Source organism: Camelus bactrianus, chromosome 22 (assembly GCF_048773025.1).
Source record: "Camelus bactrianus isolate YW-2024 breed Bactrian camel chromosome 22, ASM4877302v1, whole genome shotgun sequence".
NCBI lineage: Eukaryota > Metazoa > Chordata > Mammalia > Artiodactyla > Camelidae > Camelus > Camelus bactrianus.
In genome coordinates this window covers 20472809-20529556 of record NC_133560.1, presented here as the reverse complement: position 1 = coordinate 20529556, position 56748 = coordinate 20472809, and the positions used below count along the sequence as shown (strand labels likewise).

Here is a 56748-nt window from a genome sequence, read left to right as displayed (position 1 = left end):
ATGGGCTACATTGCTTGGTAACAAGCATTTATCCCCTTTACACTTAATGCCCCAGTGGCTCCCAACAAGACCCCAGGAACAATAAAGGAGGAAATCATCAGGCATTGGCATGCCCTCCAAAAGTCTCTAAAAACTAGGTCACCCAAGAAACTGGAAGTCAGTTGATCATCTTGGGGTGGCCTCTCAACACTACTCCACCTAGCAAGCTCACTGCAGAAGTTCTAGCTCTATGACGGGAAGAGTGACCCTAGCTTGACCCTCATCCTGTGTAGCCTTGGATGTGTCTTGCCCTCTCTGTTCCTCACTTTGTTCATCCATTAAATAGGGATGATAACAGCATTTACTCTAGACCAAAGGCAAATGGCATCATTGTGCAAATCGTTATTATTAACGGGTTTACAAGTTTATCTACATAATCCCTTTCTATTAGACATTCATGTTGTTTGCTGTTTGTGGGGTTTTAACTTTTTAATTAATTTTTTAATGGAGGTACAGGGGATTGAACCCAGGACCTCGTGTATGCTAAGCATGTGCTCTACTATTGAGCTATTACCCTCCACCCCACCCCCAAGTTTAAGGGTTTTTAAACCACACTGGGATGACCAGCCACTATTCATTAGTTGGCTATCGCTAATAGCGATTGTTAATATATGTTGGCTTAATACAAGGAACATTTATTATGGCACAGTTTCTGTCAGTCCTAAGTCTGGTATGTTCTAATGGTCCTCTGCTCAGGGTCTCATGAGGCTGTAATAAAAGTGTTGGCTGGGATGTGTCCTCATTCAGAGGATCAAGTGAAGGATCTGTCTCCAAGCTCCTTTAGGTTGTTGGCAGAATTCATTTCTTGGTGGTTGTAGGACTAAGGTCCCCACTTCCTTGCTGTCAGCTGGGGGCCACTCTCAGGCACTGGTCATGTGGCCCCCTCCATCTCAGTAACAGAGACATCTCTCATGTTGAATCTTTTTCATAGTTTAAATCTGACTTTCTTTTCAATCAACCAACAGGGTCAGGCCCACCCAGATGATCCCCATATCTTAAGGTAAGCTGTGCCCAATAACAGCAATCACAGGAACGAGATCCACCCTATTCCCAGTCATGGTATGATGCAGGAGAAATCTCATAAACGCCTTAAAATTTCTGTAGCCCACGGCCCTCGGGGATGCATCTCTACACATCTGTCCCACAACTTCCTGAAAGTTGAGTTACTCGGTCAGGGCAAATGGGCCTTAGGGATTTTGAAGCATACAGTTTGGCAGCAGAGGGAATACGAGGATCTGTGAGAGCACTCAGTTTGGAACTGGTCCCTCTGCATGGCGGAGTGGCCAGCATGCAGCTCCAGGGTCCCATGCCTGTTCCACTGCTCCTTTAGCTGGGCACCTCAGAGCCAGAAAGTCCACCTTTTGGGGCCTCAGGCCTTACTTGTGCAATAGGAAGACTCACAGCCCTTCTCAAGCTTGGGGTAAAGACATCTGTTGTCAGGGAAGCCCCAGGACCACCCTTAGGTTTGATAACTCGCTAGAAGGACTCACAGAACTCAGAAAAGCTGTTACATTTGTGGCTATGGTTGATCACAGTGAAAGGATATGGTCTAAGATCAGCAAAGGGAAAGAGTGAATAAGGCAGAAACCAGGAGAAACCAGGCACAAGTCTCAGGTTGTAGACAGCAACTGGTTTTCCCAGCAACAACTGTAACACACATGGAATATTGCCAACCGGGGAAGCTTACCTAAGGCCTTGCCCAGGGTTTTTATTGGGGAGGAGGGGTCAGTCATGCACATATGGCGGACCACCCACATGACTGAACTCAGTCTCCAGCCCATCCAGAGTTTGAACTGATATCATGTGGCCAAAAGCCCCTACTCTAAATCATATTGTTAGCGTGGAATATCTGATGTGACCCATGGCCTCAGGTAAATAGACACTTATCAGTCAGGACATTCCAAGAACCTACAGGTGACCTCTCAGGTGCTGGTCAAGGGCCAGTCCTTTAAATGTACAGGGTTTGGACAACCCAGGCCTAATGAATTATTTCTTTACTGCTCTATAGGTGGGGGGGGGGGGGCTCCAAATGTCCTCAAGGCTCCAGCAGAAGTACCAGGGAAGGCTTTGACTGGTTGATTGTGGGTCACATGACCGTCTAGAAGCCAATCACTGTAGCCAAGGTGCTGGAATGCTGATTGGTCAGTCCTGGGTTGCAGGCGACTTCTGAAGGCTGGTGGGGAACCAGCCCCATTAGCATGGTAAAGGTGAGTTCCACCAGAAGGAGAAACAGAGGACAGGCATTCAGAGACACTGATGATCCCACACTGGGTGACTCCAGCCAGCACTCACCTCCAGGAAGTTGTCCTTTAAGGATGACATGAGGTGGAAGCATGCAAAGGTCATCCCGTTGAAGTGCTCAGGAGACATAAGTGCTCACATGTAAAGCTCATTCTGCTGTGTTCACTTCCAATTCACGGCCCACTGCAAGTTGCACTCCTTGAGGGAAAGCCCAGGCTGAGTCATCGTCCAAGATGGTACACAGAAGGCACTGGTATGTGCTTTGATATGAAAGAAAAATCTGAACTAGTTGTCCTCTGAACAAAAGATGCACTGTCCAGCCAGCACACCTTTATACATGTTACGCCTGTACCAGGAGCACCCTTTACTATCTGCTAAAGGCCTCCTGTGCCTTTAGGGAAACTTCAATGCCTCTTGTCCTGGATATCCTGGCTCCCCACCTCCACCCTGTTCAGACCATTGAGGATAGAATGTCCAAAAGAATGAACATACTGAAGTTCACGCTCCTGGCCTTGACATTCAAGGTCTTTCTCCTCATCTCCTGGCCTGAAGTTGCAGTGAGGTGCAGAACCAGCTGCCGGGTGGAGCATGGGCTCTGGAGGCAGGCTGACCTGGGCCAAATCCTGCCTATTGCTTCCAGGTAGTGGGACCCTGAGCAGAAGCTGTCTCCTCTCTGGGCCTCAGTTTGCTTAGCCAATAATGGGCACAACCAAAGCAACCTTGGAGAATAGGGGCCAAGGCGGGAGGCACATCCAGCCTGACTCCAGCATTACTAAAAAGCTAGCCTTCAGGGCAGCATGGGACCTGCCAAGGGGACATAGAGATCCTTAGCATGGGGTCAAGCATAGTCAAGAAAAGACTCACACCTGTGGTCAGCTGCCTTTTGACAAAGTTGCCATAGAGACTAACTAGGGAAAGGAAAGTCTTCCCCACAGATGTTTCTGGAACAACTGAATGGCCATATGGAAAAAAATGAACCTCAACCCCAACCTCACACCACACACGAACATTAACTCAAAGTGGATCATAGACCTCAAGGTAAAAGCTAAAGTCATAGGACATTTAAAAGAAAACCTAGAAAATCTCTACACACTGGGCTCAGCAAATATTGAAAAACAGCACATGGAATGGAAGAAAAAAACTGACAAATTGGACTGCATCAAAAAATTGTACACAACATTGTAAAATGACTATAACTCAATAAAAAAAAGTTAAAAAAAATTGTAAACTGGGGGGAAGGGTATAGGTCAAGTGGTAGAGTACATGCTTAGCATACACAAGGTCCCCAGTACCTCCTCCAAAAATAGGTAAACCTAATTACCTCCCCCAAATAAATAAACACATACATACATACATACATAAATGTAAATGTCTCTTTGAAAGACATTAAGAAAATGAAAAGTGAGTCACACCATCTTCACAGTGCCGTGGTGCACCGCGGGCAGCCGGGCCCCACAATGCAGGCCCTCTGGGGCTGCAGAATAATTAAAAAAAAAAAAAAAAAGTGAGTCACGGAGTGGAAAATATATTCACAATGTAACTATCTGACAAAAGATTTATCACCAGAAAATATGGAAAATGGGCACAGAATGAGGCTGCTGTGGGTACCCAGTGGACTAATGCCACTGCCAGCACACAATCAGCGCTGAGGAGTGACAAGAGCAGTGACTCACACCGGCACCGGGAATTTACCCTGCTGGTCACCACTCAGGTCAGCTTCCCAGCCTGAGACTATGAGACTGAGGAAAGGAGTCGTCCTGCCTGAAATGCAGTCCCTTCAAACCTGGCCAACCCACAGTCCCTGCCCCAGCACCTCCCATGGAGACCCCCTCCCATCTGAGGACAAAACAGAAACCCAAGGGGGCTGAACGGTGGAAAAGAGGAGCAGGCTCAAGCCACCTTTAGATCTGTGCCCTGAGAGTAATCCAGGTGGCCTGGAGCAGGCAGGGCAAAGATCCAGGTTCAAGGCCTGACCACCACCTTCTTCTGGGTGGTGGTAGTCAGTGGCTTCCCCTCCAGGACTGTAAGGGGATGGGGGCAGGTCAGACACTTGTGTGGTCTACTTCAGAGATCTCCTTTCCTGGAGGCAGGAGAAAGCAATGAGAAGGGCCTTGGTGCTGGTTGACAAAGGCCCAAACACTGGCTCTGTGTGTCCTGGCTGTGACGGTGGGCAGCATTTGGGGGAGAAGCTCCTACAGCCCCGGGCTATTGGGAAAAGGAGAGCAGATGGAGCTTCTGGAATCAACTCCAAACCCTCCCCACAGCCTGAGGCCCTGCAGAGTCTAGCTCTGCTAACCACTCACCTTTATCAACTTTGAACACACCAGGATCCATCCTGCTCCAGGGCCTGTGCACTGGCTATGCTGCTGCCCAGACATGGGGCTGTCTGCTTGCCCCTGTGGTCACTGCGGGCTCAGCACAGCCCCTAGTTAGGTCCCGTCAGGGTCCTCAATTTCAGATGAGGCAACAAGTCAGGAGAGGTGGGGTAAAGAGCACAGCTGGGTGTGAACTCCCGCAGAGTCTGACTGGGTACCCTGAGCTCATCACCCCACTTCTCCGGGTCTGTTTCCTCCTTGGTAATGAGGGTCTGCTGTGGCCCAAGAGGAGATACCCCTAGCCCTGCCTCAGCCACGTCCACTGTCCTGCGTGACCCTGGATGTGACACAGGCCATCTCCCATCTCTGGCTCAGCCCCAAGCGACGGTGGAAGAAGGCTCCGTAGCCGGCAGGGTGCGGGGTGGGAGGCTTTATTTCACTGTGTGGTGGGGGGACCTGGACAGAGGGCAGCAGGCGGGGCAGGAGGAGTTGGCGCTTGGACAGGGACTGGGTGGGAGAAGGGCTGCCCCCAGGCCTGTTGGGAAGGAGGAACTGAGGCTGGCCCCCAATGAGACCTAACCCAGGGGGGTGGGGGTAGGGGTGGGAATTGGGTCTGGAGGAATGAGGGGCCCCTCGCTCTGGGCTAGACATGGGGCTCGGGCCCTGCCTCACTTTCCCCCTATAGGACTTAGTTCCTCCTGCTCGCTGGGCCATGTGACCCCAAAACCTCACTGCCCCCGCCCCAGAGGAGGGGGATAAGCCAGTTAGGGCAGTGGACAGGGAGCCTGGGGGAGTTAGGGAGCGCAGGGTGGGGTCCACGGTGAGTGGAGGGGATGGCGGCCACCTGGGCAGTCAGTTCCTGGCAGCGATGACCACAGAGAGAGCCACACCCCCCAAGGCGACCGCAGTTGCCCCAAACAGCCACTTCCATGGGATGGACTGTGGATAAAGGAGAGGAAAGAGGCTGCTAGCCAGTAGTCAAGACTGATGTCTTGCGCCTCAGCTAGCAACACAGCCCAAACAGGCCTCCCAGGAAACCACTGACTCACAGTGCCTTGCCTTCTTCTTGGAAAACTCCTACTTGTGCATCAAAACTCAAGTCCCCTCCTCTGGAACACCTCCCCTTTCCCTCTGAAACAGCCATCATTTCCCCACCCTGAGTCCTTCAGATTATGTTTCACCTTCTGCTCTGGCCCTGGTCACTGGGGCTTCTCTGTGCCCCCAGCATGGTCCAGAATGGCCCGGTTCACTAAGACATCAACGTTTACAAAATGAAGAAATTCCCTCTGCCCATAGCCCCTGTCCCTCCTCTGGGAACCTCCCTGTGCCCACTGACCCCAGCTCACCCAGGCACCCTTGCCAGGACATTTGGCAGGCAGCCGGCTGGGGTTGCCTAACATCTTCCGGTACAGGGCGGTCTCCGTGCTCCGCTGGGCCGCATGCTTCTTCACCAGCTTCGAGAGCTCTGCGTGGATCGTCTGTGAGAGGGTAGTGTCTGTGAGAGCAGGTGGCAGCAAAAGCCAACCACCACTGCTAGCAGTCTGTTTTCTGGGGCCTTGGGGTCCTTTGGGGCTGGGACCAATGGGCCATGGGAGTCCTGTCTGCTACTCTCTGGGTATCAGCAAAGTGGGGGCTGCTGTCTCCATCCCCCAGGAAGCCAGCAGATGGGGTGGAAAAAGCAAAGGTGGAGCAAACCTATCCAGGAGAGATGAAGGTTCTGGGAGGAAAGCTGAGGATTCCAGCACTAGCCAGGCTGACGGTGCCCTTGGTCTCTGGGACCCCTGTAGGGGGGTGAACCCAGGCTGCCTATGCAGGAGTCATGAGGGTCTCAGCAAGCTGGCTGGGGCCCTTTAGCCCCCTGCCCAGGTAGAAACACCACAAGGAGAGCCACAGCAAGGATAAAGGGGCAGACCACAGGAGGAACTTCCCAGACAGGCCAGCAGGGCATGTCTCCAGGGTGCCCCCATTCGGCTCACCTTGTTGGAAGGTTCCAGCTTCAGGGCTGCCCTCAGGATGGGGATGGCCTCACTGTACTCGCCTTGCTGGGCCAGCACCTGCCAAAGGAAATGGATAGTTTATCACTCGGGACCCATGCTGGTCCATGTTCTCCTTCAAGAGACCCAGCCCTGCCAGCCCTAACTAGTCCCAAATCTATCTCTGGCAACTGCCCTGAGGGCCCAGTCACCCCGACACTGCTCCCCTGAGCCCTCAGACTACATGAGTGGCCCACCAGGCTCAGTGTCATCTCCCAACCTGCTCCTTCCCCTGAGTGTCTGTCTCATCCTGTTCAAGAGACCCAGGCGCCAATCTCTCCTCCCTCACCACCTTGGTTGGCTGGAGTAGCCAACTGGATGTTTCCAAAGCTCTGGCCACACTGAATGATTCAGAGCCAGGCATGTGACTCAAGCCAGCCAATGAGATCCAGCCTGAACTATGTTGGTACCACTGGGAGGCCAGTTGCTGAGTGGGAAGGATGGAAACCTGGAGCTTTTGGCAGAGCAGGAGGGAGCACCTTGGTCACCCTGAGAGAGAAGCTTGCCTAAGAAACACAAGGCAGACAGAAACGGCATCTGCACAACATTGCTAACACCTGGATCCAGCAGTGCCTGAAGCCAGCTACACTCAACTTGGCAGCTGTCAATTCCTTCTTTTGCTTGAATCTATTTGAGGTTTCCATCACCTTCAACCACCAGATTCAAACATGTCTGAGGTTACATGAGCAGAGTCTCACTCCCCTCAAGAGAATTATAAACCCTTGAAAATAAGAGACAGCATCTTTCTCCTCCTCACATTTTTATGCAGAACTCTATACACAGAAAGTACTTAAAAAATACTGACTGGAGAGAGGCCCTGCTCAGGCCTCTCACAAACACACTAGGTGACCCAGCATTTGCTTGCACCTCAGTTTCCTCAGTTCACCGGTAAAAAATGCTGAAAGCACCACCTCTCCCAACAGTGTGATGATGAACAGAGATGGAGCAAAAGCAATTAAGGTCAAGTCCACTCAAGCCACTTACCTTCCACTAGCACCTACTTAGCACCTACTGTGTGCCGAGCCCCATTTGCAGTGAATGAGACATACAAAATCTCTACCTTCTGGAATGGGAGATAGATTGATAGCGACACAGGAAACATGAAGACAGGGCAGGGGGTCATGGTGGAGGTGACAAGGAAGGCTTCCTGAAGAGGCGATATCAGATCAAAGACCTGAAGGAAGTGAGGAAGGGACCCATCGGGGTACCTGGGGTACAGATGTCTCAGGCAGTGGGCACAGCCTATGCAAAAGCACTAGGGTGGGAGCAGACCTGGCCTGGGCAGCAAGCAGTGGGGAAGCTGAGCAGGATGGAAAGGAGCAAGAGTAGAATGGAGGGTGATGGCAGGAGGAAGACCAGATGGCTCAGAGCCTCAAAGGCTGCTGTGAGAACCCAGCTTTTACTATGAGGGAGATGGGAGCCACAGAGTATTATATGCAAGGAACAATTACCAACAGACCAGAGGGCACTGTAGGGGAGTAGAGGGAACCTAAGACCTGGAGATCAAATCTGGTCTCAAGACAATGAATTGCTGTGACCCAGGCCACACCCCTGCAATTGTCTGGGTCTCAGTTTCCCCATCTGTACCCCAGAGTGCTTGGCTGGCTGATGCCTATGCCCTTCTCAAATCTAGGGTTTGGGACCAGCCTCACTGCCCTGGGACGGGGGAGCCAGCCTGCCTGCCTGTTGCCTGTGAGCTGCAGCTACCTTGCCCTTGCGGAAGAGCGCCTTGATGTTGTCGGGCTGGTGCTCGAGCACAAGGCTGCAGGAGCGCAGTGCTGCACGGTAGTGATCCAGCTTCAGCTGTGAGGCTGCCAAGTTGTTCAGACACTTCACCTTCAGCTGCAGGAGCTGCTCCTCCTCCTCAAATGTCATGTCCACTATAGGGGGACAGCATTCAACTGTAGCCCCCATTACCATGCCACCAGCCCCCCACAACCACCCATCGGCAGAGGGACTGTGGGACCCAAGCCAAGGCCCACCCACCCCTCTGCACCTGGTGGTGGAGGAGACTGGGGGAGAGGGTCTCTGAGTGTCCCCGTCATAGGAGATGGGGAGATGGGGTCCAAGCTCCAGTGCTGGGGCCTCCACCACCTACTCTTGGGGAGACCTTAGGCCTCTCTGGCCTATTTCCCCATCTCTAACATGGGCCAAGACCAGCACCATCCTCAGGGCACTCCCAACGAATTTACAAAATGGAGCCCAAGTGAACAAGGGCTTGACAACAGGACACGTGGCTTGACAACAGGACACGTGGATTGACAATGTCTGCAGTCACCCACGTTCAGACACCTACCTCTACCACCTAACATTCCATTCATCTGAGATACACCATAAGGCTGGATATACCTAAAGGCTAGGCATAGATGAACATCTATCCATATTCTGGAATTTTCTGAATCTGGGGCCCTCTGTGGCTTGAGGTTTCTAGCATTAGTGGATGCCTTTGCAGGGGAGGTGGTGGGATTTGACCTGGCATTCACCTTTGGCGCTAGAGGTGATGGCCTTGATGGCGAGGTCGTAGGAGTTGGCAGCCAGCACAAAGTCGGCCCGCTGGTAGTGAGCATTGCCACACTCCCGCTTCCGGTTGGCCAGGGCCACACGCTCCTGCCCCGTGAGCATCTCTAGGTCAGGCCCATCCACGGCAGTCTTCAGGGTCACCTCCAGGCACAGGGCCGCGTGTGGGGGGATGTACGGGCTCCTGCTGGGGGATGAGGTAGGGATGGCACTCAGTGTCTGACTGAATCCCAGACACACTGGGCTGGCTCAGTAGCAGGCAGGAAAGTGCAGGAAAGGGCTATGACCTCTTCCGCAGTAAAATGCAAGTAACTCTTGTCACCCTTGAGGTATGTGACTTGGTGCAAGAGCCCCCCTCCCTGACCCTCAGTTTCCATTTCTATAAAATGTGCAGGCAGATGGGGTGAGATGTGGGAGCAACATGTCCTGCTCACTTCCACACCCCCACAGGGACCCCTGCCGGTAGCAGGTTCTCACCTGCCCTGGGGGCCATAGCAGTACTTGGAGTCAGCAGTGACCATAGCCGTCTCCCCCACGTCCATGAGCGGGACACTGAGATCCAGGGCCTGGGGGGAAGGGGAGGCATGAGAGTTGGGTGGGTCCAGGTGCAGCATTATAGTGCCCAACCCTCCCCAGCATCCTGCCCCCACCAGCCTCCCCTATATCTCACCTTGGCCACCGCCTCAGAACTGCCCAGCTCCCCACCACTCCTACCTGGATGACGTCACAGTCGCCCAGGGTGAACACCAGCTCTGGCTCCTCCTGTACCCGCGTGCCATTCTCCAGCGATGTCTGCAGCTGCACAGTGACCACCTGGCCCTTGGCCGGGCGGCTTGAGCCTGGTGGCCCTGGAACCAGCGTCTTCTTCCTCAATAGCCCGTTCCCTGCCAGGGAGCAGGGACAAGCAGCCTGTCACCGAGCAGTTCCATTAGGCACTTGCCCCCTGGGCACTCCCCCACCCAGCTCTGCCTAACCTGGGGGGGTGGCACAGCACCGGGGCACAAGCTTAGCTTTCAGTGGTCATCCTGCCACTTACTGGGCAGGTAACCACAGGCCTTGGGGCCTCAGTGTCCCTGGCTGGACACTGGGTAAGAAAGGATTGATCTGGGGGTTGACGATGCCGGCCCTGCAGACAGGATCCATGAGCACTGGCTGGACTATTATCTTAATAAGATCAAGGTTCAGCAAGGGCAAAGGGCTGAGAAAAGCCACCCTACCCACCACAATCAGGATGGCAGGGATGCCCAGAAGAGAGACTCTGGAGCTACCCTCTTCTCCCTCCCCTGGCTCCAATCTCAGCTCTGTGACATCTGGACTGATTTATCCAGCCAGGAAACGGGGTGATCAGGGGGTCTCCTGGTGACACCCATCTGCTTAGTTAGCAGAGCACCTGTGATGCCAGGAGTGTGTCCCAACCAAAGCACCACATCACCAAAGGGCCTATAAGCAAAAGTAGCCCCTGATGTTCCCACAGCTGCTGAGGAGATCATTATGTTCCCCTCCGTACCCTCAAGCAATCTTAGGAATGGCCAAATGGCCACAGCCAACAGCTACTGAGTACCAGGCACAAGGCCCCATGCCCTCACAATGCCATTCAAGGAGCCCCCACCACGATGACACCCACTGTCGTCCCATGACAACCACTGGGGCGATAGCTTACACCTGTGGAGAACGTCAGACTGACATCATCCAGCCACCCCTGTTCTGACAACTGCCTGTGTTCTGTAATATTCCACTGGTCTGGAAAATACCACCACAAGTCTGAGTAGACCCCAGTCTAAAGCTTAGGAGCAGGGAGGTATCTATTCATATTCTGGAATATTCTAGAGTGTTCCAAATTTCTGTAACACTCCCCAATTTATACAAGCCCCTGCATCCAGTCTGAGAATTAGTGATCCTAGCAGATGCCAAGGGACCCCTGTGTCTTGAGGTTTCTGGGCACGAATAGTGGATGTGCTGGGAGGAATTCAACCAGGCAGTACCCATCATCCAGCTGAACTCGGGGTAAACCACATCCCCTCTCAAGGCCTCAGCTTCCTTGTCTAGAAGCCTGAATTCTGACCTTAGAAAGTAGCCTGAGCATAACCAAAGAGAGCCAGACTCATGCTCAGGTGGCAGCTTTTAGTATCATTAGAGAAAAGCTTCCCCAACTTTAATATAGCCAAGGAGGCTGTGCAACATTGGGCAACTGCCTTCACCTCTCTGAGCCTCAGTCACTCCATCTGTAAAATGGGGATACGGTAAGAATTACATCATGGGGTTGTTGTGGGAATAAAATAAGATGATGCACAAATCTGGCACAAAACCAGTGCTCAGTAAATATTACCTGGTGTTACTTTTAGGAGTAGCAAAGTGTATATCTGGAGTGCAGGTAAAATCAGTACTAATTCTGTTTCAGTGGTGTCAATATTATCTGATACTACTGCTCCATTAGCATTAATAGTAGTAGTAATGAGGTTTTACTATTATTTGTGTGGACATTAGCATTACGTAGTATATTGGATATAAGAACTATCAGCACCATGTTTACCTTCTAGAGTTACTGTGATGGGGTACATGGTGGGGCATACGTGTAGGTTCTCCTAGTTTGTTGCAGGGCTTCTCTGAGCAATTAGCACCCTACTGAATATGGTGAACCAGACAGAGAGATGAACAAAACGTGGTGTTCCACAGATCCATATGACCTCAGGACACATTTTTCTGGGGGTGGGCACTTGTCAGACAAATGCCAAGAACAGGAGTGGATGCTGGGAGCTGCCAGCACCTGCTGTGCTGGCTGTGTGGCCCTGGGCAGGTGAGTAAACCTCTCTGAGCCCTGTTAGCAGCTTTGGGAAACAGGGAGGATATAGCAAGTCATGTGTGTGTGTGAGTGTGTATGTGTGTGTGTGTGTGTGTGAGAGGGAGAGGGAGGGGGGAGAGAGAGAGAGAAGAAAAGGGTTTATAAACATGAAGTGTCTCAAGTAGTTGCCTGTGGCTGGCAATCACTGTAGGTACCATGTGTTTTACTTCCAACCTACTTCACAACAGAGATGGGGAAATGAGGCTTAGGGGAGGATAGCACCTAGGCCAAGGTCACTCCTGAACCTGAGCTGTCTGGGCCCTGTGGATCAACCCAAGCCACCCCTGCTCCTTACCCAAGATGTCCAGCCACTCGTCCGGGGCCGGGGCCGGCTCAGGCTCAGGCTCCATGGAGGCCAGGAACTCTCGGGCCAAGGCCCCAGGCTGTTCGGCCTCCTCCACTGGGGGCTGCCCCACATCCTCAAGTGGCGGTAGCTCACTCAGGTCCTCCTCTTCCTCCTCCTCGCCCTCTGCGTCTTCCACCCCGTCCAGTACCTCGAAGTCCTCAAGTGGTGGGACCCCAGCAGGTGGCGGGGCAATGGGCTCAGGGCCCACAGCAGAGGGCTCAGCACAGGATGCCATGCTGCTAGGGGGGACGGGAATTGGCCCTGGTGGGGGGAATGGATAGGGTAAGACTCCCGCCAGACCCCTCAAATTCTCCTCTGAATCCCTTCCCCACACTGCCAATCATTTGCTGTGAGACTCAGGGCCTCCAGGCCTCAGTTTCCTCATCTATACAGTGTCGAACAACAATCCTGGTTTGTCCAAAGGAAGAACAACCCACTCATCAAGCTCTGGGTATCACACTCAAACAGTGTTACTGATTACTAGAGTTAATTATTATTTAATCTTTATAAACACTCTAGAAAGTAGGGAACATCCCCCTGCAGAAAAGGAAATTGAGGCCCAGAGGGGCAAAGTCATTTGCCCAAGGTCAAGAAGCAAGCCAACCACAGGGAGCAGGATATGAACCTAGAGTTTTATCTGGTTAAATACCCAGAGCAGGTGCTGGGATTTTTTTTCAGGGGGACAACCCCTGAGGTCTTGGGGAGGCTATTTTTAGAGCCCAAGGGATAAATAATTGAATCTTTACCATGTGTCCCCCACCTCCAGTTGTCCCTTCTCCTAAGGGGAGCCACCTAGAAACCCCAAGCCTTCCCTTCCATACACTGAACCTAATACCACCCCTTAATACCAGGGACCTTGACACAAACCATTCCCTGGGCCCTTTCTCCTCTCCTTAGACCTTCTTACCACCCTCTCAAAGTAGCCTTTGAAGTGGTCGAGACCCCCGCAGCTTCTTCCTTGGACCATTAAGAACTGTCCCCCACCCCTAGACCCCAAGCTCTGGAGGTCGTAGGGCCATCATTTCTAACCCACAGCATCCCCTCTCTAACTCTCACCTGCCCACTCCTTCCAGGCTCAGGTCCCATTTTCTGAGACCCTCCCAGCCCCCACCCCCACAATCCCCTGCGCCCGCGTAAATCGCCCTCCCCCCACCACAACCACCGCCCCCAGCTAGGGCCAGCTACCCCCACAGCCGTTCCGTCGCCCCTAAACACCCCGATGTCCCCAGACGCCCCCCTCCTGATCCCATAACACTTTACACTCTCCAGACGCCCCCTGCCCCGGCCTAGCAGTCCATCAATCTCCCACCCAAGTCCCCAACGCCCCACGCCTGTTTGACGCCACCAGTCTGGGGCTCCCGACCCCCCGCACCCCTCGGGCGCCCCTGGCCCTACAAGTCTCCGCTAGCAACCCCCCCCACCCGCTGCCCTTGGCCCTCCGTGGCCCCCACCCCAGGCCGCCCCCACCCGCTCCGGCACTCCGACCCCCCGCGCCCCCCCAGCTCGCCTCCCCCGCGGCCCTTCACCCCGCCTGTCGGCCTCAGCCCCCGCCGCGCCGGCCCCCGGACCAGCCGAGGCCCGGGTAGCGCTCCAGGCCGGCGCGGCCCCGCCGGCGCCCCGGGACACGTGCCTCCAGCTCCGGGACCCCCGCTTGGGGTCCTGCGCCCCCCTCCCCGCCCCCAGCCGCGGCCGCCGCGCCTCGGGAACCAGACTCTGTCGCCCAGCCCCGCCCTCACAGCGCCCATTGGCCGCGACCTCCGTGATTGCAGCATTCATTGGTCCGCGCGCACGTCCGTCTCAGGCGCAGGTACCGCCCCCTTCCTGCTTGTATCCGTGGGGCGTTCTTAAAGGGGCAGAGGCCGCCGCGCCACCCCCGGGCGGGGGAGGGGCAGGGGCCTCTAGAGCCGAGCCAGTTCGCGGGTCAGCGCCGCGCATCTTGGCCAGACTCATGCTCCTGTCTGAGCTTCATTCTGTTCATCTGCGAAATGGGAATAGACACCGCTATCCACACACTCTCACCTTGGGGGCTGTTGGGAGGACAGCACTAAATGGTATTTCATTAAGGAGCTCAGGCTGGACGGTCAGGGCAGCTCTGGGACTACTGGATAACCCACCCTGAACCCCTAGTTACAGATGTAGACCCAAGGCCCCGAGGGGGAGAGATGTGCCCAAGGGCACACAGAATCTCCGCCCCCGCCCCTCCCCGCGTGGTCTGTCTAATCCCGGGAAGGTTGCCTACTGCATACAGGAGGAACTCAATAATGGCTAGGTGAGCTACTGAAAGAGCAGGGCCACTAGGAGGAGTGCCTCCTCCCTGCACCCTCTGCTAGAGTGTGATAAGGCGCCCAGGGCACTAGGAGAAGGTGGCAGCATTGATTAGAAGGGTTTTTATGGATCTTGGTTTGAAAGGGAAGGGAGCTTACACCTCCTTTACTCTATTTTGTTTCCTTCCCAGCAGTTACCCCTTTCCAGGATGATCTTGTTCATTCTTTTGCTCCCCTCTTCCCTCAACTCTGCTCCATCCTGGAAATAATGTTGCCTGTTTTGTCCCCACCACGTCCTTGAATGATGCCTAGGGCCTATAGGATGAATGAATAATTGGATTAATTAATGGATAAATGAGTGGGACATTGGCTTTTGGAGGTAGCTAACACTGGAAGAGGTAACTGGCTTTTGGAGGTAACTTGTCAGATAAGAAATCTGAAGTCACCTTCTACAGGAAGCCCTCTCTGACCTTCCCAAGGTAAGGCCAGGTGTCCTGATGGGCTGCACTCTTGGTATGATGAACCTCTACTTCCTAACTGATTTACTTGTGTCTGTGCCATCAGTTGACTTATCTTTGCCTCGCCCACTAGACTGGAAGACCCTCAAAGTCTAGAGAGGATATGTTGTTTCTCACTGTTTTAGCTCCAAGACCTGCATAGTGCCTGGAAGGAACGGGGTAGGGGGGAGGATTCAGGGTAATCATTGTGGAAGGAAGGAAGGAAGGGAGGAAGGGAGGCTGGCTAGCCAGCCAGAAGAGGTGAAAGGGCAATGGGAATATGTAAGAAATTGTCTGAGAAGGAAAATCACATAAACCTTGCACCAGTCCTGGTTCTATCCCCGTCCATCTCTGAACCTCAGTGTGTTTATCTGCACAGCGAAGTCACTTGCCTATCCAGCCCCACCTCTGTTAATAGGGGCAGGAGGAACTGTAGTCAACAACAGCAACAATACAAATAAACAACTAAAATAAACAAATATAAAGTAATTACACCAACAATTATGATAATAATAATGGATGACAAGTGTCACAAGTGCAGGCAAACACTTGACACGTACTTAATCCTCACATCAGCCTTATGAAACAAATACTCTGATCTTTGGAGGCCGTGTCATTGGCTGCATACAGGGTTGCATTTGTCCTGTCTTCCTGGTGAACTGAACTTTTTATTGTGATGACATGGCTGCTCTTTATCTCCATGCTTCTTGACTTAGAGTGGACTTTGGTATAAAGATCACACATCTGTTCTCTTTTGGGTCATGTCTCCAATGCTCCATTCTTTTCTACCCTTTACCTTCCACTGTTATGTATCCTTATGTTCTTCTCATATCCCTCTTCAGAAGCATAGAACTGGGTTTTACTTTTTGATTCATTCTGCCCATCTTTGCCTTTTAAAAAAATAATGCAACTCTTTTAATATGTATTTTTATTTTGGGGGGAGTAATTAGGTTTATTTATTTGTTTGTTTATTGGAGGTATTGGGGACTGAACCTTGTTCATGCTCAGCAGCTAGTCTACCACTCTAGGGGAGGAAGCTATACCCTCCCCCATGTTTGCCTTTTAACTGGAACGTTTGATCTGTTTACATTTAATGTAATAATGGATATATTTGGACTTAAATCTGCCTTCCTAAGTGTTTTTTCTCTGTCCCACATACTCTATGTTTCTTTTCTCTCTTTTGCTTTCTTTAGGATTGAATGTGTATGTTTTGGTAAGACTCTTATTATCTTCATTTTACAGATGGGGAAACTGAGGCACTGAGAAATTAATTACCTTGTTCAAGGTTACAGCAATGAAGGGCAAGATGGGCCAGGACTTTTTACCCATTGAGCTACTCTTCCAGCCAGGGAGCCAGATATGGCACAAACAATAATGCAGATAAGTATCTAATTGCAGCTTTGATGAGTGCTATGCAGGAAATAAAACTGAAAAAAAGTGGCAGAGAAAGGCTTCCTGTTCCCAGACTTAGGTTCCCTGCACAGCTCCCCCAACCAATGTCCACATCACTGGGCTGAGTGAGCATTCCCATCACTTCCCACCCTCTCCCTCAAGAACACAAAGGAGGAAAATATTTTCTTCTCTTCACTCCACTGTGCACAAAACATTTGGGGCCAGCCAAGTCCCTTTTGGCCTCAATGTGCAGCCCCCACCCCTCCCAGGACCCTTGTAAATGTTTACTGGCCTCCAACAGAGCCCAAGGGACCCACTGAAAAATTTGGTTTCTCCAGACTGGGCCTCTTCTGCTGCAGCCTGCAGACAGAGCCATAGTTCTGCTTTTCCCAGCAGCTCCCACCCAAGCTCTTCTCAGCACTGGCTGCCGTCTGGCTCACTGAGCTCCACAATTCTTACAAAGATTACATCCATACTATGTGCTTTCTCACCATCCTGTCTTTGCTCCATGATTCCCTCAGCCCTGAAGGATTGTCAGCACCTGGAAAACTCCTACTCCTACCTCAAAACCCTATCCAGAGGTACCTGCTTCCTTGCCCTCAGAATAAGTCTTCATACCCTACCCTTTAGTTTCCTCCAGCCTTGAGTCTCTCCTCCCTGTAGCCCAATACTGTTCCCCTCAGGGCTGGGAGTGTCTGTCTCCCTTCATCCTCCAAGGTTAGGCAGAGACTGGGTACTTTCCAGATCCTGAGAATATGGGCCAAACCCAGAGGTGGGTGGCTGGAGGGTTTACTGGACTATTTTTTAAACTGTTTGTTAAACTAAATATATAAGAATCCTGTTCATCATTAACTTTTCAAAGCATAGGGGTAATAATACAGTTTATCCTCAGTTTATTGAGGGTTTAGAGTGTGCCAAGACTTGTTGTAAAGAATTAACCTGCATGATTGCATAAGATTGAGCCACTTGCCTGAGGCAACCCAGCTAGGACGTGATAGAGCCGGAACTGGAACTCAGATACATTCAGTTTCAGGGCTTTCAAAGAGTCTTCCATGTGCCCAAGGGCATGTGTGTTTCTCCCAAACTATCAGCAACTTTAAGGGGCAGATGCTATGTTCACCCTGATTTACAGTTAACAAAGTGAGTCCCAGAAAAATTAGACACATAATGTATAATATACACACATCATAAGACCTCAAGAACTAATGATAATTAATTGCTAACACTTACTGAGCAATTACTATTTGCCCCATTTTGCTCATGCATTTACCTTGGGTAATCTCACTTAAAAATGCATCCTCGGAGGGGAGGTATAGCTTGATGGTAGAGTGTGTGCTTAGTATGTACAAGGTCCTAGGTTCAATCCCCAGTACCTCCATTAAAAAAGTAATAATAATAATTAATTAATAAATAAACCAATTACCCCCCCCCAAAAAAAAGTGTCCTCATATCAGTACGATATCATATCACAGTTTTCAGAACAGACACAAGGGGACAGATAGAATGTTTACATAGTTGTGTATATGCATGGGTTAGTTAGATATACATGTAGTTCCTATCTCTCACTGCTGAGAGGGTCTGTAAGCAATAATAACCTGTTAACAATGAGCCAGATCCCAGATATTAGTTTCAAAATACCATCCTCCAAGACAAGGAACCAGGCTCCCTGGAGAAATGGCTGCTTCCAGGGATATTCCAAAGCAAGCATAGACCATCTTGTGATACCAAAAGTAAGGAAGTATACAGAGAAAGATGTAAATGTGTTAAAAGGACATAGGAGCTAACTTAAAGGGGCAGGAAAATAAATAATATAAAAAATAATTATAAACCACAGAAGAAAATAAATACTCATGACTTCATAGTGATGTAAATCCTTGAATAAATACATACTTGAGGAGAATGGACAGCTCTTATTTACAATAGAATTCCAATTAATTATTAAATAAATTAAAATCACCACTACACAAACTCCACAGTGATTGATAATAATTGCTGCCAAGAGTTATGGATGAATGCTAAAACTAGACGGTAAAAAATACGTTTAAAAAAAAACTGGCCAACAACAACAACAACAACAAATAACTGGCCAACATCAAAAAGTCTACAAGTAACAAATGCTGGAGAACATGTGGAGAAAAGGGAACTTCTCCTGTACTGTTGGTAGGAATATAAACTGGTGCAGCCACTATGGAGAACAGTATGGAAGTTCCTTAGAAAACTAAAAATGGAGTTACCATATGATCCAGCAATATCCACTTCTGAGCATATATCCAGAAAAGATGAAAACTCTAATCTGAAAAGATACATGCATCCCAATGTTCATAGCAGCACTATTTACAATAGCTAAGACATGGAAGCAACCTAAATGTCCATTGACGGATGAGTGGATAAAGATGTGGTATACATACACAATGGAATTTACTCAGCCATAAAAGAGAATGAAGTAATGCCATTTGCAGCAACATGGATGGAACTAGAGATTACCATGCTAAGTGAAGAAAGTCAGAGAAAGACCAAAGTCGTATGATAACACTTGTATGTGGAATCTAAAAAAATGATACAAATGAACTTATTTACAAAGCAGAAATAGACTCACAGACATAGAAAACAAACTTATGGTTACCAAAGGGGAAAGAGGGGGAGGGATAAATTAAGAATTTGGGAGTAACATACACACTACTATATATAAAACAGATAAATAACAAGGACTCATTGTATAGCACAGGGAACTATATTCAATATCTGTAATAACCTAGAATGGAAAAGAATATGTATAAATAACTGAATCCCTTTGCTGTACACCTGAAACATTGTAAATCAATTATACCTTATTTAAAAAAAAAAGTGAGGGTATGTGCATAGTCTCTTAAGTATCTCCCCATAGGATATTTATTAACTGCAAAGGAAAATAGTAACTTCACAGTTGTGAAACCTGTAGATACTGGCTTAGGCAAGTAATCAAAGTTAACATCACCAATAATAAGACATATCAACATCTCAGTGCCTCCTGATATGATGCATTGACAAGGACACAACATCACTTTTATGGGAGGCATGCTCAAACGGCTCAATTTCAGTCTAAACATGAGAAAACGAACAAACCCATACTGATGGATATTCTACAAAATCAGCACTCTTCAAAAGTATTACGGTCATGAAAAATTAGGAAAGACAGGAACTGTCACAGAGTGGAGGAGACTAAGGAGACATGATTAAATGCAACATAGGATCATGGCCCCCAAAAAGGTCACCAAAACTAGAGCAGCGATATTTGAACCCGAATGAGTCTGATTCCTGGCCTGGAAAGCAGAACACCAGGGTCTGTGTCGACCATAGGGCACTGCATATGACTTTGGGGGAATGCCTGCTGCCCCCGGGCCTCAGCCTTACTATCTATGAAATGGGATGAATTTCAGTCCTCCTCCCCTCCTTCCTCAGGGCTGCTTCGGAGCGCGGGCTTTGGAAATTACGCAGGCGCGAGAGGGACTGCTTGATTGGCTATTCGTTGTTACGACTGCTCTGACAGAAACTGTCTAAGCCCCACCCCTTCCTGCCATACCTCCACGCACTCAAATCGGCCCCGGGTACGTCGCCGCCGCCACTCGCGCTCGCACGCATGGTGCGTGGTGACGTCGCGGCGGCGCGGGCGCCATCCCGGAAGCGCGAGCAAGGCCGCCAGATGTGCAGGTGCTGCTGCCACCGACGCCCAGGCCGAGTTCGGGGTGGGGCTGGGGACACGGGGGCCTCTGGGGAGCCGGGCCGGGTTGGGCGCGGCACCCGGGCTGTTGCGGGGTGGGACGCGCCGCTGGCAACATCTGGGCACTCCTGCGCACAGGCCTCAGTTTCCCCATTTGCTCTTTGGACGTGCGGGCGGCGCTGCGGGCCCGATCCTGATCCAGGGAGCGGGAGTTGGGGCCGCGTGTGTTCAGGCAATGCCATGTCACCTGGAACCGGGCGTTGCCCTGCTTGAGCCTCAGTATCCCCACTTAACAGGGTCGGGGCACGAGGGGATTTGTGAGCCCCAACCCCACTAGGGGGTTTTGCTGAGCTTGGGCAGCCAAATTAAATTCTGTTAAATGACCGGGGTGAAATCGCGTCGCATCTCCCAACGGTGTGTGACTTTGGGCAACTGAGCCCACCCCTGTGAGCCCTAGTTGCCCTCGGAGATGACTGTCTGCCTCGTAAGGGTGATTGCGGATTAAATGAAGTGCTATACAAGTGTTTGTTCATATTTTTGGAAGCACTGGGGAGGCCCTCATTAGAAAACTGACTTCTGGCCCCTCCCTAGGACTTCATTACACTTCTCTTGGAGAAACTACCTGCTCCCACCCAGCGCCTCTTATCGCTATTGGTTGACACAGACAGCATTGTGAGATTCTGATTCTTTGTTATTCCTATTTTCTGGACGAGAAAACGGATCTGGGAGGTGAGGTGACTCTCCCAAGGTCACACAACCTCGTCTCTGCGTTTTTCCCCCGTAAATATATTTGGAACAGGTACCAGAGCCCATGCTGGGTCATTTCCACCCTGTATGTGGGCCAGACTAGCTGTTAGGGAAGGCTTCTTGCAAGCAGCAGCTGGTGGGGGTGTGTGCCTGGAATCGCTTAGCTCTCATACCTGGGAACCAGAGACAGGGAAGAGCCCTACTATGAAGCAGAACCGTTTCCCACAGGCTCAAAGCCTGCACCTTCCAAACTTAAGCTGTGGGGCTCCCACCATGTGACTCTGTCCTTTCAGAGCCCAAGAGCCCTCTTTATACATGATCATCTTCGGAAATGTAGAGGCTGTGGATATCAATACCTGGCACATAGTAGGAGTAAGCATGGTGATTATTGGGTTGGGGGCGGATTTCATTAGGTGTGGCAGTTTATCGCCAGTAGGCATGTAGAGGCTGTAAACCTCCAGCCAGATTCAGGGCACAAATAGATGTATATTCTTGGCCTCCATGGTGTTTGGGGGAAAAAACTATTAAATGCTAACATTTTTAAATAAGGCTATCTCAGAGAACAAAAAAATCTGCACTTCAGTTTTTTTCTGGAAAAAATCAGAAATCTGGCAGGAATCAGCTGCTGTTAAGAGGCAGCTGTCCAGTCACAGGTGGATACTGAACATCTGTTCAGAGTCACATGTTTGTGGATCTGGTGGACCATGGGCGTTTGAGTTGTGACTTGGGCTCGCTGGCTGTGTGACCACGGTTTAGTTCCTTAGTCTCTGAGCCTCAGTTTTCTCATATATAAGTAAGGATGATAACAATTGCCAGTGTTTGAAATTGGTGTCTTGTTTAGCATACAGTAGGAGCTCAATAAAGAGGAGGGTAGATTAAGTGGGCTCTAAAAGCCCTTCCCAATCCTGTGTGTGAATCATAAAACAGTTACAAGTAGGCCTTCCTGTTGGCCGTTAAATGTGCAGACCCCAGAGCCAAGCTGCATCGATTCTGGGTTTTTCCTGAACTCCCTCAGGAGCGTCAGTGCTGAAGCTGTGGCCCCTCCTGCTCTCACATATTCCGGCAGCCCCCTTGCCCCGCTGGGGTGGCATCTGCATGCCAGGGAAGCTGGGAGCTACAGAGCAATCTGGGTTGTTGAGCCCCACAGCCTGGCTGCCAGTACCTGAAATTCTTGGCTTTAACTTGCTGATGTAAGTCTTAGCTTCAGAGCCGAGTTTGAAAGTTTTTTTGCCTCCACCAAACTAAATTCTGGCAGTTTCTTGCTGTAAACTGGGTTCTGGGCTGGGCTCTGGAGACAGAGCAGTGAGCAAGAGAGACATGCCTCTGTTCTACTGGAGCTGACGTTGCTGTGGGGGTGACAGGCAAATGGGTCAACTGATGACTAAGATAATTTCAGGAAGAGATGGACCAGGGGAGCAAGTAAAACAAGGTGAAGTAATAAGAATGACCAGAGTAGGGGCAGTCATCAAAGACCTCTTGAGAGAGAAGGCATTGGAGAGGGTGATGATTTGTGGGGGCAGCCATGTATGTTCTACTAGTGGGGCCAGCAGGTGCAAAGGCCCTGTGGTGGCAGAGGCAGGGGGATATGGGAAGAGGGTGGCAGATCTACAGAGGAAGGTGCCTGTGGCCTTGGGCTTATGGAAAGTGGTGGGGTGTGGTGGTGGGAGGGATGATGGGATTCTGATGTGCATGGGTGCAAGTTATAAATATGAATTCCTGTGGTTCTCAAAACATCCCTGAATTCCTGGCATGACAAAGGTGAGGCTCAGGTAGCATGGCCTGCAGGGTTCCCAGCCCCTCCTCTCTATCCCACCTCCCCTATTTCCTGGTGTAGACTGAAGACTCTTTCTTCCTGCCTGTTTCAGGCAGCGGAGGAGGAAGAAGAGATGGACCCCCCAGACTCGGCCTCGAGGGTCTTCTGCAGCCGCATCCTGAGCATGGTGAATGCAGACGATGTCAACGCCATCATCCTGGCCCAGAAGAACATGTGAGTGGTGGCCAAGGGAGGGCCCTGGGCCCCCGGTGTGGGAAGGAATCCACTCGCTGGTTAGCATTCTTGTCCTGCCCGCCTCTACCCCGGGCCCACACTGGTGATAAAATGAAGGAAATGAGCAAATCTCCTGGCTGGCTCCAAAGTAAATTCCGTCCTGGCCTGGAGGCGAGGCCTTGGCATGGGAAGCGGGGCTCTGGGACAGTTTTGCAGCTGTGGATAGTTTGGCGGGGCCGCAGCAGCTCCTGTCCCGAGGCCTGGAGTGGGGAGTGTCAGAAGGATAAGGAAGGGGCTGCTGGGGGGTTTCAGGGGGCCAGTGAGCTGACTTCCTCTTAGGAACCTGTTCTCTCAGAGCCTAGGCTGTCTCTGCAGAGCTCCTGGGGTCACTTGCAGGGGCCTTGAGTGGCTTTTGACCTCCCTGAGGCTTGGCTCTGTGGCTGCTGCAGCCTCACCCTAATTCCGGCCTGCTCTGTGGGGAGGAAGGACTGGCACACCACTGGGGTGGCAGCACAGTCTCCTAGGGCTTCATTTTTGTGTTTTTAAGCTGAAGGCTCTTCCTTCCATTTGTGACATGGCACAGACCTGATACCTTACCTTTCTCGTCCTGTGACAGGAATGCTGGATATGGCTGGGTCTCAGTAATACCAATCTCGCTTGTAGTTCTTTAGGTCAGATTCAGACCTGGCTCTGTGGAACCCCCAGATGGAGGGGAGACAAAATAGACTTGAACTTCCCTGGTCTTATGGCGTCAGGGCTGGGTCAGAGAAACAGCTTGGGGCTAGGGGAGTCAGGAAAGTCAAGGAGTCTGCTGAAGGGAGAGGGTGAAGTGCACACTTGAGTAGGGTTTTGAAAGCTGAACAGCAGTTTGCTAGATGGCTCAAACAGCAGATAGAGCTCCACAGGACATGAGAATGGTACATGAAAGGGCTTAGCACAATCAGCTGGCAGGGCCCTGGAGGAGTCAGTGCCCTCTTTCTGCTGCCAGGCTGGACCGCTTTGAGAAGACCAACGAGATGCTGCTGAACTTCAACAACCTGTCGAGTGCCCGCCTGCAGCAGATGAGTGAGCGCTTCCTGCACCACACAAGGACCCTGGTGGAGATGAAACGGGACCTGGACAGCATCTTCCGCAGGATCAGGTAGGTGCTCAGCCTCCTCCTCCCACGTGGAGCCTCGGGTTCCTCCCCTCTTTAGTGAGGGCCATCCTCTCCAAGTATCAGGGCGGTGGGGAGATTTAGCTTGTTTGCTTTCCTAGGCTTCATCACACACTTAGTATTGGAGAAGACCTGAAAATTTTGGGAGTTTCTGACTTTAAATTTTATTTCTCTTTTGAAAATGCAATGTAGCGCCCAAATCATAATGCAAAAGGCAGGCAGGAGCAGCCAGTAAAAGGCTAGCTTCCTGTCCCCTTTGGTGCCCACCCAGTTCTTCTCTCAAGAGCAAGTGAGATTGCCAGGTTTATGGGTCCTTCTTGACCTGGTTTCCACGAGGACAGGGAAAGATGATGTCCAAGTCCCCAGCCACACAGAATGCTTGGCCTGGCACCCGGAGCTTGCATCATCACTGCTGCTGTGAACAGCTGTGGCTGGGCACCCAGGCCTGGACCAAGCTGGTGCCGCAGCTGCGCTCCCAGCCAATTGTGCCATTTCCTCTGTTCCGGGGACAACTGCACCCGCTCACAGAGCAGGTGCCACAGATTGAGGGGAACGTGTTTCCTTGAGCAAGTTCTGTGCAGAAATCACAAGACAGGCCAGTTAAATCCTTTATAAAAGCATATCTTTTTTGGGGTATCTCAGCAGGTGGGCTGCCCACCTGTGGTGTTGCAGGGGTAGGGGTAGAGCAGGAACCCCAAGGGGTGACATCTTTTGTATGTGTCTGTATCACTCAGGAAGGAGGTAAGTGGGTCCACCCAGGCAGGGACCCAGCAGCAGTGGTACTTCTGTGGAGAGGAGGGCATAGTCAAGGGTGAGATGCTGCTCTGAAGACCCTTTTGTAATTCCTTGTAAACAGGACTGCATTACTTCAGGTGAAAAGGAAAAAAACAGTAGGTTAAACATGGAAGCGGGTGCTTTTCCATGAACTTCAGTTTAATGAGTGCCATTATTTGGTATTTGAGGTGTGGACAGTCAGCACTCCTGGCCCCCACACAGGCATCCTTACCCCGGGGATGGAGAGACAGCTTGGGATGAGTCACCCAGAGGAGTGCCTGTTGAGAGGGGAAGGGGAGCTTCCTGGAAGGTTGAAGAGTTTTAGACATAAGGCATTGCAGGTAGAGGGCCCAGCCAGCCCACAGACCCAGTACTGAGGATACATGGAAAGTGTGGGACAGCTGAGTAGCTGCTCTCCATCCTGGGGGTGGGAGTTCCTCAGGGCCAAGTGCCTGGGCCTCCCTCCAGCTGGGGAGCAGAGTGTGACCAGCAGTGAGGGGGAGTCCCCCCCCCCCACATCTGCCCAGAACTGGCAGCAAGGGTTCCTGCCTGCACCAGGCCCAGCCTGTCCACTTGGCAGATTCAGCCCTGTGTGCCTTCCCTTCCCCTGCAGGACACTGAAAGGGAAGCTGGCCAGGCAGCACCCGGAGGCCTTCAGCCGTAAGTGTCACCTAGAGCTCCTGCGTCCTGCGTCTGGGCTCTGTGCCCTTGGATGCCAATGCCCTCGGCCCAGGGCTGGCTTCTGGATGGTCACCTCAGGGGTTGCCACCAAGCCTAGGCCTTCATGGGCAGTGGGTCTGGAGAGACCTGGGACAGGGGTTGGTGGGTGGGGGTGCTGGCCTACCCTTGGCAGCCTGCAGAGCAGCTGCTGGGACCAGGCTCTCTTCCCTGAGGGGAGGTCACACAAGGGAATGTGGACAAGGATGATGACAGTCTTTGGCCTAGTGAGTGCCATGTACCCCTAAAAGCCAGGCTGTTACCACGCCCACATGCGAGGTGGGAAATGTGAATATCCCCACTTCACATGGGGGACTGAGGCCCAGAGGGGCAGTGACTTGTCAAGAGGAAGTGCAATGTCCGCCACACTGAGCTTCAGTTTACCCACGGCTGAATGGGCCAATAGCTTCCCACTCCATGACTGCTGACAACCACAGGCACAGAGGCAATGCTGTCATTCCCAGTTTATAGAGCAGGGAGCTGAGGCATGGGCAGGTGAAGGGCCTGGCCCAGGTGACACAGTCCAGAGGGCAGAGCCAGGCTCAGGCTTATTCCCAGATCCATGTAGGTCTGATCCCAGAGAACCTGGGTCCTTACCTCATCTCTCCTTGAAGGGAGGCCTCTTACCTGCCTTGGCCTCAGTTTCCTCCTCTGTGAAATGGACCAAGTCATGTCCTGTGGTGTGGGGGGAGCTGTCATGGGTCATGGGCCCAGTTAATCCCTCATCACACTGCCTGCCATGATGACTAAGCCAACTCCTGGGCCTCCTTCCCCCAGACATCCCAGAAGCATCCCTCCTGGAGGATGAGGATGAAGACCCCATCCCACCTAGCACCACAACAACCATTGCCACCTCGGAACAGAGCACAGGCTCATGCGACACCAGCCCCGACACTGTCTCGCCCTCCCTCAGCCCTGGCTTCGAGGACCTGTCCCATGTCCGGTCCAGCTCCCCTGCCATCAATGGCCGCAGCCATACAGATGACGAGGAGACGCCGGGCGAGTAGCCCTGCTCCCAGGAGCTTGGTAGGGTCTCAGGGCAGCGGCAGCACCACTCCCCAGATGTCTGAGGTGGCAGCGGGTAACTCTGCCTCGAGACAGTCAGCTTTGCCACCCTGTTTTGTCATTTGGAGCTCCCTGGGGGACAAGGCTCCCTTGCTGGGGTATGGAATTCCTGGGATCTAGCATTCCCATTCTAAGAACATCTCTCCTCGACCCCTCTGCCAGGTCAGGGAGTCCAGCCCAGCTGGAGTCACTGGGTTGGGTGCAAGGGAGCTTTTCCAGAGCCAGGCCTGAGGTCTACTCTGAACAACACTTAAAGGTTCCCAGAGACGAGAGTCAGATGCCCCCTGACCCAGCACCCTGGCCAGGACTTCTTCAAAGTAGACAAGCACTGTCCTGTCTGAGTTCACCCCAGTCCACCCCTGTACCTACTAATTCTGGTCTCCTTGCCCCTTCCTCCAATGAAAGTATGAAATACTTTCCCCAGTCTCAAGGAGGTTTCTAAGAGAGTCATAGAAGGCTCAAGACAGGTTAGCCAGCCACTCAGCCCAGAGCCTGAGGTAAGGCCCATGTTTCTCTGACCAGAAGTGTGTACCCTGAGGGCCCAGCAGGCCTCTCCTGGGGCCTTCATGGAGCAAGCCGATCCACCTTGGAAAACAGAGTTAAGTGGAATATTTTTGTAACCGATGTTTACAGATGCTGTTGGGAAGTTATCAATAAAAAGACTCTGTTACTAAAAAGGGAAAGGTATACCTATTAGTGGCTTCCTTCCATCCTTGGGCTGAGCAGCCCAGAAGGTGGACAAGTGCTGGATGTGGACAGGACAGTTATGGACAGCCAGGCACCACTGGGCTAGAAAAAAACATACATGGCTGCTTTGGGTGGGAGTCTCCTGCGATGGCCATATAACCAATAACCAATAACCCCACCTCCTATCACCATCTAGGCCTTCCAACATACTATTCCCACTGCTTGAAACATTCACTTATCTCCTAGAATAACTCATCCTCCACTCAGCCCCAGAGTGGGCCCCTCAGGGAGCTAGACTGGGTCCGTTCCCCATGAGATACTCAGAGTCCCTTCATCTTTGAAGCATCTAGAAATTATTAAAGGCATCTTCCCAGACCTCAGAATGCCTGCTTTTGCCTGGTCCATAGGGGGCGCTGGGAAGTGTTCAAGGCAATAATAAGGTATGCCGCCAAACCCACAGTAACTTCACATCCTCACCTCTTTCCGGTGCCCCGTACTTTTTAGCCACCCACAAATCTCCCACCTATATCCAAAACAGACCTGGTCCCACCCCATTTCCTTGAGTGAAAGCACCTGCCCCACCTGCTCTCCCTGCTTCTGTACGCACCCGCCCTGAAATTCATCTGCAAAGCGGCCAGAGAGCCTCCATGGCTCTCAGGGTCTCGCACGTTCGGCCCCTGCGTCCTGGAACCGCAGACCCTTTGCTTTAGCACAAAACAATCTCCTCTACTCTGTTCAAGTATTTCCAGAGTACCCGCTATGTGCCGGCAGTCCTCAACCGGCCTGGAGGCAGCGGGCAGAAACACCTGGAAAGGTGCAGCAGTCTTCCTATGTGACCCGACAGGCGGGGCTCACACCCGGATGCAGATGGGCGACGGTCGCCCACAGGCGCTGCGGCTTCGTTCGCCAGCACCCAACATGGTAGCGGGGCGGGACCGAGGGCGGGGCACGACGCGTGGCGCAGATTGTGACGCAGGCACGCAGCGTGCTCGGTGCGCAAGCGCTTTCGGCGGCGAATCGGCGGTTTCCGGTTCCGCCGCCCTCTTTCTCTTCAACGAGGCGGCTGAGCAGGTTGGTGGCGGACTTGCGCGTTGGCCCCGAGTCGGGCTTGGGCGGGAGGCTCCGGGTGGCCGCGGGTGGCCGCGGCAGTTTGGCTAGCGGAGGGGGCGGCGCGGAACCGGTCTATGCAGGCTATGCTCTGCGGGTCGGCAGGGTCGGCTTAGCAGGGCGCATTGGGCGGGGGTTCCAAGTCCAGACTGGGCCCCGGGAGGGAAACCGGCTTTTGGAAGAGGAGCATGCCCACTCCGCCACCCCGAGCTATCCAGCGAGGCCTCGAGGGGAGGATGTGTCCCCCGGGGCAGATCCAGTTTAACGGTAAAGCTTATTAACTGTAGTTTTTTTTTCTGAGGCAGATACTGCCAGTCCCTTTAAAAATACTAAACACCTGAGTTGGGTCTGTACTTTTCTACATCTGTAAGGAGAGGTTGATAGTACCGACTATTTTCTAGACTCCCCCCACATTTTTGGAAAATGAAAAATAATATCTATAAACAAGTACTAGGCACGTGGTTGGCAATTACTATTAATAGACTGGATCAGAGGCAGGAAGTGTGGTCTGAGAATTAGGGCATAACTTGGAAGGAAGCCCGAGTTTTGGGTGTCTGAGCTTGGAGACTGTAGGGAGGAAAGTGTGTGTTGGGGGGATGCTATTAAGGTTAAATTCCTAAGCTGCTGCAGGAAGAGCAGGAGCTGGCGGAGAGGAGGAAGGATGGGATCTCCAGACCATCCTTCGGGAAGGTGTTTGGCAAATTGGTACCCTAGCCCTGTACTCATTCCATCTTTAAAGTTGAAGCTGAAGGTTTGGGATGGTGGAGGGAAACTGGCACGTGGGTGGGCTTGCTTGGGGTCAGTGCAGGCACAGGGCTAGTAGTTGAGACTAAAACTGGCCAGCCCGTGAGCTTGGGCTGCTCAAATCTGCAGTGCTCACCACTCTGTTCATCCATTCTCCCTTTTTCTCCCCAGCAGACGCAGAGATGCAGATCTTTGTGAAGACCCTGACGGGCAAGACCATCACCCTTGAGGTTGAGCCCAGTGACACCATTGAGAATGTCAAAGCTAAAATCCAAGACAAGGAGGGTGAGTCAGAGTGGGTCTGGGTGCTCTGCCCAGTGGGAGCCCCTCAACCCAGGGAATCTGCTGTCCTGTGTGGAATTGGTGCTGGGCTTGGACAGATCTCAGTCTTTCTAGTGCTTCCTCTGTGTGGGCTCGGGAAGGCAGCTTATCCTCTCTACCTCAGTTTCCCTTTTGACAGATTGAGGGTAATGCTGGAGCAGCCCTGTGGAGAGAGGCGAGAGCTGCCAGTAATATGCTTGCCAGCGCCTCAGCAATTAAATTGCTCTCTCCCTAGGCATCCCACCTGACCAGCAGCGTCTGATTTTTGCGGGCAAACAGCTGGAGGATGGCCGCACTCTGTCAGACTACAATATTCAGAAAGGTATGTGGCTGGGGTGGCTAGACAGGACCCCAGTGAGGCCTTGGATCCAGGATGGGGCACTGACAGCCTCTTTGACACCACGGGTGGAAAGTGGGAGAATGGTTCTTAAGGTAAGGATCAGATGGGGGTAGGGAGTGTTGTTTGGTAAGATATTGTTTATTACTGGAAAGCATCTCTTTTTAACTTACGTGGCTTTTTTTTTTTTAAGTTTTTTTAGTAACTACCATAAAGAAAATCAGCGTCACTTTTTGCAGCAACAAGATCTAACTGTCTTGCCTAGCAAAACAGAAGGTTATCTTTGCACCACTTAGAAATTGCCATACCTGTAGGGAAACCCAGATGGATACCTCCATTGACATAGCCTCAGACTCGCAGAAGACTGGTGGGAAATGACAAGATGGAGTTTCTGTGTGGTGGGATAGGCCGAAGTGTCCATCTACACATAGAACACTCAAGGGATTGTGACATGTCCCTGTCACATTTGAGAAGCTCTGATCTACAGGGCACTGGAGGCTGCCCTGCACCTGTGGGGCTAAGGTGCTGAGCCTACACTCAGTCGCTGTCTCTCTCTGACCTTCATTTCCTGTAGAGTCCACCCTGCACTTGGTGCTTCGTCTGCGAGGCGGCATCATTGAACCTTCCCTCCGCCAGCTTGCCCAGAAATACAACTGCGACAAGATGATCTGCCGCAAGTATGTGCTCTCAGATGTGGGGGGTGGGGAGTGGGCTGGCCCTGGTGGGGAGATCAGGGTGTGTCCTCACCAGTCCCTCCTGTCCTTACCCAGGTGTTATGCTCGCCTGCACCCCCGGGCTGTCAACTGCCGCAAGAAGAAGTGCGGCCACACCAACAACCTGCGCCCCAAGAAGAAGGTCAAATAAGGCCCCTCCACCGGCTCCTCCTTTGCCCGCAAGGCGGCCTCTTGCCCTAGCCCCATGGCTCTGGGGCCTCAATAAAGTTTCCCTTTCATTGACTGGAGCAGTAACTGGTGTCCTTGTGGCTGGTCTGTCCAATGGGGAGGTAGCTGAGGTGTGGGCATCTCTGTTAGTGACTTCTTGTCACTCAAGTCTTCATAGTCCTTGGGGGTCCACTCTCCTGGGTTCTAGTTGTCTCATCTGTAAGATGGGCCATGGCCCCTGCCCTTCATGCCTGAAGTTGTCATAACCACAGCACGAGCAAGGTTCGGTCCTGGCCCTCTGCCATATAGCCTAGTGAGCCTGCCCACTTGGGTTTTGTTATCTGTAAAGTGGGAATTAAGACCTCCAGCCCAGGGACTGGTAGGACCTGGTCAGGCATGTTGACAGCCCTCATGCCTGAATCTTGGAGGTGTTCAGGTGTGGGTAAAAAGAAATGCCCCACCTAGTGTAAAAACACCTGTTCTCAATTTTGACTGACCATTAGCTCCTAGACCCCACCCAAGATCCACGAACTCTCTCTGGGAGGGCAGAATGCAAATCAGGTGAGGGTTGTTGCACCCTGGCAAGGCCATGGGTTTTATTTCCCTTGGGATGATTGGGACTCGACAATCAAGGCCTGAGCAATGATGCCTGAGCAGCTGAGACCTGGAGTGCTAGCTTAAGGCTATCACTCCATCCCTTAGGTACTTGGGTTTTATCTTTTGTCAACTGCCCTGCTCCCTAAACCAGGCCACCACTATCTGGTCTTCCCCATGTCCACCCCTGGAGGAGGAAGCTTCTAAAGCTCAAACTAGGTGTATCTCAAACTAGGTGTATCTCCAGTTGGAAAGCTCTGAAATCTTTGTACTTAACATGAACTCCTGCTGGCCTCACCCCTGCCTCACACTTCCACCTCAGGGCCTTCGCACAGGCCCTCCAGCTCACTTCTGAGCAGTTCACACAACCTGCTGGTGACTCTGCTGTTGGCTGGGTTCCAGCAACTTGAGCTCTCCGGGGTCAAAACCTACATTCAAATCCCATTCTTATAACCTTGTGGCATGAGATGATGGATATATTCTTGGGCTCCTTTTTTAAAAATTTTGAGTGGGGGCAGGATGTGAGGATGAAATGAAGTCGGGTGTTGACATGGCTGTGTAGAAACCCAGGGAACAGCTTGCTCTATACAGTACCGTACATTCAGGGGCAAAAATGGTAAGACAGGTTTTGGATGGGAACAAGTACAGGGGCTGGGTGAATGGAGAGTGCGGCGTGAGAAGCCCCCAGTCTTTGCTTCCCCTTATTGCCCGGGGTCTCGGGGTCTCTGGGTCATCCGGGCCTGCAGGGGGCGCCTGGCGCACGGGAGTAACCTGCTCCTGGGTTGGGCCAGAGCTGCGCAATCATGATCACCGCCGAGGCCGTGGCGGAGTCCGCTGTCTCCGTAGCGCCGGGTGCTGAGGCCGCCACTGGAGTCCCGGAGCGCGAGGAGCCGGTGTGGCCCTGGGTGAGCTCGAGCCCGAGCAGGAACTAGCGTGGGGTGGGCGGTGCAGGATCGGGGGGCGCCGTCTTCATGCCTTAGCCATGCCCCCCGCCCCGTAGAAAGATGCCCCGATCCGGGCGCTGGTGCAGCGAATCCACCAGTTGCAGGCTGAGCGCGCGCAGGCCTTCCGCCGGCTGGAGGAGTAAGTGTGGGCATAGGGGAGGGCAGGGGTCACAGGGTTAAGCCCCTAGCCCGCTCCGGAGATGGGCGTACCTTGAGGAGGAACTAGGTCCCCGCGCGGCTGCGTTGTCAGAGGTGGGGCGGGGTTTGCCCGGAGACCAGAGCTCCGAGTGGCGTCTCTCCCTTACCCACGCTCAGGGGTGGGGCCCGTCTCGAGTTACGCTGCGGGAGTCAAAACGTCCTCCACACTCTGGGGTCCAGGAATACTTCCTGGGGGGCTTCTAGGTAGTCGATGCTGTTGCAGGGCCTGAGAGCCAGGGCCGTAGCCTCAGGACCCCCATCTGCCGCAGAGGCCACAGCCAGTACCTGAGCAGCGGCCCGCCTTACGACTTCCCGCGCTACCGGAGCACGGTACACGAGGTGACCCAGATCTTCGCCGCCGCCTCGCGGGAGGTGCTGGCGGTGGAGGCCGAGCTGGCTGGACCCCGAGCGCAGCCGCTGCTCGCGAGCCACGTGCGCAGCCTGCAGCAGCTGGAAGAGACGCGCCTGGCCACGGTGAGGGCCCTCCCCGGGCCTCGTATCCTCCTACTCCACCCCTTGTCTCTCGGGCCTTAGCCCACTGTGCGCCCCTTGAGGGAGGGGCCAGGTTGTCCCCTCAAACCTCGCCCCTGGTGCCCCAGAACCCACTCTTCCTGGCCCACCTCAGTCGTTCATTAAGGTTTCACTTAAAATTCTCAAGCTTAGTCCCCTCCTGTCCGCCCCCAGTTTCATCCAGGTTTTTAGTCCCAGGACACGCCCACTCCATCCCAGACTCCGCCCCTAGGGAGCTCCAACCCCCTCTGGTTCTAACCAACTCCCCAGGCTAGTACTCCAGATCCCTGCCTACTCCTGGACCTACTCCTCCCGCTAGGGTTCCAAGGCCCCGCCTACTCTGTCCCTACAGCCAATCCTGACCGAGATACACTGCAGGCCAAATCCACGTGAAGGCACGCCCACATCATATTCTACACTGGGATTCCCAGGCCACTCTGCCTTAGATTCCCAAACCCAGTCTAGGTTTTCGGCCTACTTCCACCCTGGATTATAACGCCAGGCAGGTCCCTGAGATTGAGACCCCCGCCTACTTCACCCCCGACCATCAACCCCTGGTTGAGATTTCCCGGCTAACAGTTCCCCTACCTTTTCCGCCTACATGAAGCCACGTCCCCATTGCACTCTCTCTGACTCTAGGGCCGCCCACTCGGCCCCACTCCTCCCAAGCCCTCTAAACCTAATCCTAGATTCCTCCTGCGCTAAGCACCGCCCCTTGAGACTCCCCGCCTGCCATGGCCTCACTCTTGTGCTGCCTTTTTGGCTGTGTCAGTGTCTCTTCCTCCCTATTATGTGGGAGGGCAGGGGGTGGCCTCTGCCAGCTGTGACATCTTCCTTGCTGCCTACTACCCATCCAGGTGGCCCTGCTGCAGCTGATGGGGGCACCAGAGCTGACTGGGCAGGAGGACACCGTGCAGATGCACCAACTGAAGATGAAGTGAGTGTTGCCTCCCAGTGGGCTGACTGTGCTAGACTTGCACATGCACCCTTGGGTACCCAACCCCAGCCAGGTGTGCCCCAGGGCTGGCAAGGTCAGACTGTGCCAACCCTCCAGACCTGCACACAACTCTTAGGATGTGCACACCTGAGTCCTCACCTGGTGGCTCCTAGATGTACAGCAGACATTCCCTCAGCACACACACTGCAATTTCACACCAGACTCTGCATTTTCAGGGCACAGCTGCACACGTCACACATACCAATCCTGCTCACATGGCTTGACTTGGAGCGTGGACATGGCTGCCCTGGCCCCACCAGACACATGCCTGTACATTCCTGCCTTCAACACCTCCCAAACGCACACATGTGCACACGTGCTCAACATCTGCCAATGTCACACTCTGCACCTTCCTTGTGGCACATACCAACCCAAAATGGCCTTTTCTCTCTGCCACTCTGACCCACGGGACCACCACTCCTCCCAGGTACCCAAATGGTCCTCCCGGCCATTAGTGCTGCTTGGAGGTTTGGCAGCAGGCAGGAGGGCCCAGGGTCTGCCCCCTCAGAGCTGCGCAGCAGCGGCTAATTCACCCCATCTGGGTTTTATTTATAGTTCCCATCCACTCTTGTAGGGTAATTAAAACCATGGAAGCGATCAGCGAGGTTCTCCAGGACCTCAGGTTTGATGCGGAGTCTGCCGAGTGATGGTGGCTCCCCAGGGATGAGCCGAAGGAGATGGGAAATGGAACAGACGGCATCCGGCCCAGCCCTGACCACCAGCTGGCTGGGGTCTCGCCCCACTGGGCTACTGATCCTCTTCAAGTTCGCCTCACCTCTCACAATAAAAAACCTAAAGAACCTTTTGTCTGCAGCTGCTCCACTGTCTCTGTCCTGGGGTGCTGAGGTGGGGTCCACAAAGCTAGGAAAAGTGGGTGCAAGATTCTTCCCCTCCCTGACTCTGATATTTTGAATCACACTCCCCAAGAAGTTTAGAACCAGATATTTCAGATCGTGGAGAGAGTCAGAAATTCTGCGAGGTGAAGATTCCCGTCCCAAAGGGTCATTAGGATTCTCATGTCTCCCCTGAAACCCCACAGCCCCTATCCCAGGCCAGTCTAGCCCCACACTCACCTTCACAATCAGGGCAGCTAAATAGCTTGTTTATTTAAAAAGACTGGAGGGGGCCCTGGGTAGGGGATGGCCTTCTTCACCCCCAGCCCTGGCAGGTGTTCTGCAAGGCGGCCCACCCTCACACACACACCCTCCACTGGGGTGCACCTCACATGGAGGCCAGAGCTGGTGTGGCCCTCAGAGCTCAGAGTGCTCGCTCCAATTGCTGAGAGGGCTGGAGCACCCTGAGGTGAGGGTACAGAGGTGGCCCCCAGTCTGGGTGTGGCCCCTGCGTCTCCATGCAGCAGGGAGGGCAGCCCCAGCCTCTAGAGCTTATCTGGCAGGACCTGCAGGCAGAGGGGAAGCCAGGCTTAGCAAGGAGCCTGGAACGACCTAACACCACAGAACAATTGAGAAGGCTCCAGTTCAGGTCCTGGCCCTATCACTTTGAGCTGGGTGGCCCTATTAGGCTGTTGGCCCTCTCTGGGCACCGGTTTTCCCATCTGAGAAGTAAGAATATTCATCCCATAGGGTGTCCCGCAGGTAGCACACTTGGCACAGGGCCAGTATGCAGTAGGCGCTCATACATACTAACTGGGTGAGTATGAGTATTAATTCCTGAGGACGACATTCCTCCTTGGACATTTTAAAGGGGTCAGATGTTCTCAGGCCAAAGGCCACAGGGCCAGGCACATAGTAGGTGTTAGATAAATGCTGATAAATGAGACAGAGGAAGAACTTTAGGGCTGGGGGGGCGGTGCCCACAACCTGTGGCCACCTAGGAGGGGCCCTTGTCTCCTACCCTGCCCACCCATCTGGGCCTCCTTACCTCTCGCCGCGCCCCTTCTGCCCGAGGGCAGGATCCCCTCGTCCTGTGCTTGGAAGGAAGGAGGCAGTGACTGGGGGCTGCGGACTTACCTCCTCAGCCAGTTTACCCCCGTGGCCCCACCCATCCACCCCTCTCCCAGGGGTCCCTCCTTCCTACCTGGTTGCGGGTCTTATGTGACTTCTGCATCCAGGCTCGCCACTGGTCGTAGAGGCGGAAGCTGAGGTTCGAACAGTACGCGTGCTTCTTGAGCCAGCCCAGGAACTGCTTGAGCTCGCGCCGCACCGGCCCCGAGCTCGGCTCGCTGCCCCGCGGCTCGCACGCCCCGCCGCCCGGGCCCGGGCGCTCTGACAGGGGTGGAGCGGCAGCGTCAGACCGCGCCCGGCAGAGGGCGCGCGCGGGCAGGAGAGGGAGGTTCCCTTGTGCCGCGAGACCGCGTCCCCCTTGGGCGCCTCCCTCCCTGTTTCTCCGGGACCCAGTCCTCCCCACGGTCCAGCACAGCAGCCCAGCTGCGCCCCCAAGGAGATGAGGGGCAGGGGAAGGAAGGGGATCCTCCTCCACATCTCCAGGAACCCGATTCCTTTGGCCTGAGCCAGGTGTGGAGTGGAAGGGAGGGAGGAGGAGAGAAGTCAGGGCCAGAGAGATGAGATGCAGACGGAGCAGGGGGCAGAGAGAGGAAGAGAGAGACACTGATGAGAAAGAGCTGGAGAGAGAGAGGCAGAGACTGAGAGATGGAGACAAGGAGAGACAGACACAGGGAGAGCGAATACAATGGGGGACAGCCAAGGAGATGCAGGGGGTCAGGAGATAGAGAGCTGGAGAAGGTGGGGACAGAGACCCTGGGGATGTAGGGACACAGAAACCAAGAAAGGCAAAAAGACAGACACAGGGAAAGAGAGTGACAGATGAAAGAAATAGACCGAGGTGACTTGGAGGGGAGGGGACGGTCCCCAGGACAGGCCTGAGAATATGAGCCGCTTAGATGGGGAGTGGGCCAGGAGGGCCAGGTGGGAGGCCAGCCTGTAGGTCCAGCCGCCGGCCGCAGCCAGCCCTGAGCAGCCTGAGCAGACCGGCGGATAAGGACATCGGCCTCACGTCATAAATAATGCTGGGGACCCGCTGACAGGCCCTGGCACAGCCCCGGCCCCCACCGCCCCTACCGGCCTCCCCTGGCCTCCCCAGCCTCCCCAGTGGACGCAGCCGCCTGCTGGCTCCCGTGCAAGAATCGCAGGTGCTGGGCACGAGCAGGGGCCAAGGCTCAGGCCCCTCCCGGCTGTGCTAGCTCCCGCCCACCCCTGAACCTGGAGGGGCCCGGGATGGGGGCTGGGGAGAGGGGAACTGGCTGGAGCCCTGTTGCCACTCCCTGACTCTGGGATCCTCTCTGGGCCTTGGTTTCCCCAGCATCCCAGGAGCATGAGCCTGGACTTCTTTGGGACTGAATTCAGATCTCTGTGTGACCTTGGGGGCTGGCTGACTGTCTCAGAGCCTCAGTGCCCTTATCTGAGAAAAGGGGGCCTCCTTTGGGTATGGGGAGCAGGGGATGGGAACCTCAGTAGCTATTTCTTGCAAACACGGGGGTGACACCCAGCATGAGGGCACTTTCTTTGGGGTTAGCTCATCCAACCCTCACGATAGCCTGAAGCAGGCATGACTATCACCCCCACTTTCCAGATGGGGAAGTTGAGGCCAGATGTCCAAGTAAGGTTTCATACCATTTCTCAAAGAAGAGGAGGGAGGCCCATGGGCTTAGATAAACCTCAGACCCCAAAGGGAATCAGACCTAGGTCTCTGATCATCCCATTCCCCTACCTTGAATAAAAAGAGGAATAGAAAACAGTCATAGAGTTGGCAGCCGATCGGCCTTAGAAGCAGGGGTCTCAAACTCACTTGCCCTTAGGGGCTAGGGAAAGGGTACATGTGAGGGAAACCAGCCAGGTAGGGATGCTAACCCCCTCCACCACTGACTTAAGGGGGAGCCTTTGCTGATGGAGGCATAGAGGAACAGGCTGCGTCCTGTTACATTTTCTAGACAATTTTTCTAGGAAATCTAGACTATTTGTGTGAAAACATACTGTTTTTAAATGTCTGCGAGTAGGTCAAAATTTTTTTTTCAAATGACAGGCCAAGAAAATAGATCCAGGGGCCACATGTGGCTCCAGGGTTCACGAGTTTGAGACCTCTGCTCTCTTGGCGGAAACAAAGGAACGGAGGCCCAGGCTGGTTTGAGACTGGTTTGTGGCTGGTTCCGGGACCACCTAGCCCTGTTGGAGTGCTCACCGCTGCGGGGAGTGGAGGCAGCGGTGGGGTGGCTCCACTCGCTCCAGATCCCTGCCTTCTTGGAGCCGTAGATACCAAAGGGGTTGCAGCGCACTTGCACGAAGTAGACGGTGCCGGGCTTAAGGCCCGCCAGGCGGCAGGAGGTCTGGTTGCTCACGTCATCCACCACCTGGGCAGCCAGGGCAGGGTCAGAGGCGCTGGCGGCGGCGGGGGGGGGGGGGGAGAGGGAGAGGGGGAGCGCAGCTGGGTGGGGGCAGGCACCTTCCAATCCACGCTGTCCTCTACTCGGTAGCGGATCTGATACTTGGCTTGGAAGAGGAAGTCCTTGAGGGCAGGCGGTGAAACCCAGCGCACACTCAGCTGGTCCTCCAGGCCCCCTACACGGCTCACATGCACGTCCGGCGGGGGGTCGGTGGTCACTAGGGGGGTGAGGCGGCGCTCAGTCACTGGGCTCTCTTTGGACCCGGCTGGCCCCTGTCTGGGTCCAAATACCCAGGGCACGTGGCTTAGATGGCACCTGCCATCGTTCTCCCCCCTCCCCCCTTCAGGATGGATTACATTAGATAATATTCGGGAAACACTCAACACCTAGCAGCACTCAATTAATGTTAGCTGTTATCACCATTATTATCTATGACAGGAGAAACATAATCCTATCTTCGGGGAACTATGTAAAAAGCTGACACTGCCTGGACGGTGATATTATTATTATTATGCCCAAGAGGCCAGGGGGCCCCTCAGGCTGCCAGATCCCTGAGACGCTCCCCTGAACCGCCACTGCCCACCTCCAGCTCCTTCCTACTTTACAGAGGTCCTTGGTATGACGGCTCTCCTGGGTGCAAAGGGATAACTGAGGCTTAGAACATGCCCTTGCAGCCTCAGGACTTAAGGAAGGAAAGTGGGACTTGGGCTGGAGGAGGGAGTAACTACAAGCCTTCTGAGGATCCTTCTGGGAGCCCATAGGGCAGCAGAGAGGGCTGGTTTCTTCCCCTGAGGCCTTGGTGAGGGGCCGAAAGGGTTAAGTCACAGGCCTGCTTGGGGCTGAGAAACACCCTAATTAGATTAGGCCCAATTCTGCTCGCAGATCATCCATTTCCTGCCTCCCTCCCGCATTCCCCCCCAGCTCCAGGCTGCTGCTTCCTGGGGCGCCTCCCGACCTGGGCGCCCCCTCCCAGATCCCAGGGGCCCCCTCCCGCACACCTGGGCTGCCGAGGGGGAGGCAACCAGGCCAGGTGTTCTCCACAGAGTCGGGGTATCCTGGCTGCTTCAGGGGGCTGGGGACCGATGGGTGGATGCCTGGCTCCTCCTCATCCCAAACGGCAGGGTCCTACCTCAGCTGAGCTGCAGCCCTGGCTGGGCTGGGGCTTGAGGATGGTGTGTGTTGGGGGGAGGGTGGCAGGATCCCAGGTGGGCCAGGCTGGCCTGGTCAGGGGGCTCACCCACATCCAGGATGTCCAGTGTGAGCACATCAGAGCGGGCTGAGCCCAGCCGGTTGGTGGCCTCTACCCAGATCTCGTAGGGTGTGAAGAGAGCCAGGTCCTTAGGGATGTGGCAAGAGTGAGGTCCCACTGTGTGGTACTCCTCACATGTGTTGTCCTGCCCATACCACCTGCAGGGGCAGAAGAGAAGGAGGACACCTAAGGGTCCCTTTGGGCTCCCACACCTCCCCACATCACCCCTGGAATGCAGAGAGGACCCCAGGGCTCAGAGAAGGCAGGCTTGGCCAAGGCCACACAGCCCACCTGGAATACATGTCACCCAAGGGCCACTACCAACCTCAGCTTATACTTGAGGGAGTAGTTGGTGTGGAGGAAGGTTTCCCCGTGGGCCCCCGGCGTCCAGCGGCATGTCAGGTCCTTCATGTTCTTGGACCAGCAGCTGATGTTGAAGGGTTTCTCTGGGGGCACTGGGGAAGTGGGGTGCAGGGGCTGAGGGTCTGGACCAGCCGTGGACAGATGGAGGAGTTGCTGGCTGCCAGCCGGGGCCCCCACCTTGGAGTGGAAGGAGGGTGGACAGAGCAGATGTTGGCAGGACCACCTGCATGGCTCTCTTGAGGTTGGTGTGTGTTGGGGGGGGCAGTCTCCAGGCTCTCATCCCCACCCTAGAGGCCCATACCTCTCAACTTGTGCCAGCGAGCCCACTGTTCAGTGGCTCGCTGATCGGAGGGCCCATGATTCATGCCTCTCTCCAGAGGGAGATGATGCACCCAAGAGCTACCCGTGGGTGTCCTGGGAGCCCACTTACGGCCAACATAGAGGCAGGAGCCGGCCAGGATGCTGCCGTCACGGGCGTGGCACACAAGGTTGTCCCCCGACTGCTGCCTGGATCCGTTGAGGTTGGCCAGGGCAAGGGCCAGAGTGGAGGCATTGAGCATTCGGGAGAGCTCAGGGGGCAGGCGGCGCCCGTTGAGGGTCCAGTAGAGGCCCTCGGCGGTGGCCCCTGGTGTGTCCCCGTGCACAGAGCACGTGGCCTGCAGGGAGGAGCCGATGAGGAGCGTGGGGTCCTGGGGACTGATGACAGCCGTGTCTAGGGTCAGAAAGGAGTACCTGTCAGGCCTGGGATGGGGCTACCTGGAACCTTCCACCATCCTAGGACCTTTAAGACTCATGGCAGTCCTGCAAAGGAGCTGTTTATTACTGCCACCCATTTTACAGAGAGGGAGACTTGAGGATCAATTAGGTCAAATGACCAGCCCCAGGTTGGTGGTAAAGCTGAGATTCAGCCCCAGAACTGTCTGATTCAACAACTCAGGTCCTTCCCAGTCACTTCCTTACTGACTTCCTTACTGACTTGGTTTCAAATCTTGGGCATAAGTACCCACTCAGATCCAAGTAATTCCTGCCTTCCACATACTTCTGACAAACACTACATTATGCCTTTTTTTTTTTTCAGTTAGAAATAACAGATTGTGAGTTCTTTCTCTGATACCCCCAGAACCTCACACATAGTAGATGTCTCTGTTGGCGGAAGGCACTTCTAAAAAAGGATACCCTGACCCCTACTAGAATCCAGCTCATTTTATGGATGAAAGAAACAAGACTCTGAGAGATCAAGTCTCTTCTTGAAGTTCATCAAATAGAAGAGGGGCACACTATGTGAACCCGGATTTGTCAGTCTCCCAAGTTCTGCTCTGTGCTGCCACTGGAACTGAAGGTGGCTGTAGCAAGCGCTCCCATCCAGGAGGACTGACACCATCACCGTGCTTTCCCTCAACTCAGTTTTCTTAATCTGCAAAATGGGAACAGGAAAGCTCTTCGTCTTCAGGGCAATTGTGAAGATCAGTTGTGAAATAACTTCCTAAACTGGGTTGTGTGTGAATTGGGTGCTGGGCACAGGTGCCTCTGGGATTTCAAGGTTGATGTCTTTCCACCTGCCTGCTGCTGGGGCAGTTCATGGCTTCTCCTGAAGATTAGAACTTGAGAGTAACCCGTTTTTATCCAAGGGGAAACCAAGGCACAGAGAATGGGGAGGGGATGCATGGTTCAAGCCCTGGATGCCCCTCTGAGTCTCATCTCCCTATCTGGGAAGTGGGCATCATAGTATCAGCTACATGGGGTTGTTTGAGAGAAGTAAAAATACTGCCTTAATGACAAGACCTTTAAGCCTGGCTGCCCTGGGTTCCAATGACTCCAGCTCACTGTGGAGGTTGGCCCAGTTCTTTTACTTCTCTCAGCCCCTGGGAGGGGACCCCTCCCTCCACCAAGAGTGGTTGTGAGGACTCATTCACTCATTTGTTCACTCATCCATTCATTCATTCAAGGAGAACTTACATTGTGCCAGGACCTGAGGGCACAATGGTGACCAGATACCCAAAATTCATGCCCTTGTGGGCCTTGAATCAAAGAGAGCAGCAGAACAAAGAACAAATAAATATCTAAGAATAAATAAGGGAGAAAATAAAGCATGAATCAGTGGTGGGCAGTTAAACAGGCCAGGAGGCCTGTCTGGTGAGGTGGCATTTGAGCTGATATATGAATAAAGTGAAAAAACAGCTATGAAAATTTATAGAAGAGAATAAGAGAGTGCCCAGGTGGTGGGAGCAGCAAGTGCAAAGATCCTGGGGCAGGGGTGGTAGGGAATGAGGTCTGGGAGATCAGCAGGGGCCAGACCTGCAGAGAGGAGTTATTCCAGGATTCTGAGCAGGGAAGGAATTTGTATTTCAAAAAGATTGCTAGGCAGCTATAAGAAGGGACTGCAGGGGTGCAATGGGAGCCCAGCTTCCCTGGCAGCCAAGGGCAGGGTGATCATGGTCCCCTGGGAGGCCCCTGAATGCCAGCGGTTGCCCTGTGCTGGCCCTCACTGTTCCGGATGGATGAGGTGGGGTGGACACAGTTCCTGGGGCCGGCCCTGACAATTTTCCGGGGCAAACTTGGCTTGAGGGCCATGTCTTGCTGGAGCCTGGGATCGCAGTTGCGTTTGGGGCTTGGCCCAGGGCTCGCCGGAGGTCTCAGCGTCCGTGCGAAGGAGCCGTCTGAGCGGGCCAGAGCTGAGGAGGCGGGGGCGGCCGGGGGCGGGGGGCCAGGGGGCCGCCCCGGAGGTCCCAGGCAGCCAGCCGCCCGCTAATTCGGAATTCCTTCGGCATGAACTCGGGCGTGCCAGCGTCTCTGCCCCGGCCCACCCACCGCTTCCTGCCTGGGCCCCCCCAGCAGGGTAGGAGGCACGGCCAGGCCTGCCCAGACCCCAGCCCACTCTTAACCCTCTGGGGGTGGGTCATGCCCCTCCTGTAACCGCCCCCCACCATGGCCTGGCCGGGAAAGGGGCTCTCTAGGGGGGGTCCTGGCTGCGGGGTGCACTGCCCCTCTGCCACACCCACCTGGCCTGGGCTGATGTGGCCTGCCTGCCAGCAGCTGCAGCTGCCCTCCCGGGGCTGGGCGGGGGACAGGAGGAGAGGGCAAGGCCAGGCGGGCCTGGACAGGCCAGTCCCCCACCCCAAGCTCCAGCAGGAAAGGTCAGAGGGAGGCCTTCTCTTCCTGGGATGTGGGTGCCAATCTCAGCTGGAGTACCTGGGCAATTGACTTCCCCTCCCCTGTTCTCAGTTTCCTCCTCCATAAAATGGGGGGGGGGATATGTTCTACCTGCTGGAGAGATTAATGAGATGAGCTCACGATGTCCAAGGGGCCCAGTACACTGCAGAGCCTAGGAACTATTGGGATTAGGGCCTCTCCCAGCTCTGGGGTCCCTGCTGCCTGGTGCACTCCCTCCAAACCTCCCCAAACAATAAGCCAAGGCATTTGGGACCCGGGATGCACACATTCCAGCCCAGGCAAAGCATCTGGGAACAGCCCACTTAGGTGGGGGGGGGCTCTTAGCCTGGTTTGGGGGGCCTCCTAGAAGGCTCCCCTAAGCAGATCCCTGGGCTAGACTTTTGGACAGCCCGCCTCCCTCCCCTGCCTCCCTGCCTTTCCCGCAGAGCTGGGGCCTTTAAAAGTTTTTCCTTCCCCCCTTCCCAATCTGGAGCCACTGCCGTTATTAAAAAGGAACACCATGTGTTTTAAAAGGGAAAAGTGTGAGATTCTCTGCAAGCAAGGCAGGAGGGTGGCCCCCATCCTGGGGTCCCCACAGGGGTCTCCATCTCCTGTCCCGCTGGTACCTGCAGACACTTTACGACCTACCCGCCTGCTGGTCAGGTGCTAAGACACACCGTAAGTAGAAACATATTGTCGAGGTGTGAGAATCTTTTATTTAATTTCTTCCCCCTTAAAGGAAAAAACACACACACAACAATCTGCACTGCCCTCCCCACCCCATCCCCGCACCGCAGCCACCTTTGCCTGCTACTCTGCTGGCTGGGAAAAAAAGCCTGCCACTAAAGCTGGCACTCACAGGTGCTGCCCACCTCCTGGAAGAGCTGTCAGGAACCCAAGGAGGGCCTGGGCAGCCTCTCACCTGCCCAGGAGCTTTGGACATGCTAGACTGTCAGCAAGTGCCCCTGGGACACTGGACAGTGTCCTTTCTGGAGGAATACCGCAGGAAGACTGCAAATAGTTCTGTACAGTGTGGGTCCACCTGGAAGGCAGTATGTGCCCACCACAGTCAACTTATGCACCTGGATGGGGTACATGGAGTAATTGTGAACATCCAGGGGAGGCAGTGCCTGCGTATGTGCCCTGTGTTGCCTCCTCCTCGGCATGAATGTGTGACCATGAATGTGTGTGTGTCAGGGATGGAATGTGTGTGCGCCCCGATGGTGTGCGAATGTGCATCTGGGATGCAGTGTGCGCGCATCTGAGGGTGAGGGTGACGGGCCACAAGCCAGTGTGAGTCTTTGTGTGTCTCTGGGCGTGTCCCAGAGTGGGTCTGGATGTGGAGACAGTGTCCTGGCGGGGCTGTGCATCAGTGGGGGGCCAGAGAGTGCCGGAGGCCAGGAGCTGCCAACAGGGTGGGGGGTCTCGGCCTGTGAGAGCTGTGGGTTCCCGGGGGCTGCCCCCCCGCCCCGGGGCTGGGCCCACGGTGCCCAGACTTGCCGGCTCCCGCTCCCGCTCACTCTAACCCACTCTCTCACAAAGATTTCTCTCGCTAGTCTCCCAGCCCTGCGCAGTGTGTCCGGGAACGGTTCTGAGCGCCGCCGGTGGCGGGGACTCCGCGGACCCCAGCGCGCGGGGTCCCGCCGGGAAAGGGCGGCGGCGCCGGCCCGCGGAGAGGCGCGTCCCCGGGGACCCCGGGCCGCGCGCCAGGAGGCCAGAGCGGCCCCCTCCCGCCCCGCCTTCCTCATGGGGCTCATCCCTCCACCCAGGGGGGCCCCCCTGCTCAGGGACGGCACCCAGCGCGCCTACAGCGTGCGCCCCCGCCCGGGAGCAGTGACCGGCGGTCTCCGCGTCTCCGAGTCAGCCAACGCTGTCGCGTGCGCCCGCCGGGTCTCGGCGTGCAGAGGGTCCCAGGCCGCAGCCCCTCGACCCCTAGGGGGCCGAGCCGGGCGTCCGCGGCAAGGCAGCCCAGGTAAGAAGGCCTCGGTAGCGGACGCCGGACCCTCCGGCCAGGGGATTGCGGCGGCGTGCGCCCCACAGGTGAGGGCGCCCCGAGGGCCGCGCCGGGGGCGCCTTCCTTTGTTCCCCGGCCGTCCAGGTGGCGCCCGAGCCCCCTCCCCCCGCGGCTGCCCCCGGGGCGCACGCTATCGGCCCAGGCGGGAAGGGGAAAGCAGGGTGCCGGGTACTTACCGGCTCCTGATCCCGCTTGCGGCGCCCCGAGGACGCAGAACAGCAGTAGGGGCAGCAGCGGCGGCGGCCGCCGCGCGGATTGGGCGGCGGGGCCCGGGCTGCCGGCGGGCATGGGGCCGGCGCTGCCGGGGGCGCGCGGCAGACGGCGGCTGCGGCGGTGGCGGCGCTGGACGCGGGACAGAGGCCGGGCGCGGGAGGGCGCGGGCCAAGCAGCCCGCACGTCGCTGGGCGCGGGCGTGGAGGCCGGAGCAAGTCTGAGCAGCCGAATTGACAAGGCGCTAATGCGCCGCTGGCCCCGCCCGGCCCCGCCCCCGGCGCGGCTCCGGGGGGGGCGGCGGGCCCCGCACCGGCCTCCCCACCGCCTGCCCGCCCGCGGGCACCGCGGGCCCCACCCGTCCGGCCTCCGCCCCGCCGCGCACCGCACGCGCCCTGTCCCGCGGCCCCAAACCCCTCACTCAATCCTTACAGACCTGGGACCTCCCTTTCCAACCCCGCCAGCTCCAGGCTCCCCACCCCCAATCTGGGACCTGGCGCCCCCAATTGCGTTTCCATACCCTTGTCCACTTCCCTGCACCCTGCGCTCAGCCTTGTGCCCCTTCAGCGTCCCCTGAGGCCCCCAGCCCTGGCCAGTCTCCCTCTCATCCTCTGCCTGGACCCCCACCCCAACTCTGGCCCCGCCCCCCCGACTAAGCGGTCCCTGAGCCCCGCCTGCTCCCATCTCCAGCCCCTTTTCCTCCCCGGGGGCCTAAAAATCGACCCTCTTGCCCCACGCCATCGGCGCGCGGGTCCCACCGGTCTCGGCTCAGCGCTCCCCCTCCCACTTCATCCCGCCTCTTCTGGTCCTCCGCGCGCAGCCTCGGCCGGAGGCTTTGCAGGGGAAGACGGAGAAAGAGCTGCAAGGCACAGAGTCCCCGGACTTCGCCCTGGCTCAGCTGTCCCCCTCGAGCGGGACGGAACTGAGGTTCCTTGGGGGCACCCGGGGGCCTCAGGAGAGAGTTCCTGCGTGGGCAGACAGGGAAAATGGGCCCCAGGGGACGGGAGCCTGCGCGGGTTGTGTATGCGGGGCAGGAGAGATTCCCAGGAGGAGAGCAGAAAGGAGGCACCCCCTCGACTCGCTGAGACACCCCCCCACGGAAAAATCCGCTCAGCGGCCCGCGGGTGGGGTGCGCCACGCAGTGAGTAATCGCTCGGGCGGCCGCCGCCCGCCGGCTCCAGGTAATGCCGGCTGCCCCGAGCGAAGCATACTTTGTCTTTTTTTTTTGCACAAGGATCCTTCTCCGAGTTATTATTTTTGGCCACTGCTTGGGTTTTGGGACCCCTCCCGGCCCGGGCGCCTCATCCCCCTCCTCTCGGTCCCCACCCGACTCGGGGCGCTCAAGATAAAAAGGGCTCCTGGCCTCCAAGGCGCGGGTGGAGGGGGAGCCTGAAATGAGAGTTCCGGGGCCGCCTCCAACCCCGCGGTTTGAGTCGCAGCCCCGCCCCCAGCCGAGTGCCCTCAGAGGGGAAGGGCTCTAACTCCCTCTTCCAAGGGGTTCCCTTAGAGGCCTGGACCCGCCTTCTAGGTCCTTAACCAACCAAGGGGGTAAAAGTGTCTGAGGGGGGCTCAGGAGTTCTCATCCTGTTTGCTCAAGGCTGCCCTCTACCACCCTCCTCCAACTTGGATACCCAACTCAGACCTCAGGCTGTCAGAAAAGAGGACTGAAAGATAGAGTCCTCGGTGCGTCCCTCGCCCCCACCCTTCTGGACTTCGGATGGGTTTGTGAGGGAGAGAGCACAGCAGCCCCGGCATGGTGCACTGACGTTTACTGGAGCAAACCGGCTTCTTTGCCTTAGTTTCCTCCCTACGCAGTGTACGACTCCTAGCCAGCCTAAGGGTTTCTGTGGAAAGTTACAATGTAAGAGAAGGCTACACTGTCTAAACACTTAGCATAGCACCTGGCACTGTGGGCATGGTCCTTTGGAGCCTCAGTCTGTCACCTCTGAAAAATGGGGCCATAGTCCCTTCTGCTAGGTGGTCCAGAGAGTTAAATGGAGATGGCAGTTCTTGGCTGAAACGGTGTTTCCAGGATATATGCCACCTCTGCCCTGCAACATTTGACTCCCTCCTGAAGGACTTTAGGCTTCTGGAGCAAAATTTTGATATCCACCCCCACCCCCCAGTGTCTGCTCCTCCCCTAGTCATTCCCCAGTCTCCCCCATCCACCCAGATGCTCCTGCATCCACCTAGACCTGGAGGTGCGCTTGACAACTCTCTCCCTCCCTCACGTCCAATCCATCAGCAAATACTCTTGGCTCTGATTCCAAAATACATCCCCATTCTGAGATTCTGACCCCTTTTCCCTACTCTATTCTGGTCCAGGGCCCACCATCTTCTTCTGCAATGCCAGCCAGCCTCCTCTTGGGCTTCCCTGGTAAACCCTCCTGCCCTCGTCTGCACAGCTGCACAGATGAAAGAAGAAAGAGGATCTTCTCTGCCCTGCCCTCTCCCCTCTCCTTTTCTCCACTCTCTTCATCCTCTTCCTTCCTCTCCCTCACTCCGCTCCAGTTGCTGCAGCCCCGTTTCCCCAAACACACTAGGGTTGTTATTATCACAAGGTCTTTGCACATTTGCTGTTCCCTCTGCAGGGATGCAGTTCCCCCAAACCTTCCCCGTTAGCACCTTCTCTTCCATCAGGTCACAGGTCAAGCGTTCTCAGAGGGGGCCTCCCACCCTTTCCAGACACCCTTCTTTCCCTTCCTTTTTAAACTGTTTGTAACACAGCTCTCCAATCATCTTTCTCTTGAGACATTTTCTTTAGACTGAACACCCTATGAGCCATTCGGACTCCATGCTGGGGCCAGTGAGGGCCACACAAGAGCTCAATGAACACTTGCAAAATGAAAGGATGGAGAATTCTTAGTCTCTCCAAGTAGCAAGAAAACTCAGTACCAGTGAATCATGCTGTGTGGTGTCCCAGCCAGGCTCATGTCTCTTGACTTGCTATGTGATCCAAGCTGGTAGCCACCCCTCTCTGGTCCTTACCTGTAAAAGGGTATGGATCATTTGCCCAGCCCCACCCTGGAGCATGCCCTCTGCCCTCTGGGTGACCTTTACTTCATAGACTTTAAGGAAAGAGATTTGTTGTCTAGGTGCACCCTTCTCTGCCCTCGGTTCTCCCAGTGGCTTAACCCCTTCCTCCTCAGTCCCACCACCTATTGTGCAGGAAGGGGAACCAGCGTTGATGGAACTTCTGACAAATATTGACTCAAGTCCTTGAACGTGTCTGGGAATGTACTGAGGGGGCAGATGGAGGGAGGGCACCATACTGGCTGGAGGAGGAGCTCCTCCTTAGTCTTGCACACTTTGCACCTAAGGATTATGTTGGGGGAGACCCTCCAGCCCAGCTCCTTGCATAATTTCAGGGCATTGAGTGGGTACAGGGAGGGGGCAGTGGTAACAGGGTCCCACAAGGGGTCCCACAAGGGATGAGAAGGGCACAGAGCTGCCCCTCTTATGCTGAGACCCCCATTGTCAGGGCTCCTCCGTATGGGATTAGCTGACTTTTATTGCAGGCCAGTGTTCTGAGGAAGCGAGAATAGAGATGGGCTGGTCTGGACATGGGCTTGGGGCAGCAGAACCTAGGTTCAGGATCTGTATGCAGAAGAAGGGGCTTTATCATTTCCATCCTGGAGGTTGAGCCTGGGGAGCTGGGTTGCCTGGATCCCAGGCTTTGTGCAGTCTGTATATTAAAAATCTGGTCCCCATAGGCATCGGAGGGGGAACTTCAGGAATGCAAAGTTGCCTATGTCCAGGTCAGGGCCAGTGATCACCGGGTCATGGAGAGTTCCATGCCCCTCTGCACCCTGGAGAACCTTGGATGTCTGGGTTCCAGGAGGCGCCAGCCATGTTGGGGGTAACAACTGTGCCCCTTTCCCCGCCACTGTCAGCAAACGGCGGCGCCATGGTGCCTAGCCTGCTCCCCAGCCTGTACCCGGCTTGGGGGTGGGGGTCAGCGGGGTCGCGGCGAGAGCGGCAAGGGACAAAGGGCGCTTGTCCGATGCCCGCCCTGACCTCGGCCGCGGCTTCCCGGACGCCCGGCCCGCCTCTGATTCACGCCCAGGCGGGCCGCAGCGCCCCCCGCCTGCAGCCCCAGCCGGGCCGCCCCGGGGGGTAGGAAGTAGAGGGGGGGCTAGGGGCGGCGCCGAGTCAACTTTCCCTCTTAAGCCCCGAAGGAATGTCGGCGGATTTCCTGAAACCCGACCCTGGCCGCCCGCCGGCCCGCCCGCCCCTCACCTGGACCTGATCCCTCGGGAATGGCAGGAGGGGCGCGGGGGCTCACCTGGGGGGCCGGGGTCAAGTCCTCCTTCCGCTCCCGCTCCAGGCGGCCTCTTGGAGCGGAAAGGGGGGTGGGTGGCAGGAGATCAAACCTTCTCACTCCTTCTCCCTGGCGACCTAGGCCAGTATCCCAAGTCCTCTGGCCTCAGTTTCCCCTTCCGCTTTTAAAAGGGTGCGGGTGTCCTTCCTTCCCTGTTGAGCTTTAAGAGGCGCCTGATTCCCCTGACGTCCCACCTCCCAGTCTTGGCAGGGTTCTGCTCACCTCTTTTTGCTTCTCTTGCTTGTCACCTGGGCCGACGCCCTTTGCCACCCTAAGCCTCAGTTTCTTCATCTGTAAATTGGACAAGGGCTACCACTACTTCCTTGTAACGTTGTTATAAGAAAATACTTGGGAACTGTTTTGTTTGGAATGAATGAAGAAAATTAATTGTGGAAGGCTTCAGCGCGCGGATCTCTGGAATTGACATGTGTGGGCTTGAATCCTGGCTCTGCAGAGGAGTCCTGGGTACTAAGTTTCCCACCTGTGAAATGGGGGACAGTATTGGTCATAACCAACGGCTGTTTCCCAAAGCGCAGGTCTGGCGCCCGGTGGGTTAGACGCGGGGTTCCTTGGCTCTCGCGCAAACCACAGGCTGGAGGCCCCCGCTGCAGGGTCGCGGCGGCCTAGCCCGGGAGGGGCGGGGCGGGGCGGGGGAGGGGCCGCGCGAGGATCCAGATGTTCAGGGTCCGCCAGGCACAGCCGCGCCTGATTAAGCCACGTGGGGGCTGGCCGAGGCCGCGGAGATGAAAGCGCGGCGGCCTGCCGGGGGAGGGGGCGCGCTAGACTCCCCCTCCTCGTCCCCTCTTCTTTGGCCAGAACCTGCGGCGCCCTCTGACCGGCGGACCCCAAGTGGCTGCCGCCTCGTCTGCGGGGGCGGAGCACGGAGCATGGATGGAAGAAGTGCAAGCGGCAGGCACCTGCGCGGGGAACCCCAGGGAGTGGGGGATCATTTTTGCAGAGGACACAGGCTTAGAGGAGCGCCGCCACTCCCATGCCTGCCGGAGAGGAAACTAGGGGACCTCCTAACCCAAGATTCATGGGGCTACACTGTCACCCTAGAGTGAAGCAGTTATGGAAGCCAGAAGTGCCCCTGTTTGCCCCCAAGTTTTCCCACAGGATTTAGAAATTTTAGCAGTACTCCATCGCCCCATCAGCACCTGTGTCCCTCCCACTCAGCCTCAGGCTGAGGGACCCCCAGTCTGGGGAGAAGGGTCCAGATACCCCAGGTCTGTGGATCAGGGCTTGGTCAGAGTGAGGAGAGCGTGGGGGAACTCTGGAGGGTCCCAGAGGGCTTCCTAAAGGAGGCAAACTGCCCTCAAGTTACCATCCTTCTGATTTGGATATCAAAGGAGATGATGCCACAGACCTTCCCAAGGCCTTCTCTAATCCAGCCCTGCGACCCTCACGACCCTCCATCTCCACTCTCTGGCTGGGCTCCAGCCTGCCCACCACCCTCCTACTTCCTTTTCCAACAAGCTCGTCCCCGCCTAAGGCCCTTGCTGTTTCCTCTGCCTCGATTGTCCTCCTCGCGGGGCCAGCTCGAACGTCGCCTCTAGGAGGCCTTCCCTGATCCCCCTGGCAAATAGATCTCTCCTCTATCCTACCACTCTGCTTTTGGCCCCTAGAGATGACTGAGATTTCCTCCTCCATGGATACGAAGGAGGTGGGACAGATGGCAGGAGCCACGATCCACCTGCCTCGCCCCGCCTGCACCCCGACGGTGCGGCAGCGCCACTCCCCGCCCGTTCTCCGCATCCCCCACCCCCACTTCCCAGGCTGCCTCGCTCGGGTGACGTCAGCGACCTGGTCCCCGCCGCCGCCGCATCCTCCGCGCCTGCCAGGAGCCGGAGTCCCTCGCGCCCCTCGCGCCTGGCCTGGCCATGGCTTCCGTCACGCTGATGCCGCTCTTGCTGCTGCTGCTGCTGCTGCTGCAGCCTCCGCCCGCCACCCCCGCGCCGCCTGCCCGAGACCCCTTCGCCCCGCAGCTTGGGGACACGCAGAGCTGCCAGCTGCGGTGCCGAGACCGCTACCCTAGACCGCAGCCCCCTCAGGTGAAGCGTATGCAGCGCCAGCTAGAGGACCCGAGATCTCTCCGATGGGGGAGGGGTTGAGGATGCAATTTCCTCCACTGAGAGTAGAGACAGGGATTCCTCGGAGAGGGAAGGGGTCAGGGAAGGAGGATTCTCCAATGGGGGTGGGAACCTTTGGTGGGGGAAGGGCTGGAGTTCCTTTGACAGGAGCAAGGGCAGGGGACCGGGGTCCCTCCGATGGGGATGAGGATGTTCCTTCTGCGGGGGAGGGGCTGTGGGGTCCCTCCGATGAGGATTTGAAGATGAGGGTCCTTCCGATGAATGCGGGGCTGGGGGAGTTCCTACAAGCCTGGGGCAGGGAGGGGACTGAGGCTCCTGATGCCACCTCATGGGCTCTGGCTTCACTCTGCTGCGCAAGGACCTTTGGGGAGCCCAACCCCCACCTCCCTCAGGCCTGACAGTCCCCTTCTCCTCCCCCTCCACCCAAGCACCTTCCACACCCTCCTCCCTAGCCCCCTCAGAGCTACTAGCCCCTACTGATAGCCTTACTGCCCCCCACCCCAGTCAGATCCCAATCTTCTCAGGCCTGAATGATGACAAAAACTCCTCCTCTGAGCCCCTCCTCCTTCTTCAGGCCTGAGAACCCCACTCAACCTCCCCCTTCTTCCCTGGAGTCTTGCGGTGGGGGTACTTCCCTTCATCTTCCTCAGTTTTCCAACCATTACCCAAACCCAGTGACCTCCATTGTTTATCTGTGGTATAAACACCCCCCACCTCCTCAGAGCTAAGAGCTCCTACTAATATTTTTAGCCTCCTCATCAACCTCCTCCCAACCTCCCTAGACCTGGCGGGAAACCAAATCTTGAACCTCCTCCCCTGAGGGCTTCGGATGCTGACTTCCTCCTGCTCCTCCCCTGGCCTGAACCCTACACCTCTGCTTCCAGGAGGAGCTGGAGAATTACCCCACTGAGTCTCTGAATGCGCATGACAGGGCCGTCCTGATCAGCGCTTGCGAGCGAGGCTGCCGCCTCTTCTCCATCTGCCGATTTGTTGCCAGGAGCTCCAAGCCCAATGCCACCCAGGCTGAGTGTGAAGCAGGTGAGGGCTGGCTGGGTGGGCCAGGGTGGGGAGAGGTGGCCTGGGAAGGGCTGTCCCCAAGTCACTCCCTCCTGTCCCCTGCAGCCTGTGTGGAGGCCTATGTGAAGGCGACTGAGCAGCAGGCCTGCAGCGAGGGCTGCTGGAGCCAGAACCCAGAGCCAGAGCCTGAGCCGGAGTCGGAGCAGAAGGTGGGCGCCTTACCACCTGTGGCCCCAGGCCCATCCCCGCCCTCTACCTGCCCCAATCTGCACTCATACCCAGAGTCTCCCAGGCTCTCCATTCCATTCCAAGCTTACTGGGTGTCCTTGATTAAGCCATATCACATCTCAAGCCTCAACTGTATCTCTGTGACTGGGAAATACTCCCTCTGCACCACCCCCCATCTCCCCCAACACAGCCACCCTTTACACTATTTATCAAGCATGTATCCTGGTCCAGCCTGCCCCAAATTTCTCATGCCACCCTGAGGCACCTGAGACCGTGCCACCCCTGTTTCATGCCCACACAGCTACTGCCCAAGGTCACACAGTTAGGGTTGTGCAGAAGTGGGATTTAAAATCACTGCCACCAGGGCTTGTGGCCACCCTTCACCTCACTCATCTTCAGTGCCACCAGAGCTGACCTCCATGCCAGTTACTGGCCTAAGCACATTCCTTGTGAGGAACATGTTGGGGGCCATTGTCGTGAGGGGGCTGGGGGCTCAGAATGGAGGTTCAGGGAGAAGCAGCCTCCCAAGCACACACATAACACCCCTCTCCTCACCCCAGGGAAAAAATTGCTCACTTATGATAATCCATGAGTGAGTCTAGACAACGCTGCACTGGGGAAACTGAGGCACAGAAAATCATTCATCATCATCATTACAGCCAGAAACCTATACGTTGGGCTTCCCTAGAAAGCCCTTTCCTCTCTTCACTCATTTTCCTCCATCTCCTCTAGGCCTTCACTGTTCATCAAAGTTCAGTGCACTATCATTCCTGCCTGCTCAAAGTTCTCTCCTGAAACTATCAAAATAAGAATAATAATGATGACTACATTTTTAATAATAGTGGCAACTGCAAATTAGGCACCTGTGCCATTGTCTAATTGAAATCTCATGCAACCCTATGAGGGAAGAGAATCATCCCAATCTTAGGGCTCAGAGAGGGCGATCCACTTTCCCAATGGCACACAGCCCTGTGTGCATTGTATGAAGCCATGTTGCCCCAAACCGCTTAGTGAATTTTGATCACAGTGAATTCTCCCACCTCCCCTCCCACTGGTTAATGCCCTACATTGGTGACATTTCTGTGCCTTGGGCCTCCCCTTGGCAGAGAAAGGTCCTGGAAGCTCCGAGTGGGGCCCTCTCGCTCCTGGACTTGTTTTCCACCCTCTGCAATGACCTTGTCAACTCGGCCCAGGGCTTCGTCTCCTCCACTTGGACATACTACCTGCAGACTGACAATGGGAAGGTGGTGGTGTTCCAGGTGAGGGATCTGGCAGAGGCCACACCAGAGTACTGGTTGGGTGGTCAGGGTATAAAGGTGGGATGCATTGGTTCTTGACTCATGGGATGCAAAGTCCACAGGTAGGCAAGCTTCAGGCACAGCTGGATCTAGGGGTAGAGTGTCTCACTCCATCCCTTGACTCTGCTGTCCTTTGGGGTAGCCTCATTCCCAGGCAAGTGCTTCCATCCTCACAGCAGGGTGGATGCCTGAGGCTCTAGACTACAACCTGTCTGAGGTATTAACTAAACTGAGATGTACTCCTATTGGCCCTGGCTGGGTCATGTGATGGCCTCTCAGCCAATCCCTGTAATTCTATTGGCTTGCCCTTAATCAGGTTCCTACTTCAGGAGCTGGAGGATGGGGTCAAGACAAATCAAGGGCCCACAATAGCAGGCAACAGCACCCCTGACATCACAGCCCACAGCCCCACAGAGGGTATCCTCTTTGTCCCCAGTGGAACTAGGTGCCAGCGGGCCATGGGACAATATAGTCCACACAGGGCACAGAGAGGTGTCTCCTAGGGCTAAGATGGTGCCTTTCTAAAGGGCTTCTCTGTGCTGTCTTGTTCCTGGCCCAGACCCAGCCTGTGGTAGAGAGCCTGGGGCACGAGGGGGCCCATCTGCAGCGAGTGGAGGTGACCTGGCGGGGATCCCACCCTGAGGCCTTGGAGGTGCATGTTGGTAAGGTCCAAGCCTAGACCAGTGTTCCTTCCACAGGTGGCTCCACTGCCACAAGGGCTCTTCCTGGCAAATGAACTCTCAAGGATTGGGATTTCCATCTCTAAACTCCTGGGGTTCCATGGTCCATGTCCCAGGGTTCCATGGTCCATCTCTCTGGGTTCCATGGTCCATCTCTCTGGGTTCCATAGTTCATCTCTCAGGATTCTTTGGTCCATCTCTCAGGGGTCCATGGTACATCTGTCAGGGTTCTGATCTATTCCAGGACTCCATGCCCCATTGCCCCAGGTCTTGGCCTTTTTTCTCCTCTCCATGGCTGCTTTCACCTCTTGGCAAAGGCCTGGAGACTGCTGAGAGGTGACCTGTTCTCTCAGACCCTGTAGGCCCTTTGGACAAGGTCAGAAAGGCCAAAATTCGAGTCAAGACCAGCAGCAAGGCCAAGGTGGAGTCTGATGAGCTGCAGGACAACGACTTCCTCAGTTGCATGTCCCGGTGGGTGGCAGAACCCTGGGGGTGGGGTGGGGTGGGGCCAGAGAGGAGGGTCTCTCTCACCCCACTAGGGCCACTGAACGTGCCTGCTGGGTGGGGCAGGCGCTCGGGGCTTCCTCGCTGGATCCTGGCCTGCTGTCTCTTCCTCTCTGTGCTGGTGATGCTGTGGCTGAGCTGCTCTACTCTGGTGACCGCACCCGGCCAGCACCTCAAGTTTCAGGTGGGCGGGGCCATTGGGCAGGGCCAGGTGGAGGGGTGGCAGGAGAACAGCTCCATATTCTGGGTAGGGCCACCCCCTTCCAAGGAGGCAGGGACCCCTGACTTGCTGAGTGATGTTAGGCAAGTTTCTTTACTCCTTTACGAAAAGGTGGAAACAACACCCACCCTTAGTAGAGGGGACCTGAGATCAGGGCGGGATCCCCAGCTCGGGGACTCATAGACCACCCTCCCTCTCTTCCTCCTCCTGCAGCCCCTGACTCTGGAGCAGCACAAGGGCTTTATGGTAGAGCCAGACTGGCCCCTGTACCCTCCCCCATCGCACGCCTTTGGGGATAGCCCCCCACCCTACAAGCTGAAGCTGGACCTGACCAAGCTGTAGGCCTGGGGCTCCATTGCCAAGGACTGGGGCTTCTCTGCCTCACTTGCCCTTTGCCTAGGAGTCCAGGCCAGGGCAGAACCATCCTTGGGCTCCTCCTCCCCTAAATTCTTCTCTCCCCAGCCCTGCCCCCACTCCCTGGATCCTGGGGTTCCCATGGCCCTGCTGAGGGTGCAGGGTCTGGCCTTAGTTCTCTCTGCCCCCTTCCCCCAGAGCATTACTTTTGTCTTCTATCGTTACTTTTGTCTTCTATTGTATAGCTTCTTGAGAATTGGAACCCCAGTTCTGTGCTGCCTATCTGCTTCCTCCTCTCTCCCCTCTCTGGGGGTCTGAGGCCGCAGGGGAGCTGCCTTGTGCTAGGGCTTTCCCTTTTCTCCCCGCCCCACCTGTGGAGATCTAGCCCCATGAGAGGACAGGACTAGAGGATGCCTGGAGGCAGGAGGTGGTGGGTAGCTTCATGCTGGGGGTGTGGATGAGCCTGGAGTTGCAGCACGGGGGTCGGGAGGAATAAACCCTGTATATAAAAAAACGTCTGGGACTGAGCCTGCTTCTGTTGGTCTTTTCGTTTGCCCCTTGGGGAGTGGCCTGAGCATGACCGTGACCCCTGCCCACCAGGCCCTTTCTGAGATGGGGGAAGGCCCTGGGAACTCCCTGAGGCTTGAGTGGTGCAAAACAGGTGCCATCTGGAAGGACAGTCTCTCTGCTACCCAGCCCACATCACTCTCCTAACCGGGGGAGTCTCTGGAGAAGTGACTTGTGCCA

The 56748-nt window shown here is 55.3% G+C and overlaps 5 protein-coding genes and 1 long non-coding RNA gene across 16 annotated transcripts; 3 read left to right on the top strand and 3 right to left on the bottom strand.

The window, feature by feature from the left end:
• Window positions 1–5010: 5010 nt before the first annotated feature.
• On the bottom strand, window positions 5011–13985 carry FKBP8 (FKBP prolyl isomerase 8). 2 transcript variants are annotated; one of them, XM_074350396.1, is made up of 9 exons: window positions 13857–13985; window positions 12280–12591; window positions 9860–10029; window positions 9623–9711; window positions 9112–9329; window positions 8336–8508; window positions 6572–6649; window positions 5942–6073; window positions 5011–5534 (listed from the first exon to the last, which is right to left on the bottom strand). In XM_074350396.1, exons 2-9 carry the CDS (start codon window positions 12563–12565, stop codon window positions 5448–5450), a joined length of 1233 nt encoding a protein of 410 aa, XP_074206497.1. In that variant the 5' UTR covers window positions 12566–12591; window positions 13857–13985; the 3' UTR covers window positions 5011–5447. The 2 variants fall into 2 exon arrangements, with proteins under 2 accessions (XP_074206497.1, XP_074206496.1); XM_074350395.1 differs by having other exon boundaries at window positions 9112–9332; window positions 13857–13984.
• A 6028-nt stretch (window positions 13986–20013) lies between these two features.
• LOC105082583 (ubiquitin-ribosomal protein eL40 fusion protein) lies at window positions 20014–30783 on the top strand. Of its 3 annotated transcripts, XM_074350392.1 has the most exons (8): window positions 20050–20170; window positions 22793–22914; window positions 23903–24055; window positions 25458–25504; window positions 29336–29449; window positions 29721–29807; window positions 30397–30499; window positions 30593–30783. In XM_074350392.1, exons 2-8 carry the CDS (start codon window positions 22814–22816, stop codon window positions 30684–30686), a joined length of 699 nt encoding a protein of 232 aa, XP_074206493.1. In that variant the 5' UTR covers window positions 20050–20170; window positions 22793–22813; the 3' UTR covers window positions 30687–30783. The 3 variants fall into 3 exon arrangements, with proteins under 3 accessions (XP_074206494.1, XP_074206493.1, XP_010970471.1); XM_074350393.1 differs by lacking the exons at window positions 29336–29449; window positions 29721–29807; window positions 30397–30499; window positions 30593–30783 and adding an exon at window positions 26339–27309 and having other exon boundaries at window positions 20014–20170; XM_010972169.3 differs by lacking the exons at window positions 20050–20170; window positions 22793–22914; window positions 23903–24055; window positions 25458–25504 and adding an exon at window positions 28257–28384.
• Window positions 24272–28234, bottom strand: LOC141574653 (uncharacterized). Of its 6 annotated transcripts, none has more exons than XR_012501610.1 (5): window positions 27921–28234; window positions 27317–27415; window positions 26159–26236; window positions 24729–24936; window positions 24272–24643 (listed from the first exon to the last, which is right to left on the bottom strand). It is a non-coding gene; the product is annotated as an uncharacterized LOC141574653 (long non-coding RNA). The 6 variants fall into 6 exon arrangements; XR_012501611.1 differs by having other exon boundaries at window positions 24729–24855; XR_012501606.1 differs by lacking the exon at window positions 24272–24643 and having other exon boundaries at window positions 24666–24936.
• A 1261-nt stretch (window positions 30784–32044) lies between the features above and the next one.
• Window positions 32045–34751, top strand: REX1BD (required for excision 1-B domain containing). Of its 2 annotated transcripts, none has more exons than XM_010972170.3 (5): window positions 32045–32202; window positions 32298–32380; window positions 32709–32913; window positions 33807–33886; window positions 34521–34751. In XM_010972170.3, exons 1-5 carry the CDS (start codon window positions 32101–32103, stop codon window positions 34591–34593), a joined length of 543 nt encoding a protein of 180 aa, XP_010970472.1. In that variant the 5' UTR covers window positions 32045–32100; the 3' UTR covers window positions 34594–34751. The 2 variants fall into 2 exon arrangements, with proteins under 2 accessions (XP_010970472.1, XP_010970473.1); XM_010972171.3 differs by having other exon boundaries at window positions 32663–32913.
• A 281-nt stretch (window positions 34752–35032) lies between these two features.
• Window positions 35033–45558, bottom strand: CRLF1 (cytokine receptor like factor 1). Of its 2 annotated transcripts, none has more exons than XM_074350388.1 (9): window positions 45256–45558; window positions 40346–40627; window positions 39878–40007; window positions 39541–39710; window positions 38363–38520; window positions 38102–38270; window positions 35984–36171; window positions 35828–35875; window positions 35033–35345 (listed from the first exon to the last, which is right to left on the bottom strand). In XM_074350388.1, exons 1-9 carry the CDS (start codon window positions 45365–45367, stop codon window positions 35325–35327), a joined length of 1278 nt encoding a protein of 425 aa, XP_074206489.1. In that variant the 5' UTR covers window positions 45368–45558; the 3' UTR covers window positions 35033–35324. The 2 variants fall into 2 exon arrangements, with proteins under 2 accessions (XP_074206489.1, XP_074206491.1); XM_074350390.1 differs by having other exon boundaries at window positions 35828–35870; window positions 45256–45553.
• A 4750-nt stretch (window positions 45559–50308) lies between these two features.
• On the top strand, window positions 50309–56528 carry TMEM59L (transmembrane protein 59 like). Its single transcript, XM_074350391.1, has 8 exons — window positions 50309–51661; window positions 52585–52738; window positions 52823–52926; window positions 54052–54204; window positions 54803–54905; window positions 55277–55394; window positions 55494–55611; window positions 55861–56528. The coding sequence occupies exons 1-8, from the start codon at window positions 51491–51493 to the stop codon at window positions 55987–55989; spliced, it is 1050 nt and encodes a 349-aa protein (XP_074206492.1). The 5' UTR covers window positions 50309–51490; the 3' UTR covers window positions 55990–56528.
• Window positions 56529–56748: the final 220 nt, after the last annotated feature.

Coding starts and splice junctions, on each gene's coding strand:
- TMEM59L (XM_074350391.1), top strand. CDS start 51,491: ATGGCTTCCGTCACGCTGATGCCGCTCTTGCTGCTGCTGCTGCTGCTG. Junction 51,662..52,584: donor CTAGACCGCAGCCCCCTCAG/GTGAAGCGTATG, acceptor CTCTGCTTCCAG/GAGGAGCTGGAGAATTACCC. Junction 54,205..54,802: donor GGAAGGTGGTGGTGTTCCAG/GTGAGGGATCTG, acceptor TTCCTGGCCCAG/ACCCAGCCTGTGGTAGAGAG.
- LOC105082583 (XM_074350392.1), top strand. CDS start 22,814: ATGGACCCCCCAGACTCGGCCTCGAGGGTCTTCTGCAGCCGCATCCTG. Junction 29,450..29,720: donor TAAAATCCAAGACAAGGAGG/GTGAGTCAGAGT, acceptor CTCTCTCCCTAG/GCATCCCACCTGACCAGCAG. Junction 30,500..30,592: donor GACAAGATGATCTGCCGCAA/GTATGTGCTCTC, acceptor GTCCTTACCCAG/GTGTTATGCTCGCCTGCACC.
- REX1BD (XM_010972170.3), top strand. CDS start 32,101: ATGATCACCGCCGAGGCCGTGGCGGAGTCCGCTGTCTCCGTAGCGCCG. Junction 32,381..32,708: donor GCCTTCCGCCGGCTGGAGGA/GTAAGTGTGGGC, acceptor CATCTGCCGCAG/AGGCCACAGCCAGTACCTGA. Junction 32,914..33,806: donor AAGAGACGCGCCTGGCCACG/GTGAGGGCCCTC, acceptor CTACCCATCCAG/GTGGCCCTGCTGCAGCTGAT.
- CRLF1 (XM_074350388.1), bottom strand. CDS start 45,367: ATGCCCGCCGGCAGCCCGGGCCCCGCCGCCCAATCCGCGCGGCGGCCG. Junction 36,172..38,101: donor TGCCTCCACTCCCCGCAGCG/GTGAGCACTCCA, acceptor CACCCCTGTCAG/AGCGCCCGGGCCCGGGCGGC. Junction 35,346..35,827: donor CAGAAGGGGCGCGGCGAGAG/GTAAGGAGGCCC, acceptor CTCTGCCTGCAG/GTCCTGCCAGATAAGCTCTA.
- FKBP8 (XM_074350395.1), bottom strand. CDS start 12,565: ATGGCATCCTGTGCTGAGCCCTCTGCTGTGGGCCCTGAGCCCATTGCC. Junction 10,030..12,279: donor CGAGTGGCTGGACATCTTGG/GTAAGGAGCAGG, acceptor GCTCCCTGGCAG/GGAACGGGCTATTGAGGAAG. Junction 5,535..5,941: donor GTCCTGGCAAGGGTGCCTGG/GTGAGCTGGGGT, acceptor CTTTATCCACAG/TCCATCCCATGGAAGTGGCT.